At 44.8% G+C, this 72,089-nt stretch overlaps 1 protein-coding gene across 1 annotated transcript; it reads left to right on the top strand.

Annotated features, from left to right (window-relative positions):
* The first annotated feature begins 35,080 nt into the window (after nucleotides 1-35,080).
* On the top strand, nucleotides 35,081-37,671 carry LOC127306522 (abscisic acid 8'-hydroxylase 1). The gene is made up of 5 exons (XM_051337172.2): nucleotides 35,081-35,735; nucleotides 35,830-36,219; nucleotides 36,312-36,480; nucleotides 36,617-36,723; nucleotides 36,820-37,671. The coding sequence occupies exons 1-5, from the start codon at nucleotides 35,190-35,192 to the stop codon at nucleotides 37,039-37,041; spliced, it is 1,434 nt and encodes a 477-aa protein (XP_051193132.1). The 5' UTR covers nucleotides 35,081-35,189; the 3' UTR covers nucleotides 37,042-37,671.
* Nucleotides 37,672-72,089: the final 34,418 nt, after the last annotated feature.

Raw genomic sequence — 72,089 nt, 5'->3', positions numbered from 1 at the left:
CTGGCAGGGCCTTTCGGAACACGAGAATCCACCCAGACTGGTGGGAACAAGCATCCGATAGATCTTCAACTTGGTGTGAGAAGAAACCGAGGACCGCCGCCTTTATTCAGATCGGACCCCAACGGTGCCGACCATCCCAAGACGGCCAAGGCAAAGACGGAGACACTAGGCGAAAAAGCCCTCGCTAGTAGCGCCCTGTGATACGTCTCGAACGTATCTATAATTTCTTATGTTCCATGCTACTTTTATGATGATACTCACATGTTTTATACACACTTTATGTCATATTTATGCATTTTTCGGCACTAACCTATTGACAAGATGCCGAAGAGCCGATTCTTGTTTCACTGCTGTTTTTGGTTTCAGAAATCCTACAAAGGAAATATTCTCGGAATTGGACGAAATCAACGCCCAGGGTCTTATTTTTCCACGAAGCTTCCAGAAGACCGAAAGGGATACAAAGTGGGGCGACGAGGCGCCGCCACGCCAGGGCCGCGCGACCAGGGCTGGGCCCGCGCCGCCCTGTTGTGTGGGGCCCTCGTGCCGCCCCTAAACCTACCCTTCCGCCTACTTGAAGCCTTCGTCGCGAATACCCCAGTACCGAGAGCCACAATACGGAAAACCTTCCAGAGACGCCGCCGCCGCCAATCCCATCTCGGGGGATTCAGGAGATCGCATCCGGCACCCTGCCGGAGAGGGGAATCATCTCCCGGAGGACTCTTCATCGCCATGATCACCTCCGGAGTGATGTGTGAGTAGTTCACCCCTGGACTATGGGTCCATAGCAGTAGCTAGATGGTTGTCTTCTCCTCATTGCGCCATCATGTTAGATCTTCTAAGCTGCCTATCATGATCAAGATCATCTATTTGTAATGCTACATGTCGTGTTTGTTGGGATCCAATGAATATGGAATACTATGTTGTGTTGATTATCAATCTATCATATATGTGTTGTTTAAGATCTTGCATGCTCTCCGTTGCTAGTAGAGGCTCTGGCCAAGTTGATACTTGTAACTCCAAGAGGGAGTATTTATGCTCGATAGTGGGTTCATGCCTCCATTTAATCTGGGACAAAGGATGTAAAAGTTCTAAGGTTGTGGATGTGCTGTTGCCACTAGGGATAAAACATCAATGCTTTGTCTAAGGATATTTGTGTTGATTACATTACGCACCATACTTAATGCAATTATTTGTTGTTTGCAACTTAATACTGGAAGGGGTGCGGATGCTAACCCGAAAGTGGAATTTTTAGTCATAGATGCATGCTGGATAGCGGTCTATGTACTTTGTCGTAATGCCCAATTGAATTTCACACTACTCATCATAATATGTATGTGCATTGTTATGCCCTCTTTATTTGTCAATTGCCCAACTGTAATTTGTTCACCCAACATGCTATTTCTTATTGGAGAGACACCACTAGTGAACTGTGGACCCCGGTCCATTCTTTTACATCGAATACAATCTACTGCAAACATTGTTCTTTACTGTTCTTCGCAAACATCATCTTCCACACTATACAATTAATCCTTTGTTTACAGCAAGCCGGTGAGATTGACAACCTCACTGTTACATTGGGGCAAAGTACTTTGATTGTGTTGTGCAGGTTCCACGTTGGCGCCGGAATCCCTAGTGTTGTGCCGCACTACACTCTGCCACCAACAACCTTCACGTGCTCCTTGACTCCTACTGGTTCGATAACCTTGGTTTCTTACTGAGGGAAAACTTGCTGCTGTACGCATCACACCTTCCTCTTGGGGTTCCCAACGGACGTGTGCTTTACGCGTATCAAACACATTTTCTGGCGCCGTTGCCGGGGAGATCAAGACACGCTGCAAGGGGAGTCTTCCACTTCCAATCTCTTTACTTTGTTTTTGTCTTGCTTTACTTTATTTTATTTACTGCTTTGTTTTCTCATTATATCAAAAATACAAAAAAATTAGTTACTTGTTTTACTTTATTTACTATCTTGTTTGCGTTCTCAATATTAAAAAAACACAAAAAAAATTAGTTACTTGTATTTATTTTATCTAGTTTGCTTTATTTACTATTGCTAAAATGAGTAATCCTGAAGTTGAAGTTCGTTCATTTAAGCAACAAGGGGGAGAATGTTTAAAAGATGCTTGGTATAGGATTAGTGATGCTCATAATAGGTGCACTAAGAAACACTCCACTATTATCCTACATAGGAATTTTTATGTTGGTATCTCTAGCTGGAATAGGTATGTTCTTGATAGTCTCGCGGGAGGTAATTTCCTAGGCACTCCTGCTTTAGAAGCTAGTTGCATTATTGAGAGTCTATTCGGAATACCACCTGTTAATGAAGCTAAAATTGAAATCTCTCTTGAAGATGTCATGAAAAAGTTGGAGACCATAGAGCAAAATCTTCCAAGTATTAATACTAAATTGGAAATATTACTTAATAGCACTGATAAACTTGATAAATCTCTAGGTGAAATTAATGAGAGAATTGCCGTCTTAGAAGCTTGTGCTACTCATGATAATCAAACCCATAGGATTAGTGACCTTGAAGAAGCTATGGGAACCTTGGGTTCAACTTTTTCTTCTCTTAAGTTTAAGGAGAAAGCTTATGTGGGTAAGGAGCAAAAGTTCATGTATTTCTCTAAGGTGTCTAAACCAAAAAACTATTATAGGCCTAAAATTGACAAAGCCCTTAATACCACTATAGATAATGGAGCATCTAAGATACCTATTGTGATAAGTTGTGAAAATTATGATGTTGATGCTTCATCTCTTGATAATACTTGATTCACACTTTCTGCGCCTAGCTGAAAGGCGTTAAAGAAAAGCGCTTATGGGAGACAACCCATGATTTTACTTCTGCACTTTTGTTTTATATTTGATTCTTGGAAGTTGTTACTACTGTAGCAACCTCTCCTTATCTTTATTTTATTGCATTGTTGTGCCAAGTAAGGTCTTTAATAGTAAGGTTCATACCAGATTTGGATTACTGCGCAGAAACAGATTTCTTGCTGTCACGAATTTGAGTAGTATTCTCTGTAGGTAACTCAGAAAAATCTGCTAATGTACGTGAGTAATCCTCAGATATGTACGCAACTTTCATTCAATTTGAGCATTTTCATCTGAGCAAGTTTAGTGCCCCAGAAAAATTCATCTTTACAGACTGTTCTGTTTTGACAGATTCTGCCTTTTATTTCGCATTGCCTGTTTTGCTATGTTTGATGGATTTCTTTGTTCCATTAACTTTTAGTAGCTTTGTGCAATGTCCAGAAGTGTTAAGAATGATTATGTCACCTCTGAATATGTGAATTTTTGATTATGCACTAACCCTCTAATGAGTTTGTTTTGAGTTTGGTGTGGAAGAAGTTTTCAAGGATCAAGAGAGGAGGATGATACAATATGATCAAGGAGAGTGAAAACTCTAAGCTTGGGGATGCCCCCGTGGTTCATCCCTGCATATTTCAAGAAGACTCGAGCACCTAAGCTTGGGGATGCCCAAGGCATCCCCTTCTTCATCGACAAATTATCAGGTCACATCTAGTGAAACTATATTTTTATTCCGTCACATCTTATGTGCTTTACTTGGAGCGTCTTTATGTTCTTGTTTTTTGTTTTGTTTGAATAAAATTGAATCCTAGCATTCATTGTGTGGGAGAGAGACACACTCCACTGTTGCATATGAACACATATGTTCTTAGCTTTATTCTTAATGTTCATGGCGAAGGTTGAAACTGCTTCGTTAATTGTTATGTGGTTGGAAACAGAAAATGTTACATGTGGCAATTGGTATAATGTCTTGAATAATTTGATACTTGGCAATTGTTGTGCTCATATAGATCATGTTTAAGCTCTTGCATCATGTACTTTGCACCTATTAATGAAGAAATACTGTAGAGCTTGTTAACATTTGGTTTGCATGATTGGTCTCTCTAAAAGTCTAGATATTTTCTGGTGAGGGTTTGAACAACAAGGAAGACAGTGTAGAGTCTTATAATGCTTGCAATATGTTCTTATGTAAGTTTTGTTGTACCGGTTCATACTTGTGTTTGCTTCAAACAACCTTGCTAGCCTAAGCCTTGTACTGAGAGGGAATACTTCTCGTGCATCCAAATCCTTGAGCCAAAAACTATGCCATTTGTGTCCACCATACCTACCTACAACATGGTATTTTCTGCCATTCCAAGTAAATACTTCGTGTGCTACCTTTAAACAATTCAAAAGTTATTACGTCTTATTTGTGTCAATGTTTTATAGCTCATGAGGAAGTATGTGGTGTTTTATCTTTCAATCTTGTTGGGCAACTTTCACCAATGGACTAGTGGCTTCATCCGCTTATCCAATAATTTTGCAAAAAGAGCTGGCAATGGGGTTCCCAGCCCCAATTAATTAACCTTCATAATTTTACAAATAGACACTCCTCCATGGTATGTGATTGTTGGAAGGCACCCGAGGATTCGGTTAGCCATGGCTTGAGAAAGTAAAGGTGGGGAGGAGTGTCATCTCTAAATAAAACTAAAATAAATAGACACTCCTTCATGGTATGTGATTGGTGGAAGGCACCCGAGGATTCGGTTAGCCATGGTTTGTGAAAGCAAAGGTAGGAAGGAGTGTCACCCAAAAATAAAAATTTCATGGGAGCCGCTCTTTGAAAGTCTGTCTGGCAAGGGGGTTAGAGTGCCCACTACCATTCATTGACAACAACAAACACCTCTCAAAACTTTACTTTTATGCTCTCTATATGATTTCAAAACTTGAAAAGCTCTAGCACATGATTTTATCCCTGCTTCCCTCTGCTAAGGGCCATTCTTTTACTTTTATGTTGAGTCAGTTTACCTATTTCTTTCCATCTTAGAAGCAAACACTTGTGTTAACTGTGCATTGATTCTTACATACTTGCTTATTTGCATTCATCATATTACTTTGTGTTGACAATTATCCATGAGATAAACATGTTGAAGTTGAAAGCAACCGCTGAAACTTATATCTTCCTTTGTGTTGCTACAAAACTTTCTACTAAGAATCTATTGCTTTATGAGTTAACATTTATGCAAGTCTTATTGATGCTTGTCTTGAAAGTACTATTCATGAAAAGTTTTTGTTATATGGTTCAGTTGTTTAACCATTATCTTTACCACTGCTTCGAGTCACTTCATTCATTACATATGCTTTACAATAGTATTGATCAAGATTATGATAGCATGTCACTTCAGAAATTATCTTTGTTATCGTTTACCTACTCGAGGACGAGTAGGAACTAAGCTTGGAGATGCTTGATACGTCTCAAACGTATCTATAATTTCTTATGTTCCTTGCTACTTTTATGATGATACTCACATGTGTTTTATACACACTTTATGTCATATTTATGCATTCACTAACCTATTGACAAGATGCCGAAGAGCCAGTTGCTGTTTTCTGCTGTTTTTGGTTTCAGAAATCCTACAAAGGAAATATTCTCGGAATTGGACGAAATCAACGCCCAGGGTCTTATTTTTCCACGAAGCTTCCAGGAGACCGAAAGGGATACAAAGTGGGGCGACGAGGCGCCGCACGGCCAGGGCTGGGCCCGCGCCGCCCTGTTTTGTGGGGCCCTCGTGCCACCCCTAAACCTACCCTTCCGCCTACTTAAAGCCTTCGTCGCGAATACCCCAGTACCGAGAGCCACGATACGGAAAACCTTCCAGAGACGCCGCCGCCAATCCCATCTCGGGGGATTCAGGAGATCGCCTCCGGCACCCTGCCGGAGAGGGGAATCATCTCCCGGAGGACTCTTCATCTTCATGATCGCCTCCGGAGTGATGTGTGAGTAGTTCACCCCTGGACTATGGGTCCATAGCAGTAGCTAGATGGTTGTCTTCTCGTCATTGTGCCATCATGTTAGATCTTGTGAGCTGCCTATCATGATCAAGATCATCTATTTGTAATGCTACATGTTGTGTTTGTTGGGATCCGATGAATATGGAATACTATGTTATGTTGATTATCAATCTATCATATATGTGTTGTTTAAGATCTTGCATGCTCTCCGTTGCTAGTAGAAGCTCTGGCCAAGTTGATACTTGTAACTCCAAGAGGGAGTATTTATGCTCGATAGTGGGTTCATGCCTCCATTTAATCTGGGACAGTGACAAAAAAGTTCTAAAGTTGTGGATGTGCTGTTGCCACTAGGGATAAAACATCAATGCTTTGTCTAAGGATATTTGTGTTGATTACATTACGCACCATACTTAATGCAATTGTCTGTTGTTTGCAACTTAATACTTGAAGGGGTGCGGATGCTAACCCGAAGGTGGACTTTTTAGGCATAGATGCATGCTGGATAGCGGTCTATGTACTTTGTCGTAATGCCCAATTGAATTTCACACTACTCATCATAATATGTATGTGCATTGTTATGCCCTCTTTATTTGTCAATTGCCCAACTGTAATTTGTTCACCCAACATGCTATTTCTTATTGGAGAGACACCCCTAGTGAACTGTGGACCCTGGTCCATTCTTTTACATCGAATACAATCTACTGCAAACATTGTCTTTACTGTTCTTCGCAAACATCATCTTCCACACTATACAATTAATCCTTTGTTTACAGCAAGCCGGTGAAATTGACAACCCCACTGTTACGTTGGGGCAAAGTACTTTGATTGTGTTGTGCAGGTTCCACGTTGGCGCCGGAATCCCTGGTGTTGCGCCGCACTACACTCCGCCACCAACAACCTTCACGTGCTCGTTGACTCCTACTGGTTCGATAACCTTGGTTTCTTACTGAGGGAAAACTTGCTGCTGTACGCATCACACCTTCCTCTTGGGGTTCCCAACGGACATGTGCTTTACGCGTATCACCCTGCAGCCAGCAGCCGACCCTTCACCGTCGGCAGCCAACACAGCGGAGAGGACAAGGGTTGAACCGCTCTAGGGTTAGTGCCCAACCGCCCCGTCCCCCTGCACCTCCGCCGCTGGCACAGCGCGCCGTCGGTGGCCACCACCGCCGCCACCCCGACACGGGACTTCACCCGGATTGCCTCGCCAAGGACACACCCCCGCTGCTGCCCCAGCAGATCGAGCAGCTATCCATGGCGACCATCGACTCCAGTCCACCATTTGGTGGCTGGGCCCGCCACCACCGCGGCTGGGGCCGGTGGCAATGGCGGCGAGGAAGGCCGGCACGACCGGTTGCTGGCGGTCCGAGGAGGATCGCCCTGGAACCGTCCTGGGGAGCGGCCCGAAGGGTTAGATCCATGTTCCCCGCACGTTCGTGGATGGATGAACGAGATATGTGTGGCCGACACCGGGATCCGTTCGTCCCTGCCCTTGCCGGGTGTTCCGCGCTCCAACGAGCATGGAGGAGTAGAGGATGGGCGAATCCAAACCTTAACTCGATTTTTTTTCATTTCTACGAATAACTAACTGATTTTTGTTTAAATCGAACTCTACAATTGTGTGATGTACCGACAAAGCAACAATCCTGACCGAGATTAGAGGCTACCCTCATTGACAGTGAGTCCAAGCTGTTTGGTGAGGTGGATGTGGGTCCGACCTGACATCTTCCCCTATTCTTCTTTTTCTTTCTCCCACATCGGCCCAAGCAAACTCGCGCTAGGCTCCCGCACTGCCCACGGCCTATAAAACTTGAGCTTCACCCATGTTGTCGTGGTATCTAAGACGAGTGTGCTGTATAGGGCACCTCACAATGTAGGGAGAGATATGACATGTAACCTAGTGTTCGGGATGTCGACACGCACAGTTCACGCAGGTTCAAGATCCACGACAGTGGCGGGCCTCTACTCCTGCTATAGTTCACTATTAGCCAACAATGTATCGAGTTTACAGTGATGAGATTGATCATGTCGTTGGGCTACACAAAAGGGCCGGTTTATATACTACACTGGGCCTAGGAGTTTCAAAAAAAAGTTCTAACCATCTCGGATCTGAACTCCCAAGGTGGCACATACGGGAGTCGTGTGTTCCAATTCTTCTGACGCCAAACTTCTACCCGGTTACATCTTGGCCAAGCCTAGCCGGTTTGGCCGTCCATCTTGGGCTTCAAACGGGTCAGAAACTCTGGTGGTATTTACAACCACACTTCATATAGGTCACCCAGGTCTGCTGGCATTTAGCCATGAGGTGTCTATACCCATAAAAATGTATCCACAACACCTACTCGCATCCAAGCGCAGTCGTTGTGCCCCTCTCCTGGCTTCATCGGCGTTGCGCAACACCCACTCCACAAGGTGGAGATATGCCTTCGGCAGCTCTGCACAGCAACATCAGCCGCGCGACTCGATCCTAGAGCAAGGTGGCGATGTTTTGCCGGTCATGGGGAAGATGTCTATGTTCTTTGCAGGTCTCTACACTAAATTATGTAGGTGGCAACGGGCGTGTGCTGGAGTGGATGCAAAACATGCAGTTCAACAACACCGGCAAGTGTGCACTCCCTGCAAGACTGAGGATAAGGCGCTCGAACAAATGCTTATCTAACAAGCGAGATAGGCCAAAATTTAACAATTTAGGGAACAAATGACAGAGGTTTCAACTTCAAGGTTCAAACAGCCTAGCTTTTACAAGTTTAAGGCATAAAATACTTCTTCCGTTGATAATTTCTTCTAAATTTAGATACATTTAGACTTAGATATACTCGTGTGGCATTTTTTTATGGTTAGAGGCAGTAGATTTTCTTGACTGCACTAACGGCCGGGCCGGGCACATCATCCTCACAGTTCTCGTGCAAGCTAGGTGCGTGTGCGCCCATCGCGTGCGTGCCAAGGTGGCGCGTAGGCCCCGACCAGCTCCTAGATCCATCCATTCTGACGTGTAACCAGCTAAGGAATTTGCCGGTACGTACTGTACTGTGCTGTGTGCTGGAGGGGCCAGCTCCAGCCTCCAGTAGTACAGTGATGAGTGGCCGTGCACGGGAGTCCGTACCAAGTCCGGGGTACTACGTACCATGCACGGTCACGACTCACCACACACTACTGGGGCCTGATTAGTTTATCGTGTGTGCGCGTGTGTTAGCTAGCGTATACGGTCCTGCTACTACGTACCAACAGCTCAACTGTACGTGTCTGCGGTTAGCCTAACTGCAAGACAATGTTTAAGTCCCTTCATGCGCCGGTACAGAATACATGTAGTAGTACAATGTTTTGGCTTAATTGATGTCACTGGTAGAAAAACAGGCTTCGGGTGAGCCCCATAAGTCGCGAAGCTGTAGGAACCGCGACTAATGGGACCTTTAGTCGCGGTTCGGGAGGCGAACCGCGACCAAAGGCCTGGGCCCAGGGCGCTCGGTGGCCAGCCGGTGCACGTGGGGGGCTTTAGTCGCGGTTGGCCAGGCCAACCGGGACTAAAGCCCCTCCCCTATATATACCCATCCAGCAGCCAACACTTAGCCATTTGGAGCCATTCTCTTCACAAACTTCACAAGTGGGTGTTAGGTTTGCTTTTGGTTCCTCTTATGCACATAAGGTGTTTGATGAAATGCCCCAAGAGCATGAAACAAACATGATATGAAGTGTTGGAGCCACACTTGAGCTTTCTCATTTATTTTTTCCTCCTCGATCGCGGTTAGCAACTTGAACCTTTGATGTGTCGTTGATAAAATATGCATGTGTGTGTAGTTTATTGTTTAATTTATATTGTTTGTAGCTAGTTAGTTTAACAAATGCATGATGGTTAATTATATATTTTATATTATAATAATGCAGATGAATCGACAATGGATGTACGGTAACCGACTCTCCGGCGAGTTCAGTACGGGTTTGAAAGATTTCCTCGTAGTGGCTAATGCGAACAAGCAGGGGGGTTTTGTTATCTGTCCATGTGTTAAATGTAAGAATCAGAATGGTTACTCTTCCTCAAGAGATGTTCACATGCACCTGCTTCGGCACGGTTTCATGCCAAGCTATAATTGTTGGACCAAGCATGGAGAAAGAGGGGTTATAATGGAAGAAGATGAAGAAGGGGATGATTTCATCGATGAAAGCTATCTTGCTCATTTCGGTGATACTTTCATGGAGGATGCTGAAGGCGAAGGGGAAGGTGAAGGGGAAGGTGAAGAAGAGGCACGTGATGATCCCGTTGATGATCTTGGTCGGACCATTGCTGATGCACGGAGACGCTGCGAAACTGAAAAAGAGAGGGAGAATTTGGATCGCATGTTAGAGGATCACGGGAAGGCGGCTGTACCCGGATGCGATGATGGTCCTGAAAAGCTGGGCTGCACACTGGATTTGCTGGAATGGAAGGCACAGGCAGGTGTAGCTGACTCGGCATTTGAAAACTTGCTGAAAATGTTGAAGAATATGTTTCCAAAGAATAACGAGTTGCCCGCCACTACGTACGAAGCAAAGAAGGTTGTCTGCCCTCTAGGTTCAGAGGTTCGAAGATACATGCATGCATCAACGATCGCATCCTCTACCGCGGTGAATACGAGAATTTGAATGAATGCCCGGTATGCACCGCATTGCGTTATAAGATCGAGGCGATGACCCTGGTGACGACGATGTTGAGGGCCAGAAACCCAGGAAGAGGGTTCCCGCCAAGGTGATATGGTATGCTCCTATAATACCACGGTTGAAACGTCTGTTCAGGAACAAAGAGCATGCCAAGTTGTTGCGATGGCACAAAGAGGACCGTAAGTCGGACGGGGAGTTGAGACACCCCGCAGATGGAACGCAATGGAGAAAGATCGACAGAGTTCAAAGATTTTACGGCTGACGCAAGGAACATAAGATTTGGTCTAAGTACGGATGGCATGAATCCTTTTGGCGAGCAGAGCTCCAGCCATAGTACCTGGCCCGTGACTCTATGCATCTACAACCTTCCTCCTTGGTTGTGCATGAAGCGGAAGTTCATTATGATGCCCGTGCTCATCCCAGGGCCGAAGCAACCCGGCACCGGCATCGATGGGTACCTCAGGCCCTCCGTCGATGCACTTTTCCAGCGGTGGGGCAGACCTGGTGTCCGTGTGTGGGATGAGCACAAAGAAGAGGAATTTGACCTACGAGCGTTGGTTTTCTTAACCATCAACGTTTGGCGTGCTCTTTGTAACCTTTGGGGATTGTAAAATATGGGATACAATGCTTGCACGCAGTGCTTACTTGTTACTTAATGTTTACTTTTGCAAAATTGTATGAAGAAGGTTTACCTTGGGCATCGTCGATTTCTTCCGAAAGGTCATCCAAGAAGAAAGAAAGGCAAGCATTACAACGGCAAGGCAGATCACCGGCCGAAGCACTGCGGAACACACCGGTGCTGAGGTATTTGATATGGTCAAGGATTTGAAAGTCATCTTTGGAAAGGGTCTGGCGGACAATCGGTTCCGAAGGGAGCTGACGGGCACGTAGCCATGTGGAAGAAGAAATCTATATTGCAGGAGCTAGAATATTGGAAAGTCCTAGAAGTCCGCTCTGCAATCGACGTGATGCACGTTACGAAGAATATTTGCGTGAACATCCTAAGCTTCTTGGGCGTGTATGGGAAGTCAAATGATACAAAGGAAGCACGGCAGGACCAGCAAAGTTTGAAAGACCCTGATGACCGGCATCCGGAACGGTTTCAAGGTCGTGCCAGCTACGCTACGACCAAAGAAGAGAAGGTCATCTTTTTGAATGCCCGAGCGGTATGAAGGTCCCGCCGGGATTCTCGTCCAATATAAAGGGAATAATAAACATGGCGGAGAAAAAGTTCCAAAACCTGAAGTCTCTCGACTGCCACGTGATTATGACGCAATTGCTTCCGTTTGCTTTGATGGGGCTCCTGCAGGTAAATGTTCGAGTAGCCATTGTGATGCTATTTGCATTCGTCAATGCAATCTCTCAGAAGGTAATCAATCCAGAAGTTCTACCACGGTTACAGAACGATGTGATCCAATGTCTTGTCAGTTTCGAGTTGGTGTTCCCGCCATCCTTCTTCAATATTATGACGCACCTTCTGGTTCACCTAGTCGATGAGATTTCCATTCTTGGTCCTGTATTTCTACACAATATGTTCCCCTTCGAGAGGTTCATGGGAATATTAAAGAAATATGTTCGTAACCGTGCTAGGCCAGAAGGAAGCATCGCCAAGGGCTATGGAAATGAGGAGGTAATTGAGTTTTGTGTTGACTTTGTTCCTGACCTTAAGCCGATTGGTCTTCCTCAATCGCGGCACGAGGGGAGACTAAGTGGAAAAGGCACGATCGGAAGGAAATCAACGATATGTATGGATGGCCATTCTCTAACTGAAGCACACCACACAGTTCTGACCAATTCCAGCTTGGTGGCTCCGTACTTTGAGAAACACAAGAATATTTTACGCTCGGACAACCCTGAGAAGCCTGAATCCTGGATTAGGAAGGCCCACATGGAGACTTTCGGCAGTTGGTTGAGAAAACATTTAATGAGTGACGATAAGGTTGTAGATCAGCTGTACATGTTGGCCAAGACACCATCTTCGACTATAACGACTTTCCAAGGGTACGAGATAAATGGAAATACATTTTACACGATCGCCCAAGATAAAAAGAGCACCAACCAAAACGGTGGTGTCCGCTTTGATGCGACAACCGAGAATGGGCAAAACGTCACATATTATGTTTACATAGAGGAGATATGGGAACTTGACTATGGACCCTCCTTTAGGGTCCCTTTGTTCAGTGCAAATGGTTCAAGCTAACGGGAGGTGGGGTAAAGGTGGACCAGCAATACGGAATGACAATGGTGGATTTCAACAATCTTGGTTACCTTGACGAACCATTCGTCCTAGCGAAAGATGTCGCTCAGGTTTTCTATGTGAAGGACATGAGTAGCAAACCGAGGAAACGGAAAGATAAGAAAACGATCAGTACATCATGCGATGATCCAAAGCGCCACATTGTTCTTTCAGGGAAAAGAAACATCGTGGGAGTGGAGGACAAGACAGACATGTCAGAAGATTATAATATGTTTGCTGAAATTCCGCCCTTCAAAGTGAACACCGACCCAAGCATTAAGTTAAATGATGAGGATGCTCCATGGATACAGCACAATCGTAAGCAAGCAGGGACACAAGGGAAGAAATGATGTGTAATAATTTATTGTACCAAACTTTGTTGAATGAATCATGTGAATTATATTACCCGTGATGTGTTTGGTGTCCATTTTCGAATGATTCAATTGACTCGAGATAGCACTGATGATACATGAAATTTGGAGTGACTAAGTCATACTCCTGCATACATGAAATTTGGAGTGACTAAGTCATACTCCTGCATACAGGAAATTTGGAGTGACTAAGTCATACTCCTGCATACATGAAATTTTGAGTGATTTAGTCATACTCCTGCCTAGGCGTATAATATGCATACTCGTAGTCTTCATAGCCGCCGCCGTTGTACTGGTAGTCGTCGCCTTCTAAGTTGCCGGCGTCGTCGTCGCTGCTGTCGTCGTCGTCGAGGCGGCGCTCGTGGCTCGAACTGAGGGTAGCGCAGGCGGGGGATATCGCCGGCCGTGATGTAGTCCATGACGCTCTGCAGAGTCCGGCCGTACCACCATAGCCGACGGCCGGCCTCGTGGAAGTTTCCAGGAGGCAGACCGTCCTCCTCATACCTGGCAAGCGCCCTCTCACGCCGATTGATGAAGAAGGCGTCCCAAGTATGCTGGTTATCGGGATGCCAGCCGGGATTCATCCGCTGCTCCGGCGTGAGGTCGAGGTAGTAGTGGTTCGTGATGGCCGCCCGGCGCGCGGTACTCGAGGGACGGGAGGGACCGGCACGCCGCCGGCGCTTAGGCTCCGGTAGCGAGACGCGGTAGCCCGGAGGGCAAGGGTAGTTCGAGGCGCAAAGCTCCTCCACCTGCTGGTAGGTTAGAGTGGGTGCGGTGGAAGCCATGAGAGAGTGATGAGAGATTGTAGAGATGTGATGTTGGCCAAGCCGGGCTACCTATATGTAGTGACAAATGGCGGGAAAAATGGGAGCGGGAAGACAGGAGGCGGGAAGAAAGAGGCGGGGAGGGGAGAAAGTGGCGGGAAGAAATTGGCGGGAAAAAATTGGCGGGAAGAAAGAGGCCGGAAGAAATTGGCGGAAAACAATTGGCGGGAAGAAAGAGGCGGGAAGACAGGGAAGAAATGGCGGGAAGACGAGGAGGGAAGAGGGGGTCGGCGGAAAGAGGCGGGAAGAGGGGGCCAACGAAATTTTGAATTGAATTAGTTTTATTTTTATGAATTTTTGATAATTTGTATTTTTAAAATTTTGAATTGAATTAGTTTTATTTTTCTGAATTTTTTGATATATTATTTGTATTTTTAAGATTTTGAATTGAATTAGTTGTATTTTTATGAATTTTTTGATATATTATATGTATTTTAAACATTTTGAATTGAATTAGTTTTATTTTTCTTAATTTTTTGATATATTATTTGTATTTTTAACATATTGAAATGAATTAGTTTTATTTGAATTAGTTTTATTTTTCTGAATTTTTTGATATATTATTTCTATTTTTAAGATTTTGAATTGAATTAGTTTTATTTTTCTGAATTTTTTGATATATTATTTCTATTTTTAAGATTTTGAATTGAATTAGTTTTATTTTTCTGAATTTTTTGATATATTATTTGTATTTTTAAGATTTTGAATTGAATTAGTTTTATTTTTCTGAATTTTTTGATATATTATTTGTATTTTTAAGATTTTGAATTGAATTAGTTTTTTTTTCTGAATGTTTTGATATATTATTTGTATTTTTAAGATTTTGAATTGAATTAGTTTTTTTTCTGATTTAGAAATGAATTCGAAAAAGGCCTTTAGTCGCGGTTGGCCAGGCCAACCGCGACCAAAGGGTCTTTTCCGGGAAGCCAAAAACCGCCCAAAAATGAGCTTTGGTCGCGGTTGGGGTCCCCAACCGCGACTAAAGGCTACCCTTTAGTCGCGGTTGGGGACCCCAACCGCGACCAAAGGCCCACGCCTATAAATACGCGCGGGCGGCGCGCACCGATCTCTTCTTCCTCTCCCTCGTCTTCGCCGATCGATCTGCGCGCCTCTTCGTCGTCTCGCCCGAAGCGCCTCCGCCGCGTGCAAGTCCTCGCCGACCGCCGCCCTCATCGCCGTCGTCGATCTTCTTCGAGCGCCCGCCCCGCCGTGCGTCGTCGTCCCACCTGCTGCGCGCGCAGAACACCTCAGCCCGCACACTGCAGCGCGCGCGCGCCGATCGAACCCGGAGCCGCCTGCTTCTGCCACGCCCGCCGCGGCTGCGCCGCGCGCCGCCGCCGAACACCCCCGGCCCTGCACACGCGCGCGCGCCGCCGATCGAACCCGGGGCCGCCCTGCACACGCCGCCGCCGCCGCCCTGCGGCTGCGCGCCGCCGCTGCGGCGATCGCCGCCGCCGCGATGCGCGCCCTCGCCGCGACCGCCCTCGCCCGCCCGGCCTCAACGGCGCCGCCTCGCCCGCCCACGCGCGCGCGGCCGGCCGGTGCCGGCGAGATCGACGAAGGGGCCGTGTGGCCGGCGCCGGCCCCTTTTTTTTTGTTTTTTTTGTTTTTATTAATTATCTCACATTTTGTTAATTAAAATTGTACACTAAAATTTGACTTAAAAAAAGATTGTGTAAAGAAAAGTAAAATTTGACTTAAAAAAACTAAAATTTGACTTAAAAAAGATTGTGTAAAAACTAAAAGATCTTTCGGTCACTTCGTCCCGTGCCTCCGCCCCGTATGGTCCCACCTACGTCACCGTCTTCCCCTCCATCTTTTTTTTTCTGGCCCGGCAATCTCATCCCCAAATCGAGCCGCCGCCAACCTAGCAGTGCATCGAGCCATAGCGCGCCACTCCGCCTCTCCTGCATCCCGAACCCACCTACACGCGATTCCGCTGTGCCGAGCGCCGCGAGCTGCCTCACCCCCTTTCGCCACCGCCACCGCCGCCCCCCTTTCGCCACCGCCACCGCGCGCCCACCTTCCGCCGCCCCCTTTCGCCACCGCGACCCCGCATATATGCATGTGTTGTGTCTCGACTCCGCCGCCGTAGGTCCCTAGCCATCGTCAACCGGAACTCGTCACGCCTCGACGACGAGATTCTCGTCCGGTAGACATATCCGAGAAAACTCTCTCTAAGTTGAAAAAATGTATACTCTCACACACTAAACAAACGCCCCGTCTCGCGCTCTACCGCGACACCCTCTCCCACCCTTTCCTCGCTCCTTTTGCCACCGCCCTTTCGCCACCGCCACCGCCCCCCTTCTTCACTTAATATGTCCCCCCTTTCGCCACCACCACCGTTCTCTCGGTCACGCGATCACTGCGTCCCCCCTCTCGCCTCCCTCGTCGCCCTCTCTCTTTATATGTAGAAGAGATATGATAATGCTGGCATATACACAATTAATTTGTTTTGACTACATGTTTTCAGGACTGACATATGGCGGACGATAGAGCTGACCCGATTCTGGACAACTATGATCCGGACGCTGAAGACCATATGTTCGGCATCATAAAAGGCGATATTCTATATGTGCCGACCGGAGAAGAAGAAGAAGATATCTCTTCTTATCTGAACCTTGAGGGTGAAGATGAAGGGCGCCGTCAGCAAGCAGATGATGCCGAAGAAACGTCGATAAACGACGATCTTCGATTGGAAGTAGCAACCACCTCCGGCGCCGAGGTATATATATATACATATTGAGCGTCTGGTGATACAAACTAACTGATTTGAATAACTGTGTGTGTACTAACGCGCGCGACTCTCTTTCTTATTTTAGCCCTCGGCCGGATCGTCGAAAAAATCGAGTACGTCATCAAATCGTGGCGCAACCAACACGATGAAACCAAACGAAACATGCACCATCGATGTTGTCGATGAAGAAACCGGCAGGCCGCTGGAGCCCAGCAAGAACGCCACCAAGTTTGTCAGCCAATGCGGAGCCGTTGTTAGAGACAACGTCTCGATCACCGTCCAGGAGTGGAATGAGCCAAAGAAGGCACGTCTTGGTTTCACTTTTGTCGATAAGAGAACAAAAAAAGATTGCTTCAAGAAGCTTATGGAACATTTCGTTCTACCTCCGGAATACCGCAGATACGATGAGGCGGGTAACAAGATTCAGGAAAACAAGGAGAGGTGCAAGCTAGTCAAACAGTTCGCTCTTTCTAGGATGGCCAACGCATTCCGGAAATACAAGCAAAATCTAGCCCATGACTTTGTCAAGCAGGGCAAGACTCCGGATTTCAAAGGACAATATGAGAAACTGGAACATGATTGGCCAGAATTTGTGAAGCAAAAGAAATCGGAGCAGTTCCTTGAAATATCGAAAAAAATAAGGAGAATGCGGCCAAGAAGGAGTACAATCATATTATGGGGCCAGGAGGGTATCGCTTTTGGCAGCCTAAGTGGGAAAAGATGGAGAACGAGCTGAGGGCGCGAGGAATCCGTCCAGTGCACGGAGGGATGGGACCCAAGGGCCAAAAGGCGGTGGTACGGGCATGGGGGATCGCTGAACCCGGAGACGGGGAGTGTGTTTATCAGGGCAAAATAATTACACCCACCCAAAAGCTTATTGAGGCAATGAGGGAGGCTCAAGAGGGGAGGATCAAGTTCAACAGAGAGAACGACGCCCTGACAAAAGCCCTCGGGAATCCTGAACACGGAGGACGTGTACGAGGCATGGGGCACATTCCGTGGAAAGTAGGGTTCCCAGACGATGACCCGTACGGTTACAGAAGCCGTAAGAGAAAGATGGATCGGGATGCAGATGTTGTGGCGAAGTTGGTAACGGAAATGGATGTGATGAAGAAAACTGTGAGTGTACTAGTAGCCGAAAGAGATGCAGCTCGGGCGCAGCATGAAGATCATCCAATGGATCTCGGAAGCCAGCAGCGGAGAAGAAGCAGCGTGGCTTCCACGGAGGCCTCACCGGCTGGTGCACCGACGATAGAAATTACTGCACCGGAGCCTCTGGTGGTCGAAATTACTGCACCGGAGCCTCCTCGCTACCCCGTGGACGATATAAAGGAGATGAAAGAATGTCATCTGTATTATCCTATCGGGAACATGTCCATGAAGGTAGCCATCGGCAGTGCTTTGCCACCTGGAGCACTCCACCACAACAACCCCATTCAAGATGGCTATGCTCGTGTCACGGTGGAGGAGATAGTCCAAGGGTTTGAGGACACGGACATTGACATTGCTACACACGAAGGGGTGAAAAGACTTGGAGATGTCAAGTGCCAGTTCATTCTATGGCAGAAGAAGTTTATCAAGTTTCCAGGCGAGGCGCCAACAAGTCCACCCCCCTACGGTGGTGGTGGTGGCGGTGGCGGTGGCGGTGGCGGTGACGGTAGCGGTGACGGTGGCGGTGGCGGTGGTGGTGGTGGTGCTTCACCTAATACACCTCATTCACGTCAGCCGACGCCGCCCCCCAGTCCTCGTCCGGCGGGTGATCAGACACCGGTACCGCCCCCCAATCCACCTCCGGCGAAGAAGCGAAGCAGTCCTGGGTTATTAACCCGGACCCTTACGTACCTAAGAAAACAAAGGTACCAGAGCCATCACTGAAGCCTCTCCCCACGAGGCCTTGGGAACGTAGTGCCGAGGAAGTCGACGCACACGCGGCTGCTGATTTAGAGAAATGGAAGGCGGCCTGCAAGAAGAAAAGAGAGCCCGAGCCCAAGCCAGTATTTTCTGATGAGCAAACGAAGTGGGCTAAGTCATTTTTGAACGCACCGTCCCAAGCCGCGAAGAATCTGCCTGACGACTATGCACGTGAACTAAAGAATCAGGCACGCATATTCAAGGAGAAGAATGAGGAGGCCGATAAAGCGGAATTACAAAGTGCACAAAGCGGGAAACGAGTTGTTGCCCAGCTCGGGGAACAAAGTAAACAATCGATTGCCCCGCTTATAGTGACAGCCGCCGGTCCGGATGCCCCCGAAATCATAGAAGCTGCGGCAGCACAGGGATTGACTGTAACGAGTGCCAGAGAACAAGCGGCCAACTTAGGTATTACTCTTCGTGAACTGTTAGGGCCTTGATGAGGCGCAGTGAAGGGAGTAGTTACTTACATATGTGAAGAATGGGCCTCTCGTCGAGCCTGCGTAGGAAGAGGATCTACCTTCACAAATGAAAGGTCTGCTGAACTGGTACAAGGGTTACATAAAACATAAAAACGCCAAAGATTATATTTATGCGGAAGTTGGATATGAGCATCACTTCAAACAATACTGTGTACAAATTCATACGAGTGAATTGTTCCAGCTTTTCAATCTACGCGAGCTCGACAAATCTATCATCGGTTGCTACGTTACGTAAGTGATTTATTTCTACCCCATCTCGTTCATATTGCCTGCACTATATATATATGTCCTAACTATATTGTTGTGTCCGCTATTATACATGCAGATTGAAGATTAAGGAATGCAGAGTAAGGAACATCCATGATGTTGGGTTCATTGACCCACACATCGTTAATGGATATACGTTAAAGCATCACCCCGCCGACGTGGAGAAAGACCTGTGGCGGTTTCTTGATAAGCGAGGAATTCAAAAGTGATATTCTATTTCCTTACCATTTTGGGTGAGTGTTTATGTCTTGAGCACATTCTCTTTTGTTTACTCCATGCATGGTATGTGGCCGGCTAATCGATGAGTTATGCATGACGTCTTGTGCATGTATCGTGTCCGCAGGTTCCACCGGATTCTGCTAGTGATTAAAATTGACAAATCGAGAATGTCTCATCCACGACTCTACGGATATGGATAAGGCGGAGTGGGCCGACATGAGACAAATGCTTCAAAAGTAATTGTTTTCATTCATTTGCGCTCTATATCGATCGGCCTATTTCGTTTCATTTCCTAATTAAGCTTCAAGTAATGAACTAATAACTCTCTTGTTCATTTAATTTTCTTTGCCTCGTAGGGTTTGGAGACGGTTCTCAGATAAAAAGGTCGGTGAATTCAAGAAAGAGCTAAATTTCATGCGGTCAAAGGCTAAGAATGGTAGCGATATGCAGCCACCGGGAACCAATGCTGTGTGGATACTATGTACGTGAGATGATCCGGAGATACACCTCTCGAGCGCGTTCGAGTGATCTCAATGCTCGGAGGAATCACCTCCGGTCGATGCTTAGTCCGAAGCTCGCTTCCGACCACTTCAAGAGGAACTAATTTGGATGGTTCAGGAGGGAAGTCCTCCATCCTAAAGGAGAACACCATTGCGACGACGTAGAACTATACATGCATTAAATTATGTATGGAAACTTGTTCAAACTTGTATATGGTCATCCGATGATATTGAATATATATTGTATATTCCTCTTGAATTCTTTTTGGTTATAATTTCAAATTTGTTTGAAATTGTACATTCATATGCATGTATATATGTAGTACCGTAGAATATGTGAAACTCCTTCAAAATTACAATAAAGCACAAAAGAAATAAAACAATATACAAATTAAAAACAAAATATGTTTAGGGGTGTGGGGCAGGTTAAGGGGGGGCCGGAATCCATAAACCTGCGGCGGCCGTTAGTCGCGGTTGGCGGAAGAACCGCGACTAAAGGTCCTCCGCCCGACGGCCGCACAGCGCCCATTGGACGGGCCTTTAGTCGCGGTTCGTAAAGAACCGCGACTAAAGAGAGGGGGCCTTTAGTCGCGATACTTTGGTCGCGGTTGCGCAACCGCGACTAATGGCAGTTGCGAACCGCGACCAAAGGCCCTTTTTCCACCAGTGTGTTGACCGGCTTAGTTCAGCTGAACAAGCTTCGCAAATGCTAGCTAGCGGTTCTGGATTTTCTGTACGGTTTTTGATGATGATGGATTATGTTGTGGATGCGCTGCTCCGTTCTGTTCCTCGTTTCTCTCATCCAAATTATTCCAGCTTGGATAGGAGATATGGAGATGTAGACATCCCACATGTTCCATAGAAATCCATGTAAGTATGTTTTCCCCGATTAAAAAGCTCAGCGCAAGGAAGATTCTATGGATCCGGTCAAGACGACCTCTGGATCGTCGTCTCGTGCAGTCAAATGCAACGCCACTAACTGACGCATAACAACTTGCATGCAGTCTTCCTCCATCAGCACGTACCTTTCCAATGTTAGCATTTTAGTAGACCTGTTCGAGCTTCGAAGATGCGGTCACAGACCGGGCTTCAACGCGTGGGGGTGGCGACCTGCAATTCGAAATCTAGTGCCGACATTCCGGTCTCGGTTATGAATGCTTTCGGTAGACAGAACGTAGATTCTCGAAGAAGTGTTTAGCAAAACAAAAGTGAAGTCACAAATGCAGAAGCGACTGAAATGTATTACTATACCTCCCTTCTGGAATAAACGAGTTTGAGGAAAACTTTATAAAGGGCGGAGTGCAAATACTAATGCAGTATAAACAAAACCTTATTGCTGAGCATGATGGCTTAGATATTCTTTCTGAAAACCAACCTCTATATCAGGAGGATCGTCAAAGAATGAAACATACTATTGCTAAACTTAACAAAATTTGAAGGGGTTTAGAAAGTGATAGAAACACTACACATTCCCCTGCAGTGACAAATTAGAGAAGGGAAAAGAAAATCGTTTGTAATGGAACTGAAACCGATGAAACTAAGGATATGCATAATATAACTGTAGATATTTATAAAGGCCATCTTGGTAAGGTGGATAACTGGATATTGATTAAGATCAATGTTCAAAAAATACGATTAGACGATTAGTCGTCCCTTTAATCGCTATTCGTGGGGTGACCATGTCTTATAGCTTTTGCTAGAAACTTTAGACAGAGTAGTGGAAGCATTTGATCTACAGGATCAATACCAATTTAGGTTAATTTTGGATACAACACTAGCACCTCCGGCACTCTCACTTAAGAGGCACCTAGGAAGAACTTAATGGAGGTAGGGCGCTAAGCACAACCCAGACCAAATTAGGAAGCAAATACCTGCATTGGAGCTAAAATAATGTAGCTAAACATCATGCTATTAACCTAAATAGGAACATAAGCTATCCGAACCTACTCAAGCAATCAAGATCATTTAATTACAAGATAAGTTACTCAGTCACCTAAGAAATCCAATAATGCACAAGCAAGCTCCTAAAATAATTAAGCAAACAAGAAACAACAACTACAGTACTAACTTTCGAAACTGAACTTAGGATTGTTCAAAGGATCAAACATGGAAGAAATCATACACTAAATATATTCTGTGAACAATCTAGCGGCTAATGAACCCCCAAATTGTCTAGAGAACATTTGCAACAATTCATTAAATAAATAAAATGTTTTTGACAAGTGTTAACTGACAAAACTGAAGAAAATTCAGTCGGCCCTATGGATTTGGAAGCAAACGTGTGCTAGAACTAGCTTGAGGCAAGAATTAACTATCGATAACTAAAAAGAACACCTAAGAACAACCTAAAACGACCCTAGAACACTATAATTCGACATGGTCGTGATCGACAGTAGTAAGAACACGGCAGGGAATTTGTCGAGAGAGAACTAGAGAGAGGGGGTAGGAGTTACTCACCGTAGCCATTAGATCCATGGGGGAGCTTAGCTCAACCCACAATATTGTAGCACCTGGAAAAGATTGGTACACGACACGATGAGTTCGGCCCCTCTCGAGGGGGTAAAGACCTACTCGTGCTTGATTTTATAGAATCTATATGATTACGGTGTTGCCGACGACGTAGATGGAAGCTATGGAGGCTAAGAGCATCTCCAGCTGCGCCCCCAAAACGGCGCCCGGAAATAGCGCCGGGTCGAGCGTTTGGGGTACGCTACCGCGTGGTGCTGCTTTTGGGGTGCATATGTGTCCAGTCGCGTCCCCCGAACATGAATTTAAAAAACATGAATTCAACCATAAAACACCCGAATTCATTTAAATTTGTTATATATTACAAGGATTTAAATCAAATTCGACTAAATTTTTATACATAAAATAAACTAATGGTGCATATGGTGGCCGGAGCGGTCATAGTACTGGAAGAAATTGTAGTCCTCGTCGTGCACGATGCCTTACTTGCCACGAGGATCAGCGGGCCCCTCCTTCACCGCGCGGCCGCGCCGCTGGGACCAACCTTGTCGTCGTCGCGCGTTAGGTTGATGATCGGCCTGCCGCTACCATGGATGGACATGGCGATCACATCCTCGATGTTTCCCTCTTAAGCTTTGTAGTCATTCAACTATGATATGTACAAAGTGTTATACCCCGACATCGGAGTCGTTGCTGCTTGCGATGAGGTGCTGACAACACGTACATCTTAATATTCTATGTGCTCGTAAAGTCGTTTCAGAAAAAACCAATATTGTTTGTATTGAGTGTAAAAAAGACAAGTTTCGGTGCTAAAAAGTATATTTTATTGGGACATTTTTTTATCTTTTTTACATAGGACACAAAACATTTTGATTTTTCACGAAAATTGGCGTGCACCCCTAAAATGTTGACATGTCTACGCAATTTTTTGTCTGATACTTTTTATATTTTAAAATGTTTACCAAAGTGACAGGAGAATATGCATCTAGGAACAAAAGTGTATTTGCGAAAATGAGGGAGAATACCTCCAGAAACTTAGAGTGATCAAACTCCACAAAGGAAAGCTTTAGATTTAAGAAATTTAGGAGAATGTATAGAAGAGGGTGAAAGGAACACTAGCTGCCGCCCGTGCGTGAGAGATGAACTGGTAGGTCTGGGCAACTCGGGACGACTAAACCTAAGTCGATGTGTCGCTCTGCTGGGCGCGACACATCACAGTGCGTTGCCAAGAACAATGGCGCCACACTTGCGCTCCTGGGGACCACCAGTCCACGTTGGCAGTGTCTGCCGCGTCGTGCACCACGGCATGACAGGGCTAGCTGCGGCGCTTTGGAGACGTGCAGCTAAAAATGGTTAGATCTGTGAATTTATTTCACTCGAACTTCAATGTCCTACACGATTCCGTTCGCTGATGGATGGGTGGCCGCAGCGGGCGCGACGCTGTTGGAGCTGCAACCTGCGCGCGGCTCCCTCTTCTTCTTTCTCTCAACCTCACAATCTTTACACACAAATATGTTAAAGAGCTCAGAGGAACACACACGCACACATACCATGGAGAAAGAACATGACTTTGCCGTGAGACACTCTCCTTGGTGCTACCACAAAGACTACATTGTTTTTCTTGCCTGCAGGCCTCTTCTTTTCATTCTGCATTTGCTCAGCTTTAAATAGCACAGGTTACGCACACTTAGTCAAGACACTAACCAACTCAGCCACTAATCACTCCACTACAACACTACATGCACGCATATTGAGCCACCACCAGGTCGATGTAGATCACTCCAAGCTAGCGCATGCCACATGGCCCACATCTAAATGCGACTGCTTCTTTCTCAACACGTTCACCACATGACCGGGTTACTCTGCTCTAGACAAGGGTCACAAATAAAACTAGCAGTTTCTCAACTAATTAAACTAAACACTAATAACAAGATTAATTTCAACAGGCGCTGCCACGTTGGGCAAGGGCGGGGCCGTCGACCAATCACTACGTACGGGTCATGCAGTGCCGTCTGCCGTGCTGCCCCCTCCGCCGGCGGCCGCAGGGAAACCTCGCTCGCTGGCACCGCGACGCGTGCCGGGTGCCTTGATTGATCGGACTGAAGCTAATTTATCGCCGTCCTGCTGTACACGCGCGGCACCGTGACCGGCTAGCTAGCAGCTGGTCCTGCATACATTTCAACTCCCGATCTCATCGATCCAACCAGCAGCCAGGACCAGGAGCGGCAAAGTGTGGGCGTACCGGCCGACGAACGCCCCGCGACGGCATGCATGCACCATGAGTCCTGTCCAGGCTAGCACATGCGCTGATGAGCAGCGGTCAGGCCGGGTCGCAGATAGACACGCACGTAGACGTAGCTAGGGCACGTACGTAAACGGAGCCTACGTAGCACCAATCATTCAATCCACGTATGTCCTGCGGCCGCTGTAACGTGGCCCGCGCCGCCGCAACGTTCGACAACGACTGACTCCGCACGCGCGTGCTCGTGCTGATATTTCCATCGGTCCCTACTCGATCCTAGCTTAGCGGCTACCCGGTGACGAGCCGACGAGCAATGATGCGCACGGCGACCAGGCAATGAGCGGGCGGCAGGTGTACGTACTACGTACCGTGTTGCGCTTGCGCCCTCGCGTCCATACAAATCTGATCAGGTGTACGGGCATCGTCCATGCAGTGATGCACACCATGGATCTTTCCCGTTGCACCCGAGACAAACGCACCATGATGCATGTCAAGCTCAAGAGAGACAAACGCGGCAGCACACTGGTGTCCGGTGGCCGTACGGGGAGGCCATAAGCCACCCTAAAAGAAATTCTTGCTGTTTGATTGCATTGTGATTGGTGCATATTTCTTATATGAGGTTCAAATTGAATTACAAGTAGATCTTTCTTATTTGAAAGTAGAGTTTTGAATGATACTTTTTCAGTTCAAGTACGAATGCAACTTTTTTTTTATCTCAACCATCATATTTTTCTTCATAGTTCGTGCTAGTCATTAATTGCAACATGAGTAGATTTGATGACATCATCTGACCGAGCACAAAGTTAGAAATAGCGGAAAATATTGAGCGTTTAAAAAAAATAAAAAAATATTGTGGCCTCCACCATGAGAAACCCTAAAGGGGCCGGTCGAGTTAGACAAACTCGAAAGGTGGGATTGTTGTCTTCCTAGTCTGCCGAGAGCCCTGCTTGGCTTGGTTAAAAGCGACGAGGAACCCGAAGGGCCATGATTCCTAGTAGTCGTGTTAGGCGACGACATTTGTCGGTCTGGCGGGATCACCTCTACACCACAACTGAAATTACGATACGCAGCTAATAGTATATAATTCTAGTGGTTTTGAGTCCATCGTGGCTATTTTTCACTCGTCTGACCACGTTCTTCCCTGCCTTCGCCTAAGGAGCCCTTTCTCTCGTGCATTGGCCTTCTCTATATGCTCCTCCGTGAAGAAGCTTTCACATGCACATCGATGCCTTTCCTCAATCTCACTAAATTCTCACTTTGATTGCTCCGTGTGAGTACAATGGTAATAATATGAAGAGGAGTAGAGGAGACTGTAACAAAAATAAGAACGTTATTTTAAAGAAACAACGACAAAAGAACGTGTCTATTCACCAGGCTTAGAACATATCGGAGGCCTAGGATACGACGAACTTGCCGGTGCATCATGATCATAGTTGGCACACATATTTCATTTAATGCCAAACTTATCTGATAAATTCTCCGTCTGCTTCACCTTCACAAGATTGACGCAACAACATTGATCTGCTCTCACCTCCGGGAGCAAGCTTGCACCCTTCATCTCCGTCGTCCTAGTTGTTTTGATGTACGAGTGTTACTCTCCCTCATCTTCGTCCTGCCAATGTTGTAATTGCCGCTAGGAGTGTTGCCTTGCTCGGACCAACACTTCAGGTGGGTCGTTTTATAGGGAAGCGACAAGATAGGATGGCGGCAAATGTTGACACGAGAAAACGTTCATGCAGCCTTGGCGTATGCAGGACCAGTCGGGTTAGACCAGTCTGACAGACCCGGTAGGGTTTGGCCAGCCCGATCTGTGCGGTCGATGGGTGGGGGTTCAACCAGCCCAAGGAATCTAGGCCAGTAGGTTACGGCTAGGCCTAAAGGCCGGACCCGATCGGTCTTACCAATGCTACAATTATTTTTGAAATTTATCAAAAACGAGAAAATTGTGGATATGATTTTTTTTAAGAAAAAAAAAGCATAAGCCACGACCGACGGTGGATCGGCTCCGTGCATGGGACCGGAATCAGGGGCAACGGCCGCGTGCAGCATGCATGCGGACAAGGACCACCCGGCCGGCGGTATCGTGCCGTGCCACGGTTGATTGCACTGGTAGAAAAATGCCCTTTAGTCGCGGTTCGCAACTGTCATTAGTCGCGGTTGCGCAACCGCGACTAAATAAGCGCGACTAAAGCCCCCCCCCTTTAGTCGCGGTTGCTTACGAACCGCGACTAAAGGCCCGTCCACGTGGGCGCCAGGCGTCCGGCGGGGCGGAAGACCTTTAGTCGCGGTTCGCCTGGCCAACCGCGACTAAAGGCCTCCGCGGGTTAATTTTTTTTAATCTATTTGGTTTTCTAATTATTTTTCACTCCTTTTTTTTCCTTTTTTTTTCCACAATTTCTAGTATTTCAGTTATTGGCCAAGTTTAGTCACTAACTACACTTAATCTCTAGTCAAATTCCTTACCTGTGGTCAAACTTCCCGCTCGGTCACCCATCCTCCCACTACTCCAGCACTAGCACGCTTAACTTCCAAGTTCCTTTCCCATCCTCCTTCCAAGTGCTTCGCGCGCATGTTGTTGATACTAGTATCATATCAATCCTATTAACATGTTGGGTCGATGTCACACTTCTTTATTGTTTGAATTTCAAATAATTATTTTAATAAACAAAAGTAATGATGTAATAATAATCTTGAATAAAGAAACAAATATTAACTTTTTAAATTTATATTATAATTAATTTTTTAATTTTATAATTTTTTAAATATTTTTTTTTGCCAAACCTAAAACCTGAAAATTTGAAAATCTAAAAATTGGCTAACTTTATGGTTAAGTAATAGTAATCTTTATGCAAGATGCAATTATTAATTTAAAATTTAAAAAAATATAAAATACTGAATTTCTGGCAAAAACTAAAATCTTCCTGCTTTCATATTTTCATTTGGAATTTTGAGAATCTAAAAATTGGCTAACCGGGTAAACCCAGGTGAATTCGGATGTAACTTTTTTCCAGGATTTTTTTGATATATTATACGTTTTTTTCCGACGTCGTATGCAAAAGTTATTACGGTTTTACCATTTTTTAAACTTTTTTTGCAAAAAAGTAAAAATTCGAATTTCTTAATTTCTCCGAATAGTAGGTTGCATAACATACAAGAATCTGAAAACAATTTTTTTTTTTGAATTTTCTATCATTTTCTTTTGTATTTTACAAACCAAAAAAAGGCGATCCACGGGGGGGGGGGGGTGCAGGGGGCGTGGGAGTAAAAAAACTCGGGAAAACCTTTAGTCCCGGTTGGGGACACCAACCGCGACTAAAGGGGTACCCTTTAGTCCCGGTTGGCCTGGCCAACCGCGACTAAAGGCCTTCGGCCAGGCCTGAAGACCTTTAGTCGCGGTTGGCCTGGCCAACCGCGACTAAAGCCCCTTCCGTCCGCCAGCTGTCGACCGAGCCCGCTGGGCCCAGACCTTCGGTCGCGGGTCGCCTCCCGAACCGCGACTAAAGACCCCTTTAGTCGCGGTTCGAATATTTCCGCGACTAAAGGGGGCGTCTGGAAGCCTCTTTTTCTACTAGTGTTGGTTTGCGGGCTGCTCACCGGCGGGCGCCGTCTCCCGGCAGGCTGCCTCTTCGGGCAAGATCGGACTCGGTTGCTACACGGCCGGCCGCTCTGCCCTGCTACGTGACTAAAGCTAGCGTTGACGCTTAACCAGATCGGACATACGTAGCACTCTCCTGCACTGCACCGACCGAGATGATCGATGCATGTGGCTCGATCGGGCCTACGGACACGGACTTACATGCGCCGCCATCCGCGACGTACGCGTGCCCCGCGACCGACCGAGCGGTGTGCCGCCCTTTCTATACAAACCTATGCAACGGGCGGTCTCTTGTGGTTGTACCCATCACGCTACATGTATCAAACTTCCAGATCCGTCTGCCGTCGTGCATATCCTAGCATGGCATGGCATGGCAGATGCAACTGTGATACTACCACGGCTTCTTTCGGCACCCAAAGAGAATCTATCGGAATGGCACGTAGAATCGTAGCGGATTGGAGTGATTCTATCAGAATTGGGCGACTCCTACATCCATGGGTACTTACCAACCACGACACATAATTCCTGCCAGCTATAGAACTTTTTTTAGCCGTAAAGATGGATTACGTTGCATGTCCACGGAAGAACACATGCATGTAGTAATGCATAAAGAAAACCCACGTAATCGTTCTTTTACTGTAGGGAAAAGATCTTACCAAATCGCACTACCATTTTCATACGCATATTCATTTTGCAGAAGAAGAATTATACTGCAAAAGGCCAATTTTCATTTCCTCTCCTTGCATGCTTCCATGTTCTCTTTATCAGTTTTTTTTTGTTTTTGCTTCCGTTTTCTCATTACTGAAAAAAAGAAGTCCTTCCGTGTTCTGAAACTTCTGATATTTCCTCACCTAGCTAGCCCTCACCTAGCTAGCCTAGCTACCGGCCGGTAGCTTGGCAGGGAGAGAGGATCATTGCATGCCGTCATAACTGAACTAAACAACTTCACACAACATACACAGTTCGCATTCCTTGAGGAAGAGTACGTCTACGTGCGTCGCGTGCCATCTCTCTGGAACATGGGCTTGCCGGCTTGCGATAACATCTAGAAGGCCATCCATGGCCTCAGCCATGACTCAGCAAATACTGGTTGAGTATACGTTTATGCTCGCGAGCTATTCAAAAGTCATGTGAATTCCAGTGCACCAGCGTCATATGCTCCTCATTTCCACAATATAATATGCACATCCCTCTGGGCAGATCGTAGAAACCAAGATACGCTGCATTGAGAATTGGCACAAACTATGGACGCCTGACACTTGTCCCTGGAATTGTTGCATTGAGTCAAGATGGGAATACTACCGGCGAAAAGAGCAGGAAAAATAAGGGTACCGGCTAGGAGCACGTGGCAACAAGGCAAGCAAGCGAGAGATATGTGTCTGCAATTTCCTCGTTGGACTACCACTTCCTCCATTCTCTTTTAATTTACATTCCACAAATTTTAAGACTAGCTACTCATGTGAATAACTTATTAATGATTGGGGAGAGTACTAGTATTTTGATATGTCGCGAGATATTCAAAATACTCATGTGAATTCTAGTGTACCAACGCTATGTTCTGCATTTTGACAATATAATACGGACATATTTTAGCACGGATCATAGAAACGAAGTTATGCTGCATTATATTGAGAAAACGGACGCACACGATGGATGACCTAACACTTGTCCCGTGAACTACTTTCGTCGAGTCACGAGAAGAACACTGCTAGGAAAAAAGAGCACTAAGAAAAAAGAAGGGTACACCTTCTCAGAACACGTGGCAACATAGCAATCAAGCGAGAGATATTTGTCTGCAATTTCCACGTTAGACTACTACTGCCTCTGTTCTATTTTAATTTACATTCCACAAAGTTTAAGATCAATTAGCAAGTTATTGCTACTTCCTCCGATCCATAATAAGTATTGCAGATTTATTACTAAGTTAGTACATCTATTAAGGATTAGAGGGGGTACTAGTAATTTGATATGTCGTGAGCTCTTCAAAAAAGTCATATATGAATTCTAGTGCACCGTTATAGTCTCCACGTTTCGAAAATGTAATATGCACTTCTTTTAGGACTGGTCAAAGAAACGAAGATACGTTGCATTGAGAAAACGAACTCAAACAACGGGCTCATGACACTTGTCCCGTGAACTGCTTGCGCTGAGTCACCACGAGATTGAGAGAATACTAGTACTAGGAAAAAGATTTGAAGAAGAGGGGTACCTTCTAGGACACCTGGCAAGAAGACACGCAAGCTGAGAGATGCTTGTTACTAACTCCGATGAATGGGGCTTATAATTTTAGTTAAAATCAAATCTTAACCAAATATGAAGACAAAGTAAACGCATGAACAACATAAAACACATTTTTAAAAATATGTTAAAGTAAATCTACTAATATTTATTTAGTATTATAAATGTTTATTTTTCTATCTCATTGCTGAAACATGGAAGATGCTGACATTTGAGTAAATTCATAAGACTTATTTATTGGAACAGTGCTATACCCCACAGTTGTTTCGGCATGCATTCCCACAATATATTCAGATTCAAGAGATTGACATGCATGGTGTGAAGTCAATAATTAAGAAAGAAGAAGAAAACAGCCCTGCTTCAGTGCACCCTCTCCCGATCATAGAATTGCTGGAGTTCAAAGGAGATGTTGTCGATCTCCATAGCTGTAGCTCTCGAGCTTTCGTGTTTGCGCGCGAGGAGAAAGATGACTATGGACCTTAGCGACCAGGGCAGGTCCACGATGGATACATACGGGTACACGTCTACAATATTTAAGTGGGCCATATGATATGGTAGATACATTTTAATTATTAGTTAACGATAATTTGAAAATTTTATTAAATGCCATCATGTCCTTACTTATGAACAGGCACATACTGATCTTGATTTTTATTGTGTTTGAGTTTGGGGAAGAGAGTTGCACCGAAGCAAAAGCGAGAAGAAAATGGTAGAAGCGATTCTAGTTTAGCAGAGTGCTATTCTTTGTAACTGGATATGCTTGAAATAATAAACCCATCCTACAATAAACATATCCTTTTGCACTGGTCGCTGAAACGAAGATACGTTTCCTTAAGAATGATCACAAACGATGGGTGCGTGACACTTGTCCCTTGAATTGCTCCCATTGAATCGCGAAGAGATTCAGAGAATACTGCTAGGAAAAAGAGTAGGAAGAAGCAGAGAGGGGTCCCTTGTACGAACACGTAGCAAGAGAGAGATATTTGTTACTACTAGCAAATTTCCACGTTAGACTACCACTGTTCGTCTCGGCGTGCATTCCCACAATTTATTCAAGAGATTGACATGGGTTTGAAGTCAAGAATCGAGAAAGGGAGAAAAAGAAAACCGGTCTAGCTACCCTGCACAAAACAGTGGCACGCAGTCGGGTCGATGGATCGAATGAGGCCCTCACAGGTGTCCCGTTCCTGCGCCAAGGTCAACTCCTCTGACCGCACATGCGTTTTGAATTTCTGATTGGGATGCTAACCTAGAATGCTAGCCACTACTATCTCAAAAAAAAAAAAAATGCTATCCACTACCAATTATTTTGGTGAACATTTTTTTCTGAAAGAAAGAAAAGGCCATATTGTTTCTCTTGTGCAGGACAAATAATAAAGACGCTTGGGTAGGACTATGACCATTTCGTTGATGATGGTGTAAAAGATCAGTTCAACACCTGTCATTCCGACCATGAATAAAACAAATGAAATCAACCGTGTGTTTCCTACCCAGAGGCTGCTTTAACCGGTCAGTGAAACTAGTAAGTTAAGGCAGTCTTCTCTTACAAAAAGTTACTATTTAACTCATAAATAAATCAATGACATAGAGAATGACTCACATAGTCGTCATACTAGCAAGCAGGAACCCAATCAGCAGAATTTTTCTCAAAAAAGAAATATATCAATATCGTGAAGATATAATTACACCTAACCTTTACAACAACGAAGTACCCTAATAGTAATATAGGTGCACTCATGTAATTTTTTTAACAGAAAACAAAAGTCCCACTACAGATCGTTCTTTGTAACAGGCAAGGTTGGAAAAAGCGCTAGGCGTAAGCGAGGCCGGTTGGCATTCGCCTAGTGCCTAGGCGATGCTTAAGCGGCTTTGGCGCAGCCTAGGTGGGCATAGTTTATACCATCAAGTGTGTATATTTGTTATTATATGTGCATAAACATTAATTTATAACATGTAAATGAGTAAATTTGTAATAACTACCTTTATAATAATGCCCATCTAGCTTGATCATGAAGATGACATGATTTCTTATTGTGGAAGACAATTTCTTGGTTACACTGCCTAGACCTCCGCTTATGCCCTAGGCGAGGCGTTTGTCCATCGCCTAGTGCCTAAGCGTGCTTAAGCGGTTTCTAGGCGTCGCCTTGTCCAACAGAGGTACTAACAGCAGACCAAACACCACCAAGACATCCCTAGAAATCCATCTACTCCAAAAGCAGCTTCTCAAAGAAGGGAATAGTCCACAAGCGTCATCATCGCCATGATCATAGATTATATGTATTCATCCAGGAGAAATTTCATGCTCACAAAACAATGCCTTCAACAAGACCATTGCCAGATAGAACCAATTAAGGCGAGACTTTTGGTCTTCACCCTACAAGTTTAGACTCTGAATTGTTTGTTTCAGTGTGTCGCTCCCACTTGTCGATGCAGCTGCTCCAATTAACAAATCACCATGCCAAAACTCTTCGCCACCAGGACTCAAACCACCATTAGCAGTCCTCAGAACTCTTCGTCCATGTCATTCTCGGTGACTGACTTGACCATGGAAGTAAAGACATGCCTCACGATGGCAACAACCCGCGGAGCTTCGCATCGCTCCCTTTGAAACCAAATGGTTAGAAAAAAACATGGTTGGGCACGATCCAATACCATCCAATCCATCAATTTCTAGCATGTCGTCCATTGGTGTTCGCCGGCGGAGCCTTCTAGAACTTGACGCTCCGACAAGATCAATGAAGATAGGGAACAAGAATTCTTTGTCATGGGGACGTGAGAGCGATCTTAGGACTATTCAGACCAAGCTCCCACGCAACTGGCTATTCACGGCCGCCAGAGGGCCTTCGCGCGATGTCACCGACCGATGGCGAGAGAAGGCATTAGGGTTTGGAGAAGGCCGCCGATCACAGGCAAGGCCCTAGATCGAGCGCACCAACCGCCGCCTCCTTCCAGACCCGCTACCCACGGATCTACCACCGAAGCCCAACCACTGTTGCCCACCAACACCAACGGAGATAAGAGAGTGGCCACCGCCCGAGATCTTGGGAAGCCTGAATATAAATAAGTGCATGAAGCATGTTTCCTACGGTTGCTTTAACCCGTCAGTGAAACCAAAGACTAACGCAGTCTCCTCTTACAAAAATTACCATTGCCAGATACAACCAATTAAGACCAGACTTTTGGTCTTTCCCCTGCAAGTTTAGACTCTGAATTTCTTTAGTGTTGTCGCTCCCACTTGCCGATGCATCTGCTCCAATTAAAAAATCACCATGCCAAAACTCATCGCCACCAGGACTCAAACCACCATTAGCAGTCCTCGGATCTTGTCATCCATGTCATTCTCGGTGACTGACTTGACCATGGAAGTAAAGACATGTCTCATGATGGCAACAACCAGCGGAGCTTCGCATCGCTCTCTTTGAAACCACATGGTTAGAAAAAAACATGGTTGGGCACGACCAAATACCATCCGATCCGGCAATTTCTGGCATGTCGTTCATTGGAGTTTGCCGGCGGAGACTTCTAGAACTTGACGCTCCGGCCATATCCATGAAGATAGGGAACAAGAAGTTCTTCGTCATGACGTGAGATCGATCTTAGGACTATTCAGGCCAAGCCCCCACGCAACTGGCCATTCACGACCGCTCGAGGGCCTTCGCGCGATGTCACCTACCGATGGCGAGAGAAGGCAGTAGGGTTTGGAAAAGGCTGCCGGTCACAGGCAAGGCCCTAGATCGAGCGCACCAACAACCGCCTCCTTCCAGACCGCGGATCCACCATCGAAGCTCGACCACTGTTGCCCGCGAACACCACCGGAGATCAGAGATGGGCCACCGCCCTGAGATCTTGGGAAGCCTGGATATAAACAAGTGCATGAAACATGTTTCCTACGGTTGCTTTAACCCATCAGTGAAACCAAAGACTAACGCAATCTCCTCTTACAAAAATTACCATTTACCTCAGAAATCAATCAATGACCTAGAGAATGACTCACATAGTCGTCACATATGAAAGTATGGAAGCAAGCATGAGCCCAATCAGCAGATATTGGTGCCAATAAAAATATCTTGAGACCACCTAAACGATGTGATGGCCAGGAGGACAGCAGGGGATATTATGAGAATGATGAATGGAGCATTATAGGATGGGAGAGGAAGCAGGCAGCGGTCGTTCGTACAGTACGAGAGAGGAGCGTGTACAGTAGCTACTCGACCGATGAGCCAGCGTCGTTGAGACAGGACAGGAGAGGTGTGAGCTGTTCGTGTTTCTCTCCCTCTTTCGCTAGCGCTGGAAAGCACCTCCGTGGATTGCCTAATTGATTAATCGGTCCAGCTTTATTTTACTGAATGAATGAATTGATCTGCTCAATAATTCGCTGAAGCGCACACGCACACAGCTCTGCCCCTGCTCTGCTCTCGCGTTGGTGTGCTACTAGTGGTGTAGTAGCGCGTAGTAGTCGTAGAATTAGATTTTTAGAGCGAGCTAGGGAGCGCGGCATGGAGTGGAGGGGCCGGCGACCGGGAAAGGAGGGCGCCAATCTATAAATACCTGCCACCTCCCTCGCATTTCCCTCCACACCCCGGCACCACCACCCATCCATCTCCTCTCCTGCTCCCCCTCTTCCTCCTCCCTCGGCAACCAAGAAGCCTCTGCTTCGATTAAACCGATCGATGGGTGCCTTCATCCTCTTCCTCTGCCTGCTTGCGCCGTTCGTGGTCGCGGCGTGCGCCCTCCGCGCCGCCAAGAAGCGCTCGTCCTCGTCGTCTTCCTCCGGCGGCAAGGGCAAGAGCAGCCTGCCGCTGCCGCCGGGCACGATGGGGTGGCCGTACGTGGGCGAGACCACCCAGCTCTACTCGTCCAAGAACCCCAACGTGTTCTTCGCCCGGAAGCGCAACAAGTACGGCCCCATCTTCAAGACGCACATCCTGGGGTGCCCCTGCGTGATGGTGTCCAGCCCTGAGGCGGCCAAGTTCGTGCTGGTCACCCAGGCGCACCTCTTCAAGCCCACCTTCCCGGCCAGCAAGGAGCGCATGCTGGGGCGGCAGGCCATCTTCTTCCAGCAGGGCGACTACCACGCCCACCTCCGCCGCCTCGTCTCCCGCGCCTTCTCCCCGGACTCCATCCGCGGCTCCGTCCCCGCCATCGAGGCCATAGCGCTCCGCTCCCTCCGCTCATGGGACGGCTTGGAGGTCAACACCTTCCAGGAGATGAAGACTGTAAGTTGCCGCTTTTTCCCTCTGCTTTACTACTCTCCTCTGTTTTGCTCTGCTCTCCTGCTGTGTGCTGACGATTCGCTCTTGGCGCATGCAGTACGCTCTGAATGTGGCATTGCTGTCCATTTTCGGCGACGAGGAGATGCAGTACATCGAGGAGCTGAAGCAGTGCTACCTGACGCTGGAGAAGGGGTACAACTCGATGCCCGTGAACGTGCCCGGCACGCTGTTCCACAAGGCCATGAAGGCCCGCAAGCGGCTGGGCGCCATTGTGGCGCACATCATCTCGGCCAGGCGGCAGAGCGAGCAGGAGCGCGGGAACGACCTCCTGGGCTCCTTCATGGACGGCAAGGAGGAGCTCACCGACGACCAGATCGCCGACAACGCCATCGGCGTCATCTTCGCCGCGCGGGACACCACCGCCAGCGTCCTCACCTGGATGGTGAAGTTCCTCGGCGACAACCCCGCCGTGCTCAAGGCCGTCACCGTAAGTCGCCGGCCGTCTCTTGTAGTATATTTGACCTCTCCAGCAGTCGACCTCTCAAAAAAAGGCAGCCACTGACTGAACGAAAACTGCAGGAAGAGCACGCTGCTATCGCCAAGGAGAAGGAGGTTTCCGGCGAGCCGCTGTCGTGGGCCGACACGAGGCGGATGAAGATGACGGGGCGGGTGATCCAGGAGACGATGCGGGTCGCATCCATCCTCTCCTTCACCTTCAGGGAGGCCGTGGAGGACGTGGAGTACCAAGGTAAACATCAACTTCAGTGCTGTCCTTCTCGGAGTACAGCAGTGCGCTGCCTGCCTGCGCATGAATTGGCTCGGACAGGACGCGTTCCTAACAGAACGAGCAACTCAACTGAACTCGACTCCTCTGTTCTGTGCAGGGTACCTCATTCCCAAGGGCTGGAAAGTGCTCCCCCTGTTCCGCAACATCCACCACAACCCCGACCACTTCCCCTGCCCGGAAAAGTTCGATCCTTCGCGATTCGAGGTCAGCAACACCTCCTCCTCCATTCTTTCTCTTTCGATTCCCTTGATGATAGAGTCGCAGTGGCTGATCTTGGTTTGTGACTGTGTCTGTCTGCAGGTGGCCCCCAAGCCCAACACCTTCATGCCCTTCGGCAACGGGACCCACTCGTGCCCGGGCAACGAGCTGGCCAAGCTGGAGATGCTCGTCTTCTGCCACCACCTCGCCACCAAGTACAGCTGGTCCACCTCCAACTCCGAGAGCGGCGTCCAGTTCGGCCCCTTCGCCCTCCCCATCAACGGCCTACCCATGACCTTCAACAGCAAGAACGACAGCGCCTGATTCCATTCATCCAAGATTTCACGACCAAAAATCTACAGCAGCGCTGCGCATGCGGACCGGAAAAAACCCGGGCTCCATCATCCGTCCCTGTCCGCGGCGGTCGCCATCGGCGGGGGACACCTGGAGCCTGTGGGCGCCGCGGCGGGAGCGGGCTGGCGGACGCCGATCGATCGGCTGCTGCGTGCGACTGGATTTCCGCATCAGCAGCAAGCACGGACCGTCGGACTCCTCCTCCTCTGTACAGATTCTTCGGCGACGACCGCGACGGCCGGGCCAGAGAAGGCCGAGAAAATTCCTTGCAAAAAAACACACTGCTACCGTAGGCATTTTCAGCTAGGGAGCCGGCGCCACAAAGAAGTGGCGCCCAATTGTAAAACCAACCAACCATTTTTTATCCTTTTTTCTTCCAGATTTTTATTTTTTTAGCAACATCTATATAGGAGATGACAGCAGACAGACAGGCCCTGATTGGGATGTAAGATAGGTTGCCCGCCTGAAAGCAGGCTGGCAGCTAGGTCGAATAAGCACCGATCGCAAGATCGAGCCAAAAGGAGGCCGGAGAGCGACTCCTCATGTATTCTTTGGTACACGTCAATGCAATGCAAGAGGAACTGGCTTTCTTGTTATGAAGTGACATACGAGTACTACATGTGATCTGTGATCTGTTCCTAAACAAAATAGCCCTACTAATCTATTGCCGCAAAGTTGAGCTGGAGCAGTAAGCAACACTCATTCCCTATCGCCTCGTGCATGCTTCGAAGCAACAAAGTCCACGCGCGCTCCACAAGTGCACCTCCATACAAATATCAGGCTAGCTCTCTTTATTGAGAAAACTAATGCAAATATCGGCTGGACTTTGGGCCAGGGCAAACAATCATGCATTTTGTGGAGGTGGAGATTTTTTTTTTCTTAATGTTCTGTGGCTGAGATTGATGCTCTAGAAACTAAGCCACTGGCTGACCTCTATGGTTCTGGAAGGGTTAGCTCTTCACTCCCCTGGTGGAGCCCTGTCCCCACTCTTGATTTCTTAGATGGTTCTAAAAGCTAGTTTATATGAAGAAGACATCTAGTGCTAACAAGCTTTCCATAATACTTTCTTTAAAAAAACTTTCCAACACAAGAAAAAAAAAACATACTAAAACCAATAGCAATAAAAAGATCTGAAATTTATTTCTCAAGATGTAGATTGAATGTTTATGCATCTTTTTTGGACGGAACCAAAAGATTTCTCCTAGTCTATTAATTAAGCATGCCGCATCATTTCGCCCAAACGCTTAACACCCGCCAAAACCCACAAGCGGGCCTCAAATTTAGTGTTAAACCCACGAAAGGTGGAGCATGCTTGTTGTGAAAGACCCTACCATTCCGCTCATTTCCATTTGCTCCCAAGAGGTAGGCAAGGTGAGGGACGCCATAGCCTTGCCGTTTGGGGAAGAGGCACCGGACATCATGCTCCACCAACTCTTGGACGGGGATTAAGATAGTGAAGACACATCCAATCCTTTATGAGGCCCCAAAGTCAGACGGTGTATCTACAACTCATGAATTGGTGAGGGATAGACTCCATGGTTTGCTTGCAAAGGGGGCACAACCCGTGATTTGACCACCCCATTTTTTCCACTCTATCTGGTGTCCAAATACGTACTACTTTGAGTTGCAAGCCATGCAAAGAACTTGACTTTCTCATATGTCGATGTCGACGAATATTCCCCATTTGCCGTTAGCCTACAACTTATGTCATCCTTAATGGCCTCCTCAAGATGCACATAGTGAAACAACGAGATGTCGCCTAGGGGAGGGTGAATAGGCGTTTTAAAAACTATTACGTATTTGGGTTATAAGAATGAAGAATCAAACTATCGTTTATTTGACAAGAAAAAAACTAAATATTCTAGGCACAGCTAAGTGCAATAGCAACAACTCAAGCTAAGCAAGATAGGCATAAGATATATGTAACATAAGTGATATCAAGATGTAAGTACTTCAAGCATGATGGCTATCACAAGGAAAGTAAACTCGTGTGTAGAGATAACCGAGACACGCGGAGACGAAGATGTAACCCCATGTTCCTTCACACGAAGTGAGGTATGTCACGTTGGAGAGATGCGGGCTACCACGAAGGACTCACCTTCTTCTCCAAGCCAATACCACAAAGGACAAATGCCTTTTCTCTTATGGTTAGTTTTTCCTCCACTCCAAAGATGACAAGCTCCACAACCACTTCACAAACTCCACGAAGGAGAAGCTCGGGCCTCTTCACAATCTTCCATGAAGAGGTCACCGGAGCACCACCACCAATCCAACTAGGAGGAAACCACCAAGGATAAGAAGCTCATAGTCTCTCACTCGAACTAATTGTAACGTGGAGCTCAACCCTTACGCAAGGATGCAAAAACAAGAACACCAAGGGTGATCGAATCCTTCACACTCAAATCCAACCAAAGCAACAAATGCTATGGAGGAACTAGAGAGGAATAACAAATGGAGGAAATCAATAAATGGCTCCAAGATCTAGATCCCAAGAGTTCCCACACTTAGAGGAGGAATTGATTGGTGGAGATTGTAGATCTAGGTCTCCTCTTCCAAATCCCTCGAGAAGATGCAAGAATCGTAGGAGGGAATGGAGAGAAAGCAAGCTTTTAAGGTTTAACAATGGAGTACGAGAGAGAGAGAGAGAAAGAGCAAATAGAATGGTTGACCTTCCCTACTGAAGGAGGAAGAAGGGCTATTCATAATCCAAGGAAGAAAACTAGCCGTCTGGGGAAATCATGCGACCCAAACCCGCGGTAAAACCGATGGCGCCGGTTCTCTCGCCGGACTAGATCGGCACACACAAACTGGCAGTTCGGAATTTCTGTCGGAATCTGACAACGCATAAGGATGGTCAGGTTTCTAACCGACACGCTGATTTCCTCGCCGGTTGCAACCGGCCTACCAGAATAATTCAAGTTTCACCGAAACTGCGTACTGTTATACCTTTCGGCACAAATCGAAGCAATCTGGCGACCTCGAGAAATTCTGACGGGGACCGTCGGTTTCTGCACCAAAATTGCTAGAACCCCTCAAACTGCGGTTTTCTCGAAAGAACTAAACTTCGAAAAAGTTCTCGACCTCTGCTTAAGATGAAACCAATTTTGTTGGAAAGATAATGATGAATAGAACCCCAACAAAATGTTTTTACATGATTTTAGAGAGGAGGCATGTCAATGTCGAGAATGCTTTTACACGATTTGAGAGGAAGCCTCTCAAGGTTGAGAAAGGTAATGATGTCCAAACTCAAATTAACAATAGATGATGTATATAGATGCCATTTTTGATGAACTTGGGCTTGTTTAAAAGCTAGAAACAACCTCAAGAATCTCACACATAAATACCAAGAAGCAACAAAAATATAGGGATGCAAAGTATGTAAAGGATTGAGCTCCCTCACATGATGCAATCAAGTTACGTACCCAACCGTAATCCCCTCTTGATAGTGCGGCTATCTATCCTATAACCAGGTCTCTCAACAACCACCTTGCGCATCCCGCTTGATCTTGATGAAAACGCTTCAAGCTCCATTCAAGCCGGAATGCCTCATTTGATCATTGTTGCTTCGTGAAGAATCATAATTGCTCCCCCATACACCACTATTGAAGAGCTTCATTGAATCACATCTTCACACGTCCATTATCATTGAATGGATGACAAGTTTCAAGCATAAGTTCTTGAGATACCTAACCCATATCGACAACACAAACACCAATATATGATGAGTTTGCTCATGAAGCATAATTTAGAAAGCTTACCCTACCACACGATCACATGATCCAAAGTGGTACAATCTTTATGCTTCATGTGTTGACCAACTTGAATTTAATCTTCACTCTTAGTCGTGTTCAACCTTGTATCTCCTCGTTCTCTATCATTATATCTTGAGGTACATAGATAACTCTTCATATGATTGCATACTCTAAACCTTAGTCAATCATAGCTCAACTCATAAGACTATCATGACACTGGCTTAAAGGCATATCTTGAATTATTCTCTCGAAATCAAAAATCAAGATCTTGATCATGTAATATTATTATTTTAAAATGATCTTGAAGCCAATACCCAATGCATATCGTTATATTCCTGAAATTCATACTTCAATCCAACACATGGACTACAAGAAATACCAATGGAGTATTCCTTTATATAAACTCAATGAAAACATCAGTCCATAAGTATTGTTATTAATTATCAAAAACACACGTAGGGTCAATGTACCCTTACACATGGCTAAGCTTACCACAAAGCTTCTCATGAAACCCCCTTCCAATGACCTAATTGAATTTATTGTAGATGATCTCTTCATGTGCTCCATGATTGGCGACCCATCCATTGTTGTGCTTAAGGTGGTGGATGTGATTCTGTCTTATCTTAGCATTGACACTCATATGAAAGAACTTCGTATTGGCATCGCCTTGTTTGATCTTTGATATTCGAGCACATTGTGTCTTACTAGCATTCTCAATTACGACCGAGGGGATGACATTTCTTTTTAGGTGAGCACGGACATCAAGCTCGTCGGAGGAGAGAGCTCTATTCTTTTTGGAAATGTAGAGTTGAAGGGTAAAAGAGGGCCGCATGCAAAATGCGCCTCTTCATGACCATGGATCTATATTTCATCAATGTCGTGAACAAAATTGTGATTTGACGCAAAAAAAAATTACATCATTTTAAACGTTGGTACAATGGCAGTACCATATAAGCCTTGGAGTGCGCCAAATCAGCCATTATACCCATTCACACTTAAAATAGATTCTAACTCTAGCTATGGGATCTCATGTCATTCGGTTTCTTGTTCAAGTAACCCCCTTTTCTTCCATAGGACATGAATACTACTAGAGGCTTCAAGCCAAGTGATATTCATAATATTATTTTCAACATTGTCAATCTCATGCCTAACTCTTAAGGGAAATATTTGCACTCGGGTATTCAAAATTCATTTCCTATATTTCTTCAACCACCTGAAGCTTCAATGTGAGTTGAGCAGTAGGTCATTTGAAAAATGATACAAGAGCTAAAAGCGCTTGAGTTTGAACTGGTCAGCTTAGTGCTAGTCTATATCTTAGCAAATAGATTACATGACAAAACTGCAACATGTGTTTACTCATGCTAGAGCCTAGAGGTGTTGGCACTTGTCAGACAATGGCAGATCTAGCATCTTCGGTTTGGAGGTGCAACAATCCATGTTTGCAATGAATAAATAACATAATTTCAACATGTCAGTTCAAAATTTTGTGTAAAATATATTGATAATCATGATGCTGCTAATGGGTGCTTAAACCCATATTTTAAACGGTTTTGCGCATGTCGGAGCATGTTGGCCAGAAATGAAGTTATCACCTCTAGCGGGACCAAAATAGGTCGGCTGGTAACGTCTCGCACTGACGGGTTTTGGATGGGCCAGTGAGCAAAAGGACCCTTGTGTGGATGGGTTGGACATGCTGGAAGGTGCATTCCTAATCGTCATCTAACTGTCATCTAACTATCAGTAGTTTGAACCGTGTTCTTTTCCTTCATATGAAATGTCGTTTCCTGGTAGTTTCATTTCCTACAATTAATTATTCCAAAGATTAGAAAATAATTTTCTTATAATTATTCGTTTATCTTACTACCTTTCACAAATGTTCTAACCGACAACTACGTTGGTATTGATGGGGACAACAAGGTACCTTAGATTTTGGTATAGGTCGCTTGATGAACTATATATCAACTAGCTTCTTGATGCGCTCGATACAACCTCGAGTCACCACTTGTGAAAAAAAAGCTTTCTCTGTTGCTGAAAGAACATCTCTCACATTATGTTTTGTGTGTTTGATGTCAATGTATGTGATACACTAATGTTTGATGAAGTGGTGCAGAGATTATATAGATACATGTATATGAGTGTCTTGTGTGGAAAAACAAGACAAAAGGAAGCAGAAAAAGTTTCACCAAGCCGGATAATCCGGGCCGGATATTTGCAAAATACCTGGCCCTCCAAAATCAGCTAAGGACTTGAGGCGATGTGGCTCAGTACTACCCTGGCATGAGGCCGGATTTTTGGCCAGACTTTTGACCGGAATTTCCCCAAAGCCGGACTTTCTGGGGGGGGGGGGGGGGATTATCCGGTCCTAGCTTAGGCCGGATTATCCGGCCCTCGAAAGTCACCAACGGCTGGATTTTGAGGGGGGGGGGTATTTATACCCCCCTTCTTCTTCCTCTTAGCTTGCTCAATCATTGCACAAAATTCAGCCAAGCCTCACCTCCATTAGAGCCACCTCAAGAACACAAGATTTGCAAGATCTCCTCCTCCACCCAACCAAAGCTCTTGATCTTTGGAGATTCAAAGGAGAAGACCCCGATCTACATCCTCACCGAAGCGATTCTCATTTCCCCCTCATATGCTTGAGGGCCCTCTTGCTAGTGTTCCTATTTGGAATCTCTAGTTGTTTGTTGTTGATGCATTGTTGTTGATTGTTGTGTTGTTACAGATTTGGGAGCCTCCAATTTGGTTGTGGATGTGTGCCCCAAGAACCTTGTAAAGGCCTGATTTCCGCCTCGAGGAAATCCCTTAGTGGGAGTGGGCTAGGCCTTTGTGGCGTTGCTCACCGGAGACCTGAGTGAAGCCTTCGTGGCGTTGGTTTGGCTTTCGTAGCAACCACACTCCTCCAAACGTAGACGTACCTTCTTGCAAAGGAAGGGAACTACGGGAATCAACTCCGTGTCTCCGCGTGCTCCACTCTTGGTTACCTCTATCCTTTATCTCTCTCTATATATTGCGTAGTTATACCTTGCTTAGTCGTTGACCTTGTCATATAGGTAAATTCACTTAGTTGCATATCTAGAGAATTTACCTTTGTGTCAAGCCTAAACCGAAAAAGAACTAAAAATTGGTTAGCACCTATTCACCCCCCCCTCTAGGTGCGGCATACGATCCTTTCAATTGGTATCAGAGCCTCGGCTCTTATTTCGGGCTTAACCGCCTTAGAGTATGCCAGACGATAATGTTGGGGAAGGAGCCCCAAAGCCGGTTTCTATGGATGATCTCAAGTCGATGGAAACATCCTTGAGGTCCTCCATGGAAGCTCAAATGGAAAGCATGAGAAAAATGATTTCCGAGCTTTTGCCGCGGCCTCCCCCCGTCATCCACGTCCTAGAGGTTCGGGACAAGAGTGGGTTAGAAAAGGGAGATCCTTCGGGCTTACCCTCCTCTACCTCACCCTTGGAGAGTGATAACTTAGAAACTAATAAACTCCCCACTACTTCTCCTAGAGCAACAAGTGATGGTGGAAGCTACCATAATGTGCCTCCATCTTACCTCTCCCCCGATATTCCGGTTCCCCACCCTCATATAAATACTAGGGGCGATCCACCTAAGTTTAATGATAAAGATTTCGATACATGGCAATTTGAGTTTCGCTCTCATGTTCGCAGTGCCTCCAATGAACTTTGGAGAATCATCTTGGAAGGGTTCAAGCCCTACAACCCCGACAAGTTGACTAGAAGAGAAATGATTGATAATCAACTCAACGACATTGCCTTGCACATGATTCAAACTAGTGTGGGGACAAAGGAATTGTCTCGGGTTCGGAATTTCACCACCGCCAAGGAAGGTTGGGATGGTTTGGCTGCTAGTTGCTTGGGAAGTGATAGCATGAGAAGGAACAAGTATAATGCCCTTCGAAATCAAGCCGAAGGATTCATGAGGCAACGGATGAAGATCATGAAGTCATGTATAGAAGACTTATCACCGTTGCCGATTCTTTCTGGAATGTGGGTGCCAAACACATTGATGACGTTTAGATCAAAGATAAGTAGATTGACTGCATGATGCCATTTGAACCCATTGATGTCAAGACTCTAGTTGGGAGGGAATGCTTTGCGTCTCTCACTTCTCAACAAGTGGTGCACGAGTTGCAATCTCTCAAGGTGCTCGAGCAAAACTCTCATGATTCTCGCAATCGAGCTATTGGAATGTCAATAGGGACCAACCTTGCCTTGGTGGCCAATTCCGTGGAAGAAGTGAACCCTCAAGAACCATATAGGGCATCTTGGAGTATGTCCTATCCGGATGATTTCGAATACCACTACAATGACCACATGGCATTCCATGCAAAAACCTTTTGGGTCGATCCATCCAAGGCCAAGGAAGACAATATCAAGAGAAAAAACTCAAGTGGGTTCAAGGGTTTGGGCCCAAAAACAAGAACTTGCTACAATTGTGGTGAAAAGAACCATTTCATCGCCCAATGCGCCTATGAGGATAGGGAAACTCGTGGTGGTAGGCTCATTCCCAATGACAAGAGTAAAGTGTCAAAGGATCCCAACAAGAAATTCTACAACAAGGGTAAGAAGGAAAAGAGTCCTTCAAGGATTGTGCTAGTGACCAAGGAAGAGTATTCTTCCGATGAAGTTGAGAGTAGTGGTGATGAAGAAGAAACCTCAAAGGAAGTGGTTGTTACCACCACCAGTATTCCCTCTTCATCTCTCTTTGAATCTCCCAATGAGAACCCTCACATCAAGAATGCACATTGCTTCATGGCTAGGTCCTCCTTGGACACATCTATTGTGCTATCAACTCAAGAAGAATATACCTCCGGTGATGATGATGATGATGATGAAGATGGAATGTTGAATGAATTGGTTGCTCTTGCTTCTCTCTCCACCAACTCTTCATCACCAAATGAATTCCCCAATGAAGACGTTCACTTGAAGGAAGAAAGTTGCCTCATGGATAAATCTTCCGAGGTATCATCCCCTAACCCCTCTATGCATATCATATCAAATGAGCTAGGGGTTGATCATGCTAGTCTAAAAGTGAAACAAGAAATGCTTGAGTTTGATGAGTTCATTCTTAACTTGAAGGGTGACACTAAAAAGCATGTTTCAAATCTCATGGTTCGACTAGCACAACTAGATGATACTCTAGACAAAAAAATTCAAATAGAGAGAGAGGACTCTCTTGAAATTTATGCTCTTAAAAATGCCCTTGAGGAAGGACAAGAAACTATAGCTTCTACTGAAGAGAGGCTAGAAATTCTTGAAGAACCTCAAGATGAAATTAATAATCTTACAAAAGAAAGAAATCTTGCTAGGACTAAAGAAAAAGTTCTTAAAAAGGAAAAATCCAAATTTGGTGTTGATCATGAGAAACTTGTGAAAGATCTAGATGATCTAGACAAGGCTCACAAAGCCTTGAAGAGTGAATACTCACTCCTCTCCAAGTCTAATGAGCAACTTCAAATTAGGCTTGCTAAATATAATGTGCCTAGTTCTTCTACCTCAACTTGTGAACATGCAAACATTATTGAGAAAATTCTAGGTTAAAGGATGAACTTGCTAAAGCCTCCTCTCCGCAAAGTAAACTTTCTTTGGATGACCTTTTGAGTAAGCAAAGGTCAAACAATGGGAAGGAGGGCATTGGCTATAAGGCCAAGGCAAAGAATGCAAACAAGAAGAAAGCCAAGCCCGCACAAAAGAAGGTTATCACTAATGATGAAGCCCCTAAGGTCAACATCATTAATGATGATGATGCGGGAATTACTAACCCTCACTATGTTTTATTTAAAGATTATTATGGTGATGTTTATGCAAAATATGTTGGTCCATATGATGGTTATATTGCTTGGTCTATTTGGGTCCCAAAGACCCTTGTTGCTAACAAAAGAGGACCCATTGAAAAATGGGTACCTAAATCCAAGAATTGATCTCATGTAGGACTATGCCGCCGGAGGGTCAAAATGGGTACTTGATAGTGGATGTACAAGTCATATGACCGGCGGCAAGAACCTCGTCAAGGAGTTGAGGCCCAAGATAGATCATATCATCATCTCCTTTGGCGATAATTCTACATCCGAGGTATTGGGTTTTAGCAAGGTTGTGGTTGCACACAACATTACTCTTGTGGATGTCATGCTTGTCAAAACCCTTGGTTACAATTTGCTTTCCGTTTCCGCCCTTGGCAAGATGGGTTTCGCCGTCTTTATTGATAATGATATTGTGGTCCTCTTGTGGAGCAAGACTCTAAAAGTCGCTTTTGTTGGGTATCGCGAACATAACTTGTATGTGGTGGACTTTTCGGGGACCACCACGATAAGTGCGATGTGCCTATTCGGAAAGGCGGATGTGGGTTGGTTGTGGCATCGCCGCTTGGCCCATGTCAACATGAGAACTTTGCAAAGTCTTCACAAGGGGAACCATATTGTGGGACTAATGGGAAATGTGTATTTTGCCAAAGATCATGTTTGTAGGGCTTGTGTTGAAGGAAAAATGCATGACTCTCCGCATCCAAGCAAGACTGGCATCTCTTCCAAGAGGATCTTGGAGCTCCTTCATGTGGATCTCTTTGGTCCCATTACTCATGCAAGTCTTGGTGCGAAGAAACATTGCTTGGTGATTGTTGATGACTACTCAAGATAAACCTGGGTCTACTTTCTCAAAAGTAAAGATGAGACTCAACAAATCTTCATTGACTTTGCCACCGAGGTGCAATGCCAACACAACCTCCTTATAATGGCAATAAGAAGTGACAATGGCTCCGAGTTCAAGAACTATACACTCAATGATTTTCTTAGTGATGAGGGGATTCGACATCAATATTCCTCTGCATACACCCCTCAACAAAATCGTGTTGCGGAGAGGAAGAACCGGACTCTTATGGGTATGGCAAGATCTATGATGGCTGAGTATAAATCCCGCTATAACTTTTGGGCCGAAGCCATCTCCACCGCTTGCCACTCCTCTAACCGTCTATATCTCCGCAAGGGCTTGAACAAGACTCCATATGAAATACTCACCGGGAACAAGCCTAATATCTCATACTTTAAGGTGTTCGGGTGTAAGTGTTTCTATAAAATCAAAGGGGTTCGTTTATCTAAATTCGCTCCTAAAGCTTTGGAGGGTATATTTGTTGGTTACGGTGCCGAATCTCACACTTATAGAATCTTTGATGTATCCTCCGGGATTATCATCGAATCTTGTAGTGTGAAGTTCGAAGAAAATGATAGCTCCCAAGTGGGCAAGTTGATGTATGTGCAGGTGAGTAAACACCTCAAGATGCCATAATAAGAATGGGTGTGGGATTTTTCCGCCCCATTGAGGGACACGGTGTGGCGTCTCGGGAAGGACTATGCTCTACCACGGTGGAGCCCTCATCTTCTCAACATCAACAAACCCCATCTATTGAAGCTTATGATGCACCAACCCAAGAACAAGAACAAGACCCTCCCTCTTGTGTGCAAGATCAAGGACAAGATCAACCAAGAATTCATGATGGCTCCGATGAGTATCCATTTGATATTTGCTGCTCACCAAATGATGTCCAAGATCAAGCACATGATGTTGAGCACTCTCAAGAAATTGAGGAAGATCAAGTTGAAGGTCAAGACGGGGACCCAAATGATCAAGTTGATCAAGTGATACCTCCAAGGCCAAGAATAACCAAGGAGGAGATCGAGGCCCGTCGTCTAGCAAGAAGAGATAGGAACTTGGAAATTCTTGGACACACTCATGATAAGGTCCTAAGTGATGTAAGAGGAAGAGTTTCCACAAGAAGGCAATTGGATAACTTTAGCAATCATCATGCTTATATCTCCTTAGTGGAACCCAAGAAAGTATTTGAGGCTCTTGAAGATTCATTTTGGTTGGAAGCCATGCATGAGGAACTAAACAACTTCAAGCGCAACAAGTTTTGGACCTTAGTGGTGAAGCCAAAGGAGTGCCAAAATGTTGTAGGCACTAAATGGATTTTCAAGAACAAGCAAGATGAGTTTGAAAATATTGTGAGGAACAAGGCAAGATTGGTAGCTCAAGGTTTCTTTCAAATTGAAGGAATTGACTTTGGAGAAACTTATGCTCCCGTGGCTCGCCTTGAGTCCATCCGTATCCTTCTTGCTTATGCATCACATCATAATTTTAAGTTACAACAAATGGATGTGAAAAGTGCATTTCTTAATGGTCCCTTGCATGAAGAGGTTTATGCTAAGGAACCCCCGGGGTTTGAGGATCTCAACTTTCCTAACCATGTATATAAGCTTGATAAAGCACTTTATGGTCTCAAACAAGCTCCTAGAGCTTGGTACGAGCACCTTAAAGAATTATTGATAGACCGTGGGTTTGATGTTGGGATAATCGATCCCACTCTTTTTACTAAGAGGGTCAATGAGGAGCTTTTCGTTTGCCAATTATATGTTGATGATATTATCTTTGGCTCTACTAACAAAGCTTTCAATGATGATTTTTCAAAGCTTATGACCGATAGGTTTGAGATGTCTATGATGGGAGAGATGAGGTTCTTTCTTAGTTTTGAGATCAAGCAACTGAGAGAAGGGACTTTCATCAATCAAGCAAAATATCTCCAAGACATGCTCAAGAGGTTCAAGATGACCGAGATGAAGGGTGTGGCCACTCCTATGGTTACTAAATGTCATCTTGCACTTGATCCCAATGGTAAAGAGGTGGATCAAAAGGTATATCGCTCCATGATTGGATCCTTGCTTTACCTTTGTGCATCTAGACCGGACATAGTGTTGAGTGTTGGTGTGTGTGCAAGGTATCAAGCTTCTCCTAAGGAGAGTCATATGATGGCTCTCAAAATAATCTTTCGATATTTAGTTGATACCCCAAGATATGGTCTTTGGTATCCTAAAGGCTCAAGTTTCTTTCTCAATGGTTACACCGATGCGGATTGGGCGGGAGACAAGGATGATAGGAAATCAACCTCCGGGGCTTGCCAATTCCTTGGTAGGTCCTTGGTGTGTTGGTCTTCTAAGAAGCAAAATTGTATATCTCTCTCCACCGCCGAAGTCGAATATGTTGCCGCCGCAAGTGGATGCACTCAATTTTTATGGATGAGGCAAACTTTAAAGGAATACGGTGTCACTTGTGACAAAGTGCCTCTATTATGTGACAATGAAAGTGCTATCAAGATTGCCTATAATCCGGTGCAACATTCAAGAACGAAGCATATTGAGATACATAGTCATTTTATTAGGGATCATGTTGCCCGTGGTGATATTGAGCTAATCTATGTTCCTACCAAAGATCAACTTGCCGATATATTCACGGAGCCTCTTGATGAACCAAGGTTTTGCTATTTGAGGAATGAGCTAAATATCATTGATTCAAGGAGTATAGCTTGACCACCTTGCAAACACACCTTTGTCTCAAAACTTTATTTGGTTTCTATGTGGGCATGGAAATAGGGGGAGTGCGGTTTAAATTATTGAGCTATCCCTCCCCCCATAATGCCAACATTAAGAAATCATTCTCGTTATATCATATGTTGATATGTGAGCTTCAATGATGAGTAGTGGTTTGGGCCCAAGATATATCTTCCCGGTGCCATGTCATGACACTCATATATGGTGGCCTAGGCCACCACACTCTTCTTTGTGAAGAGTTGGAGTTATTTGGATCTAAATTGGATTTCATTTGACATCTCCTTGTTCTTATGGGAAATCACTTTAGTTTGGCCTTATTTGCTCGTATCTTGCAAACTTGAGTGATCATGTACCATTAACAGTTTGAGCTTTCTAAACCCAAGCCTACACTCATCTATAAGCCATTTCTATATTGCTCGTATGTCATGTTTTGGTAAAAACTTGGAGTTTCAGGAATTTCGGTCGGATGATCTAGGTTGCCCCATCTTATTGGACAATATGCATCTTATATGTGACGTGATGCTTCATTGCACCACATATGGGCTTATGCAAATAACCAACAAAAGATAGGCAGGATTTCCAGTGTTCTGGATTTTTCCAGAAAACTGGATAATCCGGCCTATTGGCGACCCGGAATATCCGGCCCGGCCGGATTATCCGCCCTTACGTAGGGCCGGATTATCCGACCTGGGTAGGTTGCGAGGGAATTTGAGAGGGGCCACGGTGTGGATGGTTGCAACAAAAACCAGTCTCCCCCCACACGCCCTCTCTCTCCTTCTAGGCCGCCGGAGCTCCTTCTCCTCGCCGGAGCCGCCCCGTCCGCTCCTTCTCGGAGTTTTTGGGTGGATCGGGTGCTCCTCCTCCCTAGCTTTCATCTCCTCCAAGCGGCTCCTCCAATGGATGAGGGTATGGCTTACAATCCCTAACCCTAGGTATAGTGATTTATATGTACTATTTTCTTGGTGGAGATCATGTCTAGTTGTTCCAAATCATGTGTAGTATACTCCATTTGCATGCTATGAGGCCGATATGGTTCTAGACAAGTTTTTGCTTGAAATTTTTGCAAATTCGCAGGGCCGGATTATCCGACCCCCGCGCCAGCCGGATTATCCGGCCCGGCCGGATTATCCGCCCCTCGGGGACCCCGGATTATCCGGCCTGGAGCTACGTTGCTGCTGCAGTTTTGATTCAATCTATCATGTCTAAACTTGTACCGACTCATAGTATGCTTCTAGAGTACACCACTGTATCAATACATGACTTATGAGCATTACCTTATCTTTGCTATCCATCTTTTTCTATCACAGGTGGTTCTCGGAGGCGCTCTAGAACTTCAAGGTCGAGCGATGAGTTTTCTCAGAATGCTCCTCGCAAGTCTGCCACTCTTAGGCGAAAAGGCAAGACTACTAGGGAAAACTACAAGACCATGGATAGTATCTCTTATGTTGCTATCCGTCAGAAGAACTGGTATGAAGACCTTGAGAGGGATCATGATATGGAGGACAAGCGTTTCTGGTTCATGGAACAAGAGTACATCTACAAGAATATATATGAACCAATGAAGAAAGTGAGACCTATGCAGGCAATCAATGTGGAGTTTCTAGCTGTGAACAATCACTTTGAGGATGTCATCTGGGTCACAGGAAGAATGGGTCTACATGACCTTATGAAGGTTCAATGTGACTACAGTCCGGAGTTGATCAAGAAATTCTTTGCTACCCTTGCTTTCAAGAAGGATGAAGCACGTACTTTGTATTGGATGACTGGCTCCACTCATTGTGAGGCAACTTTGGCCCGGTTTGCTTCTATTCTTGGTCTTCCCTCGGAACGTGGTCACCGCCTTCATGGCCTTCAGAAGACGGATAAGGTTGTGCTATATGATTGCTATGACAAGTCTGGGACAGTTGGTTCTTCCAAGGGACTCCTTCCTATCTATGGTCAGCTCCTCCACTTCTTTAGAGCCACCATCTCTCCAAGTGGTGGAAACAATGATGCTATCCGTGGAACTCTTGTGGACCTTATGCATCTAGCCTTTCAGTGTGCTCGTGATGGTGATGAGGAAATGGATTTCACTCTTGATGTCATGGACTTCATTTTTCATGAGATTCATGATGCTATGGTCTCTCGGACGACTATGCCCTATGCTCCATATATTCAGCTTCTTATCAACAACACTGCTTCCCTTACTGAAGACTTGGGTCGATTCCCTATTGAGAGTCACACTGTCAAGAAATCCTACAAGAAGAAGCCAGTTCCCAGTGTTGCACCTGCTTTTGATTCCTTCATGGGAGATGCTCGTTCTAGTGGCTATGCACCCGGACGCCCTGTTGTTACCACGGTGATTCAGAGGAATGTGAAGAAGCTAACTGTAGGATAACGTTGCATAGAAAACAAAAATTTTCCTACCGCGAACATGTAACACCCCAAATTTCAAACAAAGGGAAAATGAATTTCCTTTTTCCAAAAATGAGAACGAACAAAAACTTTTCTGAAACAGAGTGCTATGCTTAGTGCTCATACCTTTTACTTGTGTCTTTGCCATGATGAGTGTTATTATGCTTATGTGATAAACCCTAAAACCCTAAAGTGATCAAGTGAAGATCACAAACCAAATGAAATTAAAAGAGAAAGAAATCAAATAAGAAAAACCCTAAACCCTAACCTTCTCAAAAACCATTTGGATCTATTTTGAGAAATCTAAATTAAAGAAAAAGCCATATGTGGGCCTATAGCCTTAATATGTAAATCTTGAACCCTACCTTTTCTTACTTTGCTAAATAATGGTGAACCATTGCAAAACTTATTAAACCCTAAACCTCATCCCTTTTGTCATCAATCTTTGAGAAATAAAATAAAAAAAAGGAAAGATCTTATTTAAGAAAAAGGCATATGCAAGCCTATGGATACTTGTTGAAAATGATGAGCTTTGCCTTGTCTACCTTGAGTAGATAAATTGGAATACCTCAACACACTCAACAAAGCACTTACCAACCAATTCAAGTGTGAAACAAAATAAAATCAAACATATGCATAGAGGCATATGTGCCTATGGCTATTTTTGTAAAACTTTACCCTAGGCCTTTCTACTTTAATTAGAGGATTGGAAAACCCTCATAAACCTTATCTAGTACTTCTCAAACACAATCTAAAGTGAAACAAAAGATTTTGAAAAGAAAGTAATAATGCCATAGAGGCATATGAGAGCAAAATATCCAATTTGTGAAATTGAGTATCTTGACCCTAAAACTTGTAGTGAATGGTTGGATCACTCCTATATACCCCTTTCAACACTCAACAACATCAATTGGGTCAAGCCTAGTCAAATTAAAAATCACATGCCACATATGCATAGAAGCATATGTGCCACATAGCCATAATACTCAATTCTTGCCCTATAACTCTAAACCTTGACCAAATGATGTGAAACCATCTCTAAATCTAATCTAATACTAAATTGACCCTAACCCATGCCCAAGTAAAGCAAGATGAACAATTTACAAAGAATAATGAAAATTGACACATCACCTCTTATGTGTTAGGGCCATTTTTGCAAATCTTGAAACAAGACCATTTGAAATGGTTTCAATGGTTTGAAAATGTTCCTAAACTAATAATAATCACATTGGAGTCAAGAAAAATCAAATCAAATGGAGAGAAATCAAATAGTGAGAAAATCTCATTTTCACTCACATACACACTTAGCCAAATTATCAAATCTTGACCTAGCCACCTCCATTGCCTCAAAATGGTTTGAACCTTTCACCTGACCTAATCTAACACCAAATAAACCTCACTCTTGTCAAAATGAAGCAAAGAGAAATAAAAGAATAAAAGTTAGAAAATCACAAAACCCTCACATATGGCTTATGCCATTTTTATAAATTTTGACCCTAGACCATTTTGATCTTCACCATTAGTTGAATAATGTTACTAAACACTTATTACAACTTTTGGAATTAAAGAAACACCATTCAAATCAAATCCAAATTCAAAATTGGCTCACATACAATAATGGTCAAATCTGCCATTTATATTCTGGTCACTACTTTGAGCCTCTCTATTTCAAGTTTTTCAAACTAAACTTTCCCAATTCTTTGCATGTCATCCAAGAGCACATCAAAGTGAACAACTTTGGTAAAGACCACCATGCCAAATTCATCTTGGATCAAAAACTAGGCTCCTCCAAAGTTGGAACATTTTATCATATTCAACAATCTCACACTTAGCAAATTTGCAATTCTTTGAATTTCTAAATTCCACCAACACCTCTCATTCTCTCTGGTCATTTACAACTCAACTCAATTCATCACTTTCAAATTTTATAACCATATAAACTCAACCAAATTTGGGCCAAAATTGTAATTTACAATATGTAACTATTTGCCACTATTGGAAATAGTGACTCTACCCCAACCCTAATGCCCCTAACTCCTCTACCCTGTCCCCTTGTCCCCTCTCTTCCTCACAGCAGCACAGAGACCCTAAGGGAAACCCTAGAGCAGCAAGGACATGGCCATGCCGGCCCATGCCACCATGTCAAGCTCCCCTCTCTTCTCCTCCTCCCTGGGCATGGCCACCACGTCAAAACGAGCCACATCACCTCCCTAGCACCACCTACACCCGACATGGTTGAAGAAAATGCCGTAGCTCGCCGGGGATCGCGCGCCCAGAACGGCATCGGCATGCCAGGGACGTCGCACGTGCACACCGTGGACATGCCCTGGCCACGAGGCGCCTCGCCAGCACAACCTCGCCCTGGACCCCCTAGCTACAAGTTGAGCTCCGCCACCTCGCCAGGAACCCGCCAGACACGGACCCGTGTCCTCGCGCCGCCTGTCGCCGTCGACCAGCTCGCCATTTTCCCGTGCCTGTGCCGCCAGAGCTCGACGTCGCCCGCACTCACCTGGCCGTCCCCCACCTCGCCAGCAGGCTCCATAGCTTCGCCTCGACCTCCCCTACCTAGCGCCGCCCTCGCCTACCCCGCTCGCTCGCCGGAAACGCCGCATCCTTGTCGACATAGCCGCAGACCTCCGGCCACCTCGAGCTCCTATAAAAGGAGAGCCCCTCCTCCTCAGTTGAGCACACCAGTCGCCTCCCCTCCCTCCTCTGAGCCTTCTCGCACCTTCTCCGCTCCACATTGCTCGCCACCGCCACCCAATTCCAACCTCGCTGCCCGTGCACCGCCACAGAAGCCCGCCGGAACTAGACGCCACCCCTGGACCTGCGGTTTGTTCGAGGAGCTCCGCCGTCGACTGCAACGCCACCCTGCATCAACGCCGCCGCTCGCCGGAGCCCCAGCTCGCCGTCGACCCCCTAGCCTCGCCGCCACTGTAAGCCCTTCTCATCGATGACGACGACGACTCACGGCCGTGCTATCGCGTTTTGATCCAACGGCCATCCTTCCCCCGTACCGATTCGGGTTTTAAACCCAATGACACCTGGGTCCCACCTGTCAGCTGGCCCGTGGCGTGTGAAACGCTACTGGGCTGGCCCCTTTGCTGTTTAAATGTTTTGGCCCAGTTAGTTTCCCGCCTAGCCCATTTAGCAATTTTCAAATTGAATTGTTTCAGAGAATTCAAATACTGGTCCTGACTTTGAAATTCAATAGAATCTGTTTGGCTTGACCAAATTTAACAAATTTCATATGGTTGGAAAGCTTGTAAAAATATCTATCCAACCCCACTGGTCCCACCTTGGTTACTGGTATAGAATTAATGTGATGAAAATAACAAGGCAGAGATTTTTGTGACTTCAAATAAATCTTAAAAATCAACCAAAATAGATATTAAGTTAATCCCAACTCCAATAGCTCACCTTTGACTTACACTAATTGTTTATGCAAGAAAATGATGTGGTCATTTTGCATGATCATGCCCTAGTTTAATTAAAGGACTATATGGCTATTCTAGTTAGTTGATATTGTCCAAAACTATTATGTAAATTATATGAAGTGCTTCACATCATTTAAATCTTGTCCCAAATACTTTCATATGAAGTATTGACCCCTGGTCAAATACTATCAAATGAAATACTTGGTGAATTTAAATCCTAATAGGCATTATTAAATGATATGAGGTATTCTACCTCATTTAAATCAATTTCTCAAATGATGATGATGAATGGTTGACTTATGTCAACATGATTTCATGTATAATTGTTTGAGGAAATTAAATCTTAAGAAGATTCAATGAGAGGAAATTATTTCTCAAAAACTATATGGAAACTATCATTTACATATATAAGAAGAGAAGTTATCCTCTAACACTAAGTAAGAAACCCTAGAGTGATTCTAAGTAGCAATGTTAAGTAATGATGCTAGATCATTTGGAGTGAGCCATTAAGGCTAATTTAGGTTACTTAAGTGTTGTTTGATGATTGTATCCTCGTATTTGTTTATAGACGCTAGTACCGGAGACTATCAAGAAGAAGAGGTCTTCTACCAAGAGGAAGAGCAGGAAAACCTTGATCACATCACCAATCAAGGCAAGCTATTACCAATGCAAGCTAGACTATTGCAAGTTATAATGTTGCAAGCTATTACCAATGCAAGCTAGACTATTGCAAGTTATAATGTTGTAAGCTATTACCAATGCAAGCTAGACTATTGCAAGTTATAATGTTGCAAGCTAACACCAATGCAAGATAATTCTCTTGCAAAGTGCAAAGCTCACTATGAGCAAGGCATTACCCCATTTACTTTATGCTTATGATCCTATTTCCCAGCTTTACCTTACAAGCTTTATTTACTTTTGTTTTATCAAAGTACTTTTTGATTCATGATTCACTTAGTTAGTATTGGATTAGTACAAGAGTATTAAAGTTAGCCTAGAAGCAAAGCAAAATACCTAGCACCCCTCATACGTAGATGCTAGTGCTAAATTAAAAGTGACTACTCTAGTTGGGAACTTGTGAAAAGAAATGACTTTGAAAACCTTGGAATGATGAGTCATTCTATTGAAAGATTTTGAAGGTGAATATGATCTGTGAATGACTTGGTGAATTTTACCAAAACTGATGGTTGGGTTCGGATGCGATACCATTCCAATTTTACAAGTACCCCCACAATACCTGAATCTGGGTAAGGCTTAGCTGGAAACTTATGTATTTTAGTATGGGTTCCCTCTGAACAAGCGTCATAGGGGTTACGCCGAGGCTGCCTCCGTACTAGTGAAGTGATGTGAAATGACGTGAAATGAGGTGAATGTCCGGCCCAAGCCCTGTGCAGTTCCCAGGCTGACGGTGTGTCTTCACTGGGAGGCCAAGCTCATGGGGAGAGGTGCCTATACTAGAATATGTAAATGAAAGGTTAGGATTGGTAGTTCGCATACTGCGTACGATAAATCAGGGCCAGTTACCCCTGACGAGCTATTGCAATTATTGTGGCACAAGTGTACAACCTCTGCAGAGTTAACCAATTCGAATAGCCGCGTCCGCGGTCATGGACAGTTGGAAAGGCCATACTGTTCCGTCATCAGAACTTTTCTAAAAACTATGAATGGTGAATGGTGACTGGTGAATTTGAACTTGAAAGGTGACATTGACTTTGAATCACAACGAAGTTGTGGGAATGACACTAATGTTCCCACTTGAGTTAGTTAGCACATGAAGAGTTGTTTACTAAAATGTTTGTGAACTAAAATTGGCTTTATACAAAATAAACTAGAGCTTAGCACCCCTTACTAGAATTATTAGCACTTACATTAGTATTAGTTTGCGAGTACTTTAAAGTACTCACGGCTGTGTCCCTGGCTATTCAAATGGCCAGACTATGAAGAGGAGTAGAACTATCAAGATGATGACCAGCAGGACACCTACGACAACTAGGGAATCTTCTGACGTCAGACGTTGGCCTGTGGACTAGAGAGTCCCTTCTATTTATGCTTCCGCTATGAAACTATGAACTTTGTGTCCGTTGATCAATAGATCAACCATTTGTGTAATATTGGATCATGTGATCTCTACTTGTAAGACGACTATGGTATGTAATGAATGATGACTGATGATATGCAACTGTTATGTCTCGCAACAACAATATTCCTGGGATTGCGATGTATGGCATAACAGGCATCTGGACTTAAAAATCCGGGTGTTGACAAGTTGGTATCAAAGCCATTGTTTGACCTTAGGAGACCCTAGTTAGAATGGACGTCTGCAAAACTTAGTTTCAAAACCAAAGAAGTGAATATTTGCGAAAAACTTATTCTCACTCTTATCCTTGAGATCTTTTTCAAAAGGAGGAATTCATGCCCTACTTTTCCTTGCCATTCCTACATAAAATTTTGCACACTGGAATACTTCTCTAATTTACTCCTCCTCTTTGTTCATAGATGGAGTACCAATGGGAGTTCTATCAGCTTGGTCCCGGAGGCGACCTAAGGTTCGAAAAGGATTTGAAGCAACTAGTGGAATATCTAGGACACCCGTATCCCGAGTTCTTCGAAATACCCCTCAACAACCACTCCGGAGAAACACCTCGGTGGGAAGTTTCTACTGATCTACGAAGAAAGCTTGGAGCCCCGGTATGGGAAACCATCTGGATTTCTGTAACGGGAAACACTTGGAAGGAAGGACTAGTCAGAGCTATACAAGAAGCAATTTCCCGTCTGTGTGGACAAAATGAGAACAAAATCAAGAACACTCGCTTCATCTACTACCCAAGACATGACTCCATGGGACGATCGATGACCATGCCCCCACACACGGAGATGAACCCCTATGTAGCACACCAGGACTTCAGGCTGTACAAAACCCGCAGGGATTTGGACAACGCCCTCGCCTCTCGCCAAGCACATCACCCGTGAAGACGAAGAATCCACCCGGAAGAGTAGTATCACCCCAGCACTTAAGTAGGTGTGAGTTGTATCAGGATCCCCTTGTATCGTAGAGCGAATGAATGGTTCTTCAAACCAACGGTGTGTTAGATTTGTAATGTGTGATGTTTGGTATGAATGAAAAAGTGTTGTTGGTTATACCCCTCAACACTACTCAAATATTTAAGTTTTGAACTTCATGAACTTTAATTCAAACAAACCATAGAAATTTCCCTCTTATCTCATGATCTTCTATATCTTCAGATGGCCCCTCCCAATCGCACCAACGACGCAATGATGCAACTACTGCAAACCCTGCTTGCCGACAGGGAAGCAGAAAGAGCTGAATGCCAAGCCAACATCACCGCCTTGCAGAACATTGCCAACCAAGGCCATGGAAACCACGACCACCCTGGGTCAAAACTGAAGAACTTTCAGAACACCAACCCACCTATCTTTAACAAGACTGAAGAGCCCCTCGATGCCGATGACTGGCTCCAGACAATGGAGAATAACATGGAAGTAGCTGGAGTGGAAGCCAATGAGAAGGTCTTGTTTGCAACCCACTATCTTGCCGGACCAGCCCGCGCTTGGTGGACAAGCACCCGTGCCATGAACGGAGGTCGGTTCATGACTTGGGAGGACTTCAAGCTCAAGTTTAGCAAGTACCATGTGCCCCAAGGACTGATCAAGATGATGAGAGACGCGTTCCGCGAACTCAAGCAAGGCAGAATGTCCGTGGTAGAATACCGCGACAGATTCCTTACTCTGTCAAGGTACGCCCCGGACGAGACCGACACCAATGAGAAGCGGAAGGAAAGATTTCTGAACGGATTGCACGATGAGATGCAGACCGTACTGGTCAACATTCCCTTTGCTGACCTAGAAGCTCTGGTGGACTCCGCCATCCAAATGGAAGGGAAGCTTCACCAAGCCAATGAGAACCGCAAGCGCCGGATGACGAACCAGCATGGGTCCAGCAATACCCAGAAGTACCGCAACAACTCATCTGGAGGATATACTCCAAAGTACAACAAGCCCCCTGCTCAGAACTACCGCCCAAACTACACCAACAACCACGGAGGACCCCCGAAGCCCAGAGGCAACACCCACAACCCCAACAACAACAACAACGGGAACAACAACAACAACAACAATAATGGCCCTAGGACTGGAAGCAACGCCGTCCCCGTTGCGAACAAGCAGGACAAGACCACCATCACGTGCTATGAGTGTGGTGTAGTGGGGCACTACTCCAACGAGTGTCCCAAGAGGCTCGCCAAGCTCGCTGGCAACACCTCTGCACCTGCTCAGAACCAACGCCGCTTTGCCGCAAGAAAGAACCCGAACAACAACGGCCGCTACTACAACATGACGGCCACCGAAGCTCAAGAAGCACCTCAGAACATGCCAAGTATGTTCCCTGCTAAATCATATCACCCAATCTCTCTTAGGGACCTAACTTTTCTTAAAATCTCGGGACGAGATTTGTTTAAGGGGGAAGGGTTTGTAACACCCCAAATTTCAAAAAAAGGGAAAATGAATTTCCTTTTTCCAAAAATGAGAACCAACAAAAACTTTTCTGAAACAGAGTGCTATGCTTAGTGCTCATACCTTTTACTTGTGTCTTTGCCATGATGAGTGTTATTATGCTTATGTGATAAACCCTAAAACCCTAAAGTGATCAAGTGAAGATCACAAACCAAATGAAATTAAAAGAGAAAGAAATCAAATAAGAAAAACCCTAAACCCTAACCTTCTCAAAAACCATTTGGATCTATTTTGAGAAATCTAAATTAAAGAAAAAGCCATATGTGGGCCTATAGCCTTAATATGTAAATCTTGAACCCTACCTTTTCTTACTTTGCTAAATAATGGTGAACCATTGCAAAACTTATTAAACCCTAAACCTCATCCCTCTTGTCATCAATCTTTGAGAAATAAAATAAAAAAAGGAAAGATCTTATTTAAGAAAAAGGCATATGCAAGCCTATGGATACTTGTTGAAAATGATGAGCTTTGCCTTGTCTACCTTGAGTAGATGAATTGGAATACCTCAACACACTCAACAAAGCACTTACCAACCAATTCAAGTGTGAAACAAAATAAAATCAAACATATGCATAGAGGCATATGTGCCTATGGCTATTTTTGTAAAACTTTACCCTAGGCCTTTCTACTTTAATTAGAGGATTGGAAAACCCTCATAAACCTTATCTAGTACTTCTCAAACACAATCCAAAGTGAAACAAAAGATTTTGAAAAGAAAGTAATAATGCCATAGAGGCATATGAGAGCAAAATATCCAATTTGTGAAATTGAGGATCTTGACCCTAAAACTTGTAGTGAATGGTTGGATCACTCCTCTATACCCCTTTCAACACTCAACAACATCAATTGGGTCAAGCCTAGTCAAATTAAAAATCACATGCCACATATGCATAGAAGCATATGTGCCACATAGCCATAATACTCAATTCTTGCCCTATAACTCTAAACCTTGACCAAATGATGTGAAACCATCTCTAAATCTAATCTAATACTAAATTGACCCTAACCCATGCCCAAGTAAAGCAAGATGAACAATTTACAAAGAATAATGAAAATTGACACATCACCTCTTATATCTGTGTTAGGGCCATTTTTGCAAATCTTGAAACAAGACCATTTGAAATGGTTTCAATGGTTTGAAAATGTTCCTAAACTAATAAGAATCACATTGGAGTCAAGAAAAATCAAATCAAATGGAGAGAAATCAAATAGTGAGAAAATCCCATTTTCACTCACATACACACTTAGCCAAATTATCAAATCTTGACCTAGCCACCTCCATTGCCTCAAAATGGTTTGAACCTTTCACCTAACCTAATCTAACACCAAATAAACCTCACTCTTGTCAAAATGAAGCAAAGAGAAATAAAAGAATAAAAGTTAGAAAATCACAAAACCCTCACATATGGCTTATGCCATTTTTATAAATTTTGACCCTAGACCATTTTGATCTTCACCATTAGTTGAATAATGTTACTAAACACTTATTACAACTTTTGGAATTAAAGAAACACCATTCAAATCAAATCCAAACTCAAAATTGGCTCACATACAATAATGGTCAAATCTGCCATTTATATTCTGGTCACTACTTTGAGCCTCTCTATTTCAAGTTTTTCAAACTAAACTTTCCCAATTCTTTGCATGTCATCCAAGAGCACATCAAAGTGAACAACTTTGGTAAAGACCACCATGCCAAATTCATCTTGGATCAAAAACTAGGCTCCTCCAAAGTTGGAACATTTTATCATATTCAACAATCTCACACTTAGCAAATTTGCAATTCTTTGAATTTCTAAATTCCACCAACACCTCTCATTCTCTCTGGTCATTTACAACTCAATTCAATTCATCACTTTCAAATTTTATAACCATATAAACTCAACCAAATTTGGGCCAAAATTGTAATTTACAATATGTAACTATTTGCCACTATTGGAAATAGTGACTCTACCCCAACCCTAATGCCCCTAACTCCTCTACCCTGTCCCCTTGTCCCCTCTCTTCCTCACAGCAGCACAGAGACCCTAAGGGAAACCCTAGAGGAGCAAGGACATGGCCATGCCGGCCCATGCCACCATGTCAAGCTCCCCTCTCTTCTCCTCCTCCCTGGCCATGGTCACCACGTCAAAACGAGCCACCTCACCTCCCTAGCACCACCTACACCCGACGTGGTTGAAGAAAATGCCGCAGCTCGCCGGGGATCGCGCGCCCATAACGGCATCGGCATGCCAGGGACGTCGCACGTGCACACCGTGGACATGCCCTGGCCACGAGGCGCCTCGCCAGCACAACCTCTCCCTGGACCCCCTAGCTACAAGTTGAGCTCCGCCACCTCGCCAGGAACCCGCCAGACACGGACCCGTGTCCTCGCGCCGCCTGTCGCCGTCGACCAGCTCGCCATTTTCCCGCGCCTGTGCCGCCAGAGCTCGACGTCGCCCGCACTCACCTGGCCGTCCCCCACCTCGCCAGCAGGCTCCATAGCTTCGCCTCGACCTCCCCTACCTAGCGCCGCCCTCGCCTACCCCGCTCGCTCGCCGGAAACGCCGCATCCTTGTCGACATAGCCGCAGACCTCCGGCCACCTCGAGCTCCTATAAAAGGAGAGCCCCTCCTCCTCAGTTGAGCACACCAGTCGCCTCCCCTCCCTCCTCTGAGCCTTCTCGCACCTTCTCCGCTCCACATTGCTCGCCACCGCCACCCAATTCCAACCTCGCTGCCCGTGCACCGCCGCAGAAGCCCGCCGGAACTAGACGCCACCCCTGGACCTGCGGTTTGTTCGAGGAGCTCCGCCGTCGACTGCAACGCCACCCTGCATCAACGCCGCCGCTCGCCGGAGCCCCAGCTCGCCGTCGACCCCCTAGCCTCGCCGCCACTGTAAGCCCTTCTCATCGATGACGACGACGACTCACGGCCGTGCTATCGCGTTTTGATCCAACGGCCATCCTTCCCCCGTACCGATTCGGGTTTTAAACCCAATGACACCTGGGTCCCACCTGTCAGCTGGCCCGTGGCGTGTGAAACGCTACTGGGCTGGCCCCTTTGCTGTTTAAATGTTTTGGCCCAGTTAGTTTCCCGCCTAGCCCATTTAGCAATTTTCAAATTGAATTGTTTCAGAGAATTCAAATACTGGTCCTGACTTTGAAATTCAATAGAATCTGTTTGGCTTGACCAAATTTAACAAATTTCATATGGTTGGAAAGCTTGTAAAAATATCTATCCAACCCCACTGGTCCCACCTTGGTTACTGGTATAGAATTAATGTGATGAAAATAACAAGGCAGGGATTTTTGTGACTTCAAATAAATCTTAAAAATCAACCAAAATAGATATTAAGTTAATCCCAACTCCAATAGCTCACCTTTGACTTACACTAATTGTTTATGCAAGAAAATGATGTGGTCATTTTGCATGATCATGCCCTAGTTTAATTAAAGGACTATATGGCTATTCTAGTTAGTTGATATTGTCCAAAACTATTATGTAAATTATATGAAGTGCTTCACATCATTTAAATCTTGTCCCAAATACTTTCATATGAAGTATTGACCCCTGGTCAAATACTATCAAATGAAATACTTGGTGAATTTAAATCCTAATAGGCATTATTAAATGATATGAGGTATTCTACCTCATTTAAATCAATTTCTCAAATGATGATGATGAATGGTTGACTTATGTCAACATGATTTCATGTATAATTGTTTGAGGGAATTAAATCTTAAGAAGATTCAATGAGAGGAAATTATTTCTCAAAAACTATATGGAAACTATCATTTACATATATAAGAAGAGAAGTTATCCTCTAACACTAAGTAAGAAACCCTAGAGTGATTCTAAGTAGCAATGTTAAGTAATGATGCTAGATCATTTGGAGTGAGCCATTAAGGCTAATTTAGGTTACTTAAGTGTTGTTTGATGATTGTATCCTCGTATTTGTTTATAGACGCTAGTACCGGAGACTATCAAGAAGAAGAGGTCTTCTACCAAGAGGAAGAGCAGGAAAACCTTGATCACATCACCAATCAAGGCAAGCTATTACCAATGCAAGCTAGACTATTGCAAGTTATAATGTTGCAAGCTATTACCAATGCAAGCTAGACTATTGCAAGTTATAATGTTGTAAGCTATTACCAATGCAAGCTAGACTATTGCAAGTTATAATGTTGCAAGCTAACACCAATGCAAGATAATTCTCTTGCAAAGTGCAAAGCTCACTATGAGCAAGGCATTACCCCATTTACTTTATGCTTATGATCCTATTTCCCAGCTTTACCTTACAAGCTTTATTTACTTTTGTTTTATCAAAGTACTTTTTGATTCATGATTCACTTAGTTAGTATTGGATTAGTACAAGAGTATTAAAGTTAGCCTAGAAGCAAAGCAAAATACCTAGCACCCCTCATACGTAGATGCTAGTGCTAAATTAAAAGTGACTACTCTAGTTGGGAACTTGTGAAAAGAAATGACTTTGAAAACCTTGGAATGATGAGTCATTCTATTGAAAGATTTTGAAGGTGAATATGATCTGTGAATGACTTGGTGAATTTTACCAAAACTGATGGTTGGGTTCGGATGCGATACCATTCCAATTTTACAAGTACCCCCACAATACCTGAATCTGGGTAAGGCTTAGCTGGAAACTTATGTATTTTAGTATGGGTTCCCTCTGAACAAGCGTCATAGGGGTTACGCCGAGGCTGCCTCCGTACTGGTGAAGTGATGTGAAATGACGTGAAATGAGGTGAATGTCCGGCCCAAGCCCTGTGCGATTCAGTGACGGTGTGTCTTCACTGGGAGGCCAAGCTCATGGGGAGAGGTGCCTATACTAGAATATGTAAATGAAAGGTTAGGATTGGTAGTTCGCGTACTGCGTACGATAAATCAGGGCCAGTTACCCCTGACGAGCTATTGCAATTATTGTGGCACAAGTGTACAACCTCTGCAGAGTTAACCTATTCGAATAGCCGCGTCCGCGGTCATGGACAATTGGAAAGGCCATACTGTTCTGTCATCAGAACTTTTCTAAAAACTATGAATGGTGAATGGTGACTGGTGAATTTGAACTTGAAAGGTGACATTGACTTTGAATCACAACGAAGTTGTGGGAATGACACTAATGTTCCCACTTGAGTTAGTTAGCACATGAAGAGTTGTTTACTAAAATGTTTGTGAACTAAAATTGGCTTTATACAAAATAAACTAGAGCTTAGCACCCCTTACTAGAATTGTTAGCACTTACATTAGTATTAGTTTGCGAGTACTTTAAAGTACTCACGGCTGTGTCCCTGGCTATTCAAATGGCCAGACTATGAAGAGGAGCAGAACTATCAAGATGACGACCAGCAGGATGCCTACGACAACTAGGGAATCTTCTGATGTCAGACGTTGGCCTGTGGACTAGAGAGTCCCTTCTATTTACGCTTCCGCTATGAAACTATGAACTTTGTGTCCGTTGATCAATAGATCAACTATTTGTGTAATATTGGATCATGTGATCTCTACTTGTAAGACGACTATGGTATGTAATGAATGATGACTGATGATATGCAACTGTTATGTCTCGCAACAACAATATTCCTGGGATTGCGATGTATGGCATAACAGGCATCTGGACTTAAAAATCCGGGTGTTGACAGAACATGAAATCCAAGCCAAGATGCAATCTAGAAGACGGTAGCAACGAGGGGATTATCGAGTCTCACCCTTGAAGAGATTCCAAAGCCTACAAGATGAGGCTCTTGTTACTGCGGTAGACGTTCACTTGCCGCTTGCAAAAGCGCGTAGAAGATCTTGATCACGGCGCCACGAACGGGCAGCACCTCCGTACTCGGTCGCACGTTCGGTTGTTGATGAAGATGACGTCCACCTCCCGTTCCAGCGGGCAGCGGAAGTAGTAGCTCCTGTTGAATCCGACAGCACGACGGCGTGGTGTCGGTGGTGGTGGAGAAATTCGGCGGAGCTTCGCTAAGCGTGCGGGATGTGGTGGAGCAGAGAGGCCGCTAGGGTTTGGGAGAGCGGGGCACCGGCCACTAAGACCCGAACCCAAAACCTTCCATGTGATAGGGAAACCTACCCAAGGTGGGAATCCCACTTGGGGTGGGACCAGGTGGGATTCCCCCCTTCCATGTGGGGGGGGGGGGGGGTGGTCGGCCCCCATAGGGGGAGTCCACTTGGGACTCCTCCCCCTCTAGGGTTGGCTGGCCATGGAGGTGGAGTCCCTTTGTGACTCCGCCTTCCATAGTGGTTTCTTCCGGACTTTTCTAGAACCTTCCATAGAACCTTCCGGATCATTTTAAATCACATAAAATGACTTCCTATATATGAATCTTATTCTCCGGACCATTCCGGAACTCCTCGTGATGTCCGGGATCTCATCCGGGACTCCGAACAAATATTCGAACTCCATTCCATATTCAAGTTCTACCATTTCAACATCCAACTTTAAGTGTGTCACCCTACGGTTCGCGAACTATGCGGACATGGTTGAGTACTCACTCCGACCAATAACCAATAGCGGGATCGGGAGATCCATAATGGCTCCCATATATTCAACGATGACTTTAGTGATCGAATGAACCATTCACATACGATACCAATTCCCTTTGTCACGCGATATTTTACTTGTCCGAGGTTTGATCATCGGTATCACTCTATACCTTGTTCAACCTCGTCTCCTGACAAGTACTCTTTACTCGTACCGTGGTATGTGGTCTCTTATTAACTTATTCATATGCTTGCAAGACATTAGACGACATTCCACCGAGAGGGCCCAGAGTATATCTATCCATCATCGGGATGGACAAATCCCACTGTTGATCCATATGCCTCAACTCATACTTTCCGGATACTTAATCCCACCTTTATAACCACCCATTTACGCCGTGGCGTTTGGTGTAATCAAATTACCTTTCCGGTATAAGTGATTTACATGATCTCATGGTCATAAGGACTAGGTAACTATGTATCGAAAGCTTATAGCAAATAACTTAATGACGAGATCTTATGCTACGCTTAATTGGGTGTGTCCATTATATCATTCATACAATGATATAACCTTGTTATTAATAACATCCAATGTTCATGATTATGAAACTAATCATCCATTAATCAACAAGCTAGTTAAGAGGCATACTAGGGACTTCTTTGTTGTTTACATATCACACATGTATCAATGTTTCGGTTAATACAATTATAGCATGGTATATAAACATTTATCATAAACATAAAGATATATAATAATAACAACTTTATTATTGCCTCTAGGGCATATCTCCTCCAGTCTCCCACTTGCACTAGAGTCAATAATCTAGATTACATTGTAATATACCTAACACCCATGGCATTCTGGTGTTGGTCATGCTTTGCCCTAGGGAGAGCTTTAGTCAACGGATCTGCTACATTCAGATCAGTATGTACTTTGCAAATCTTTACTTCTCCATCTTCGATGTACTCGCGAATCGAGTGGTAACGCAGCTTGATATGCTTTAGCCTCTTGTGTGACCTTGGTTCTTTTGCATTGGCGATGGCACCCATGTTATCACAGTAAATGATTAATGGGTCCAATGCACTAGGAACCACACCGAGCTCTACAATGAACCTCTTCATCCATACCGCTTCTGATGAAGCCTCTGAAGCCGCTATGTACTCTGATTCTGTTGAAGACTTCGCCACCGTGCACTGCTTCGAGCTTACCCAGCTTACTGCAACACCATTCAATATAAACACGTACCCAGACTGTGACTTAGAGTCATCAGGATCAGTGTTCCAATTTGCATCGGTGTAACCGTTTACAACGAGCTCTTGGTCACCTCCATAACAAAGAAACATATCCTTAGTTCTTTTCAAGTACTTCAGGATATTCTTGACCGCTGTCCAGTGTTCCATTCCTGGATCACTTTGATATCTGCTAGTCAAACTAATAGCATGCGCTATATCCGGTCTAGTACATAGCATGGCATACATGATAGATCCTACTGCCGAGGCATAGGGGATATTACTCATCCTTTCTCTTTCTTCTGCCGTAGCCGGTCCTTGAGTCTTACTCAAGACCTTGCCTGGTAACATAGGTAAGAACCCTTTCTTACTTTCGTCCATTCTAAACTTCTTTAGAATCTTGTCCAGATATGTACTCTGTGATAGCCCTATTAGGCATCTTGATCTATCTCTATAAATCTTGATGCCTAATATATACGATGCTTCACCAAGGTCTTTCATTGAAAAACTATTATTCAAATAACCTTTTACACTGCTTAATAGTTCTATATCATTCCCAATCAATAATATGTCATCTACATATAATATCAGGAATGCTACAGAGCTCCCACTCACTTTCTTGTAAATACATGCCTCTCCATGACACTGTATAAACCCGAAGTCTTTGATCACCTTATCAAAGCGTCGGTTCCAACTTCTTGATGCTTGCTTCAGTCCATAGATTGAACGCTGAAGTTTGCATACTTTGTCAGCATTTTTAGGATCGACAAAACCTTTGGGTTGTACCATATACAACTCTTCCTCAATGTCTCCATTAAGGAACGCCGTTTTGACATCCATCTGCCAAATCTCATAATCGAAAAATGCAGCTATTGCTAACAAAATCCTCACAGATTTTAGCTTCGCTACAGGTGAGAAAGTCTCATCGTAGTCAACTCCTTAAATTTGTCGGAAACCCTTTGCGACAAGTCGAGCTTTATAGACAGTAATATTACCATCAGCATATATTTTTCTCTTGAAGATCCATTTATTCTCGACAGCCTTTCGGCTATCAGGTAAGTCTACCAAAGTCCATACTTTGTTATCATACATGGATCCCATTTCGGATTTCATGGCTTCTTGCCATTTGTTGGAATCTGAGCTCATCATCGCTTCTTCATACGTCGCAGGGTCCTCATCATTGTTATCCACAATCATGACATTTAGACAAGGATCATACCAATCAGGAGTGGCACGTTCCCTTGTCGATCTGCGAGGTTCAGTAGTTTCCTCGTTCGAAGTTTCATGATCTTTATCATTAGCTTCCTCTGTTGCCGGTGTAGGCGGTACAGGTACAACTTCCGGTACTGCGCTACTCTGATCAACGAGTATAGATTCATCAATCTCATCGAGTTCCACTTTTCTTCCAGTCACTTCTTTAGTGAGAAATTCTTTCTCAAGAAACGTTCTGTTCTTAGCAACAAAGATTTTGCCTTCGGATTTGTGATAGAAAGTGTACCCTATAGTTTCCTTAGGGTATCCTATGAAGACACATTTCTCCGCTTTGGGTTCTAGCTTGTCCGGTTGTAACTTCTTTACATAGGCTTCGCAACCCCAAACTTTAAGGAACGACAGCTTAGGTTTCTTATGAAACCATAATTCATACGGTGTCGTTTCTACGGATTTTGATGGTGCTTTATTTAAAGTGAATGCGGTTGTCTCTAATGCATAACTCCAAAATGATAACGGCAAATCAGTAAGAGACATCATAGAACGAACCATATCTAAGAGAGTTCGATTACGATGTTCGGACACACCGTTTCGTTGAGGTGTTCCCGGCGGTGTCAATTGTGAAAGTATTCCGCATTTCTTTAAATGCATGCCAAACTCATAACTCAGATATTTACCTCCACGATCAGATCGTAGAAATTTAATCTTCTTGTTACGTTGATTTTCTACTTCACTTTGGAATTCCTTAAACTTCTTGAAAGTTTCGGATTTATGTTTCATGAAATAGATATACCCATATCTACTCAGATCATCTGTGAAGGTTAGAACATAACGATAACCACCGCGCGATGCTACGCTCATTGGTCCGCACACATCGGTATGTATGATTTCCAATAAGTCAGTAGCTCGCTCCATCATACCAGAAAATGGAGTCTTAGTCATTTTTCCCATTAGACATGCTTCGCATCTATCAAGTGACTCAAAGTCAAGTGATTCAAGTAATCCATCGGTATGGAGTTTCTTCATGCGTTTCACTCCAATATGACCAAGACGACAGTTCCACATATAAGTAGAATTAGCATTCAATTTAATTCGCTTAGCATCAATGTTATGTATATGCGTATCACTACTATCGAGATCTAAGAGAAATAAGCCATTCTCTTCAGGTGCTCGACCATAAAAGAATTATTCATAAAAATAGAACAACCATTATTCTCAGACTTGAATTAAAAACCGTCTTGCATTAAACAAGATCCAGATATAATGTTCATGCTCAACGTGGGTACAAAATAACAATTATTTAGGCTTAAAACTAATCCCGAAGGTAGATGTAGAGGAAGTGTGCCGACAACGATCACATCGACTTTGGATCCGTTTCCAACACGCATCGTCACTTCATCTTTCAGTAGTCTTCGTTTATTCTTTAGTTCCTGTTTCGAGTTACAAATATGAGCAACCGAACCAGTATCAAATACCCAGGTACTAGAACGAGAACCAGTGAGATAAATATCTATACCATGTATATCAGATATACCTTCTTTCTTCTTCTTGACAAGGCCGCTCTTCAGATCAGCCAGATACTTGGAGCAATTACGCTTCCAGTGTCCCTTCTCCTTGCAGTAATAGCACTCAGCATCAGGCTTAGGGCCGTTCTTAGGTTTCATAGGAGGCGTGGCAGCTTTCTTGCCACCCTTCTTGAATTTTCCCTTAGACTTGCCCTGTTTCTTGAAACTGGTGGTCTTGTTGACCATCAACACTTGGTGCTCTTTCTTGATCTCAATCTCAGCAGCTTTTAGCATGCCAAAGAGTTCAGGTAACTCCTTGTTCATGTTCTGCATATTGTAGTTCATCACAAAGTTCTTGTAACTTGGTGGCAGTGATTGAAGGACACGATTAATCCCCAGTCTGTTAGGAATCACTATTCCCAAGTCACTGAGTTTCTTCGCATGCCCGGTCATGGCGAGCATGTGCTCACTAACGGAGCTGCCTTCTTCCATCATGCAACTGAAGAAATGTTTCGATGCTTCATAGCATTCCACGGCCGCATGAGTCTCAAAAATAGCTTTCAGCTCTTTCATCAACTCATGAGGATCGTGGTGCTCAAAACGTTTTTGAAGATCGGATTCCAGACTGCACAGGATGGCACACTGAACTTGAGAGTACCGAGTTTTCCGAGTCTCGTAAACAGCTTTTACTTCATCGGTTTCAGTTTCTGCAGGAGGGTCACCTAGCGGTGCATCAAGAACATATTGCAGATTTCCGCCAGAGAGGAAGATCCTCACATGACGGAACTAGTCGGTGAAGTTGCTACCATTGCTCTTAAGTTTTTCTTTGTCTAGGAACTGGTTAAAATTGATTGGGGACGCCATCTCTACAACATATATTTGCAAAAGTTTAGACTAAGTTTATGACAAATTGAGTTCAAATTTTAATTCAACATAATTAAAAATCTAGGTGAACTCCCACTCAAAACAATATCCCTCGCATTGTCTTAGTGATCACACAAACCAAATCCACCGCACCTAAGTCCGATCATCACGAGACAAGGTGTGATTTCAATGGCGAACACTCAAAGTGTTCATCATATCAA

Source organism: Lolium perenne, chromosome 6 (assembly GCF_019359855.2).
Source record: "Lolium perenne isolate Kyuss_39 chromosome 6, Kyuss_2.0, whole genome shotgun sequence".
Lineage (NCBI taxonomy): Eukaryota > Viridiplantae > Streptophyta > Magnoliopsida > Poales > Poaceae > Lolium > Lolium perenne.
This window is presented reverse-complemented; position numbering and strand designations above follow the sequence as displayed.

What these genes read in the sequence shown, in the direction of transcription:
- LOC127306522 (XM_051337172.2), top strand. Translation starts at nt 35,190, where the DNA reads ATGGGTGCCTTCATCCTCTTCCTCTGCCTGCTTGCGCCGTTCGTGGTC. An exon ending in CCTTCCAGGAGATGAAGACT is followed by an intron (nt 35,736 to 35,829) that starts GTAAGTTGCCGC and finishes TGGCGCATGCAG; the next exon opens with TACGCTCTGAATGTGGCATT. An exon ending in GGAGGACGTGGAGTACCAAG is followed by an intron (nt 36,481 to 36,616) that starts GTAAACATCAAC and finishes TGTTCTGTGCAG; the next exon opens with GGTACCTCATTCCCAAGGGC.